The sequence below is a fragment of the Nicotiana tomentosiformis genome, chromosome 5, assembly GCF_000390325.3.
Source record: "Nicotiana tomentosiformis chromosome 5, ASM39032v3, whole genome shotgun sequence".
Lineage (NCBI taxonomy): Eukaryota > Viridiplantae > Streptophyta > Magnoliopsida > Solanales > Solanaceae > Nicotiana > Nicotiana tomentosiformis.
This window is the reverse complement of record NC_090816.1, coordinates 52,533,770-52,605,858: the sequence shown is the minus strand read 5'-3', so window position 1 is coordinate 52,605,858 and position 72,089 is coordinate 52,533,770. Positions and strand designations below refer to the sequence as shown.

At 40.5% G+C, this 72,089-nt stretch overlaps 2 protein-coding genes and 2 non-coding genes across 4 annotated transcripts; 2 read left to right on the top strand and 2 right to left on the bottom strand.

Moving 5' to 3' along the window:
* Positions 1-36,849: 36,849 nt before the first annotated feature.
* On the bottom strand, positions 36,850-36,956 carry LOC117276807 (small nucleolar RNA R71). Its single transcript, XR_004507075.1, has one exon. It is a non-coding gene; the product is annotated as a small nucleolar RNA R71 (small nucleolar RNA).
* Positions 36,957-38,423: 1,467 nt separating this feature from the next.
* LOC117276809 (small nucleolar RNA R71) lies at positions 38,424-38,530 on the bottom strand. Its single transcript, XR_004507077.1, has one exon. It is a non-coding gene; the product is annotated as a small nucleolar RNA R71 (small nucleolar RNA).
* Positions 38,531-46,837: 8,307 nt separating this feature from the next.
* LOC104096229 (uncharacterized) lies at positions 46,838-47,365 on the top strand. Its single transcript, XM_009602572.1, has one exon. The coding sequence runs from the start codon at positions 46,838-46,840 to the stop codon at positions 47,363-47,365; it is 528 nt and encodes a 175-aa protein (XP_009600867.1).
* A 3-nt stretch (positions 47,366-47,368) lies between these two features.
* Positions 47,369-48,131, top strand: LOC138892356 (uncharacterized). Its single transcript, XM_070176064.1, has 2 exons — positions 47,369-47,557; positions 47,616-48,131. The coding sequence occupies exons 1-2, from the start codon at positions 47,369-47,371 to the stop codon at positions 48,129-48,131; spliced, it is 705 nt and encodes a 234-aa protein (XP_070032165.1).
* Positions 48,132-72,089: the final 23,958 nt, after the last annotated feature.

The following is a 72,089-nucleotide window of genomic DNA, read 5'->3' as shown; positions in this document are numbered from 1 at the left end:
TCGGAATTTGTGAGTTTTACCAGGTTTCGCGGTGCGGGCCCGGGGTTAACTTTTTCATTTTGATAAAGATCGAAACTTGATTGTTTGAAGTTGTTTCTTACGGCATTATTTGATGATATTAAGTTGTTTATGACTAGATTTGAGTTGTTCGGATGTCGATTCGTGTGGGAATGGCTTGTTGGAGTATTGATTTGCGCGTTTAGAGGTAAGTAACATTTATAAACTTTGATTTGAGGGTAATTATCCTTGGAAAATATGTTATTTGGGTTTTGTTGGGGTGATGCACATGCTAGGTAATAGGCGTGTGGGCGTGCACCGTGGTAATCATAATCCGATTTGACTTTTGTGCTGTGCTACTATCAAGTCTTGTTTTATCGGTGTAATTCCTACTTATTAGATTGATTGAGCCATGATTCATGATAGAAATCATATTTAGGCTATGTGGTAATTTAATTGGGACATGAAAAGGTTATTTCTATTTTTGGGTTATTCGATTTAACTGTATTTTTACACTCATTCATGATTCTTCATTGGTATGTCATATCGCATTCTTTATTTATCATTCATTGTTACATCGCATGTTATCATTGTTGTTCCATATGTATAGTTGTTGGGCTGAGTGATACGAGATTGTGAGCCCTTGAGACTTGAAAGATTGATGACTGAAGTGGGCCTTAGAGACGCATTGAGACTGTTATTGTGGATCGGGTTGCACGCCACAACAGGCCATATTATTATTATTATTTATCAGTATTATCATTATCATCATCATTATTATTATTATTATTATTATTATTATATTATTATTATTATTATTATTCTTTTGTAGGTAGTGTAATAATTTTCCCTTGGTTTTTCTTTGTGCCACGGTTCTTTTCCAAGGGTTTTGTTTGAACCGGGTGTAGTTAGTTTTTTATTTTTTTTAGGAGTAGGAAACCATGTGTTATGATTTGAATTGTAGGCAATATCTCATGACTTTATTATACCTTGAGAAAAGTGAGCGCTTTAGTGTGACGCTTAGGCTTAGTTATTGACTCTTGTATAAGTACATTAAAGTGTATGATTTTAACTTTGCGTAACTGCTTTGACTAGAGTGTCTTGATAGTCCAATCCTAAGTGACTTATGTGCCACGTGTGTGTGAGGTTTTGTGTATTCTATGCATTGTATTTGATGTCTAGAACTTGCCCCATGTGTTTGTAAAGCGAAATAGTAGTTTTATTTAGTATTGGAAGTCATATATGAATTTGTTTGTTGAGCCAGATATATGCTATTACCCACCTAATTGTTATGTATCTTAGTTAACCCCTTTGAGCCTGTAATCATGTTTCTTTGGCAACCATATTACAAGCCTTACACATTTGTTTGGATTGACCATCTATTTGAACCTTTTACCTCTCGTGAGCACTTGAATTTGTTAAGAACTTTGTAAAAAGTAAAGTGTGGAGTGTTGGGTTGGCTTTTGAGTGGAACTATTGAAATAGGAGAAAGGTGCATGTTTTGAAAAAGTAAGAGCTACTTGAATTGAATAAGAAAAGAAAAAGAAAAATAGTTGTATTATTGTGAAAAATATTCCTTGATAGTGGTAACTCTTGATGTATGTGTACTTAAAGAAGTAGGAGTTGATGTATATTGATGTGAAGGTGGAGTTATGGTTTGACATATGTGTGGGGTTTTGAACGAGTAATTATGTATTAAAGGGTTTATGGAGGTGTAGTCATTCTTATATCTAAATGTATCCTACCTGTCCCATAACCTAAAGTAGAACCAAATAAAGTCCTACTTGATCATTGACTGAATGAGTTCAATTAGTAGAGTAGTACACTACGGGCAAGCTTATGGTACGTCTTTTGTGTCACATGAATGTTGTTTCTGAGAGTGAGCGAATTCTTTCTATCTTGAGTTTTTTTTTTCTTAAGCAATCCACTAGGCAGTGCATAGGGCTAGTTTTATATATATAATGAAATTAAAAACAAAGTGTCATGAAATCCTAAGAAACGAAAGAGGTAAATTTTGTAAACTACATGTAGCCTAGTATCAAATTTGAGTGAAATACTCAACAATGATAGCACATAAGAACTAATGTAGATTTTATATTTATGAACTAGCCCTTGAACCCCGCTGCACTTGATGTCCATGTTAAGAATCCGCTCTTTGCAGAAATAGTCCCATTCATTAAATATCACTGCCCAGGTTTGCTTGTTGCAAGAATAGCCATATCGCCTTATCCAAAGTATAGCCACTGTCCAAAATATGGTGTTATGATACACCCTTCATTGTGCTTGTGGCAATAAACTCCACCAAATGCCCTCCCAGTAGTTCACATATATGTTGAAATATGTGTAACGCAAAATCTGGACAAAGTACATTATCCAAACAAGTACGAGTGTACTATTTTTGTTTTCACTTTGACGTGCATTCCTTTGCTTATCTCTTGAAGCCTCTGCATGAAGTTGTTCTTGAACTATCCCACTAGCTTGCCTTCTGAATATTTTAACCCAATTTGTATCCCAATTTCCCGACATGAGCTGCATTAATAGCCAAAATATCCAACTATGTTGAGTTCCTAATTGTTCTTAAATTTTATTTTGTGTGGAACTTTTCTCTGTTGTTGTGCGGGTGCACTTGATTTACGAAGGAATGGTAATGTTGTTGACCTCTATGTTAGAGTAAGTGAGCGGGTTCTGAAACATGTGTGGTGCTATTCAGTAAAATCTTGAAGTGAGGATGTTACGGTATTGTGCTTAATATGTTTTAATTATTCTTGGTGTGATGAGTTAGGAGAGTGGTTTAAAAAGGTCATGTCTATATGAAATGTAGTTTGATTGCTTGAGGACGAGCAATGATTTAGGTGTCAAGTAATGATGGTAGGCTATAATCTTGTGTTTTAGTCGCTTATTGCACTCTACTTCACTGCACTTTACTTGCATTAAGCTTTAATTGGTAGTGTTTTGCACTTATTGCGTATTTTATGCCTTGTAGGAATGATTCCGACTTATGTAGATGTTCTGGAGCTAAATCAAAGAATTTGGATATTTGAAGTGTGAGTAAAATCCTAAGGGATTAAGCCGGGATCGTGGGGGTCAAGGAAGAAGCAACAGTCTGAGAAAATGCACTAATGCGACGCACTATGCGTAGCACTGTGCGACGCATTAGTGCAATTTTGCGTCAGAAATTTGACAAAGTTCAGAGACTGGGTTTCTGTGGTCCGACAAGAAAAAGCACTGTTGCGACGCAGCCGGCGATGCATGAAAAAGAATAAGTTTGCAGGTTTCCCACTTCGGCTAGGAAAGGGTGATTTCATTTGGCCCCGACCCTACTTGGTATAAATACATGGAAAACGTTATTTTCTGGACTTTTGACATACTTTTGAACTAAGGAAGCTAAGGAGGAGTTGTAAGAGCAAAGGCACAAGGATTCATCATTCCTTCCTCACTCAAGACACGAGTTTGGATTGAATTTATGTTCTCCTATACTTTAATTTTATCTGTGATGAATTTTTCCATATCTATGGAGTAGTTCTCTTTAGGGTTTGATGGATTTGGTGTATTGATGATTGTTTGTGGATCATAACTCTACTTTTATGTATAAAATCGTTTTGGATGATTTAATTGTTGCATCTATATTCACTAGTTCATGTAATCGAGGGAGGCAAAACTTGTGATATCTATGCATTATACTATTGGTTGAGTTCATTAATTCTTCTTAGTAATCAAAAGAGGCTAGTTGAATCATTGATTAAACCTAGTTAGGAGAAGAATCAAATTCCTAAAGACAAATCCACTACGCATTCTTGCATATCTTCATGTGCTTAAATTCGTTTATCCTGTGAGGTTAAGACTTAATCGAGAAAGGAGTTTTTGCTAAATGTTTGAACTAATAATTGAGTGAATTCGAGAGACTCACCTGAACATTAGAAGTGAATTATCTAAAGTTAGATCCTAAATAATTATCTTGCACATATCCTATCAAAACCCTATCTTCTCCCATTGATAACCTTCTTTGCTTATTCCTTGTTTCAATTGTCATTAGTCAATAGATTTAGATTCTTAGTTAGTTTTAGTTAGACATCTTAAAACTCTCGACTGTTGATCCTCTTGGATAGCAACCAAGCTAGAAACTACGAGAATACTGTTTAAATCCAATTCCTGTGAATACGATATTATACTATACTATATTTGATTAGGGAGCATAATTGAAGTGTGTGTTTTGCGCTCGTCAAAAGTGCAAAGCGACAGAGATATAACATGCGGATATAATTATCATGGCTAAACATTATAACTAAGGTTATGTGAAATAGCTCAACATGGTTAAAATAGCTCATTCATGTCTCAAACAATTAAACAAGTGGCCTAGACATGATTTATAGCATGAATAATATCTCACATAGTCATATAAATGGAGAAAACATGATATCAAAGAAGCATGATAGCAAAATAAAGCATATAATTGTTTAACCGTAAAATGGTACAGTTAAATTTATACGTGGTTTATAGACAAGCGAATCAATTTGAACCCAAAATGATTAATAGATTAAAAAGAAATGCAAGACTTAACGTTGAAATCAAGATAAGACAGCATATGGCTTGGTTCTGGGAGCAAAGCTTCCGAAGGCAGTAACAGCAATATTAATAACCAAGAAATAAAATGTTATCGAGCTTTTGAATAGTATATAGCATAAGTTTGTCAGAAAATTCATCCCTCTAATAGTTGTTGAACTCGCTATTTATAGTTGTACCTAGAGAACAAGGTCCTAGGATCAAGCCCCTATTAAATAACAATTGTGGGGGCCATTAAAGAATGTGTAAAAGTAGGCTATGAATGCTATGCTCTCTATAACGTACTATGTATTTAATATTGCAGAATATTCTCCATTGAATGCCACCGGGTGGCAGTCATTTATTTGTCTTTATGAGTAACATTCCTTTCGGGAAAACAGGGATTGCTGCCCCCAGGCTTGATCTCCACCAATCTCGCTTTCCATCTATTTTCAGCTGCGCGTGTCGCTCTATTATGCGAGCATTCAATATGAATATATTTTATCCTATACAGATAGTGCCCCTGCTTTTCGGTGGCACATCCTTGTGTCACCAGGAAGTTGGCAAAGATACCAATACCTTTCTTGGCGGGAAATTCTCTGGCCCCCTCTGAAAAAATTCTGATGCTTGATTAGACGCATGTCTCTCTGCATTTAATGCCATGAACACGCGTCATCCTACGATTCAACAATACTTTAATCTCTTCTCGAATTAATTATGGCAACGATTTTAGCTGCCTATTCCTTTACTTATACGCTTAAATCTTCTTCTTTTACACTTCACAATTTTTCGAACTCTCTCAAACTTCATTTACTCAACTCACTCTTGCTTTCAACTTCCTTTAACCGTCTTCTTCAGAGAAACCCTTACTTCCTCTTGCTAATTATGCCCTCCTCTTCCAAAAACTCTAGTTCTTCAAAGAACAAGGAAATCACTGATGATGCTGCTCCTCTTATGGTGAGCACCATTATCCCAAGAAAGCTTACCACAGCTAAGGACTTCGAAGAGAAGTTCCCTTATGTTAACTCCCGCACATGGGTTGTTGGTGTATATCCTTCTTCCATACGTCTTTCTAGCATCCCTATTGTGAAGCAAGAGTGTGGTTGCCATGATTTTAACATCATTTCTCCCGATCTAGCGGAGTCGGAAACCTTCCCCAAGAAGGGTGTTACGTACTTTTACACATACACCTTTACTCTGGGCCCATTCTTATTGAGCGGGGGACTTGACTCTGTAATCTTGGAGTTTTTATTCCCTTACAAGGTCTTCTTGGCACAGGTGAGCCCATCTGTGTGGAGGACGGTAGCTTGTCTTTGGCTTCTATGACAAGAGACGAGGGAAGAGCTCTCCTTAGCTAGACAGATGAATCTTTATTCCCTCTAGATTTTCTGTGCGGGAATGACAAACTTCAGCAAATGTGGTCACCATGCGTTTCTCACCAGCATGGACGATGACAATGTTGTGGATGGATGGAGCGGTTCATTGTAGATGCCAACTCTCGCTTACGGGCCCCCGTCGCTGCTCCTAGTACCGTGAGGCTATGTACTGGGCTATTCCGTATTCAGTTGACGAGCAACCAATAACTAGAACTGCTTTTGCCGTAGCTGCTTCTTTACCAACAACTCTATCAGCTTCACCAGTAACTGCTACATCATCTCCACCAGCTGCAAACACCAAGGAATAGGATTTTCCTACTCCCCAGTCCCCAGTCCATGGGAATTTGGGTCATAACTACGCTCCCCCTTTCGAAGATCCTCATATGAGGAGGAGCATTTCCCTCCCGGTATGTACCGGTGCCATCTGCTATCCTGGCCTGTAGCTTCAGAGAAAGATAGGAATGAAATACAGGCTCCCTTGGGAGAGTGTATGGTAAACAATGACATGCACAACGCAACATCGGTACGATCTTTGTTCCCTTTGTTGTTCCTTATATCTTTGCTATGACATGATTTTTAATTTGAACTTTTTCTTTGCGCGTTAACTTCCTTGCTTTCGAGGGCCTTCTGAGGATGATCCTTCATAAATAAAAAGTCACATCCGAGCGGGATGAATTGTTGGCCAAGTGGGATCAAATTGATGCCCTCTCCCTGCACTGGAAGCACAAGCTGCTGAGGCCGTTGAGTTGGAGGCTCGGTTGCAGCAAAGCGAGAGGTGGTGACCTTCAGCCAAGAGGCCACCCTATTAAGTGTACAATTTGAAGAGGCCAAGGCATAGTGGGTCGAGGACCAAAATATTGTTATTGCTGCTGCCGATCACGAGGCTACCTCTACTGAAAGAATAAATAATTTGGACACAACCTTGAACTCCCAAGCTGAAGAAGTTGTTGCCACAGAGGAGAAGCATGCCCCAATAGAAGTGAGGTATAAGACAGTCATGAAGCATAATAAAGTTTATTACTTCACTATCTGTGACCTTGATGTTAGCCTTCAAGCTGCTAGATCCAAGTGGAATAAACTTTCGACTGAGGTTGACCAGCTTGAGGAAGAGCTTCAGCGTCAAGCGGCTTCCCTCATTATTCAAACAATATATTCTATGTACAACATGAGGACAACAACCTTGGAAGAGGCCAAAGTGGGTGTCATCAACTTTGATGCTGAGATCGCCAAGGCCCATGAGCTGGAGTCAACTGCCCGAAGGGGTCTCCAGATCCAACCTGATGCGACTGACTCTTCTGGTTCTGGTTCTGAGTTCTCGTTAACCGAAGAAAGAGCTTAAGTGGATGATGATGAAGGTCAAGACCTCGATCTGGCTACAGATCCACCTACTTCTCTTAGGGACGCAAATGTTTCTCTTCCCCAGGGTTCTAGGGATGCAGTAGTATAGTTTTTTCTTTCCTTTTTGTTTTTTACTTCATACTTTTGTACTTGTGCTACTTGGCACGTTGTTGAGTAGAAGTACTTTTTTATTTAAGTATTGCGTAAATGTTTCTCTTTGCGTCGAGTGATGCAAGGCTTCGGGTGCATTTTCCCCCGATAGCATTTCTATTCCGGGCATAAGATATTCCGGAATCAACCCTTTACTGTGAGGGTTTCGTAAGAGAGGGCCCTTTTATGTTTTTGGTGCTCTTGAAAAGGAAGTCTCCTGTACATTCCAACACTAGCATTTGAAGTACTTGTTTAAAATTAAAATTATAAAATTAATTCATCGTTCGGACAAGAAACAAGATATAAATAAAAGGACTTTAATTTATTGCTTCCATTTTAAAAAGTACATAAGCATTTGTTATGCTAAAAAGAAATTACCATTACTTGTGGCTAATTTGTATATCTTTTTCCTATGGGCTGGCTGCACAGTCCCCGGTCCCGATGACACAACTTTATTCCTGGATTTTGTAGTCCCCGTTTATGTGGAAGTCATGTTGCCGTATTCTCATATCATTCCCCCCCCCCCCAGTGCTCGAATGCGAAGAATGTGAATTTGAACACTAGAAGTCATGCTGCTTTGAAGATTCCACTAGTGAATGGTTGGATAATCTTTGGTTCGATAGACAACTTCACTTCCCATTAGGAACTTTGCTATAAAGAAAAAGACTATCTAACCACCCCCAGTAGCTTGCACTCGTGAATGGTCGGCTAACCTTTGGCCCGATAACAAACTTTATTTCCCAGTAGGAACTTTTCTACCAAGCAAAAGATTATCTAACTGTCACGTAGTGGTTCTCTGCTTCCATGACTTTTTTTTAAAGATCTTATTTATACTGACAATGCTTCCTTCATAGTATGCTTTTCGTTGTTGCCTCGTTAAAAAACTTGCCATAAAAACCCAATTGGGACAAAAACTAGACAATGGGAAAAAAAGTCCAGCACATACTTTCAGTATAGGCGGTGCTCATTATCAAATGTTTCTTTTAAGGTGTGACACATTCCAGCTGCTCAGCAATTTTACTCCGTCTTCATTTTCGAATCTGTATGATCCTTTCCCAGTGACAACTGAAACCCAGTAGCGGCCTTCCCACGTTGGACCCAGCTTTCCTGCGTTGATCTCTCTGCTATTTTGGGTCACAATCCTTAAAACTAAGACTCCCACTTTGAAAAAATGGAGATTGGCTCTTCGATTATAATATCTTTCCATTCTTTATTTTTTGGCCGTCATCCTTATATGTGCCATGTCCCTGCATTCGTCGAGCAGCTCCAATCTAACCATTAATGCTTCGTTGTTTGCTTCTTCATCCGTCCAAAAGTATCTCATGGTAGGTTCCCCTACTTCCACCAGGATCAAAGCTTCTACTCTGTATACGATATTGAAAGGTGTCTCCCCCGTGCTTGATTTAGCCGTTGTTCGGTATGCCCATAACACTCACGGTAGCTCTTCGGACCATTTGCCTTTAACTGCTTACAATCTCTTTTTGACAGTTTGAATAATTACTATTCGTTGATTCCACCTATCCATTTGTGCTCGGGTGGTACGGCAATGATGTGATTCTTTTGATTTACGAGTCTTCGAGGAATTTTGTGACCTTTGCGCCTATAAATTATGGCTCGTTGTCTGGATATCTCTTTGGGTATCCCGAACCTACAAATTGTTTTCTCCCACAGGAAATCGACTACTTCGCGCTCATCAATTATCTAGTATGGACCTACTTCAACCCACTTAGAAAAGTAATCAGGTATAATCAAAAGAAATCTTACCTTACCGGGAGCTGGAGGTAGTGGACCAACTATGTCCATCCCCCATTTCATGAATGGCCATGGCGACATAATCGAGTGTAATATCTCTCCCAGTTGACGCACCAACGGTGCGTGGCATTGATATTTATCGCATTTCTGAACATAAGCTTTAGCGTCTTGTTCCATCCGAGGCCCATAGTATCCTATCCTAATTAGCTTTAATACCAAGGAATCTGCGCCCAAGGGATTTCGACAGATTGCTCAAGGAACTTCTCTCATGACGTAGTTAGCTTCGGAGACTCCCAAACATTCGGCCAATGGGCCTTGTAAAGATTTTATATACAACCGACCTCTCTTGAAGCAGTATTGAGCTGCTTTAGTGCGCAACGCCTAAGATGCTTTGGGATATTCGGGTATTTTTTCATGCTTGAGATAGTCAATGATCTCATTCATCTAGTCCCAAACCAAATTGGTCGCGTTTAATTCATAATAGCCGCCCATATCCAATACTGAATGCATAAGCTACACGACCGTACCGAAGTTTGACCCCTTCATGCAAGTAGAGCCTGGACTTTGACTATATATTGTCGCATGAATTCTGCTTTTGGAATCACATTTGATTTCTATTACTCCGGTGTCCATTCCCCGGGCCAACTCGAGTCCTGCAATCAAGGCATCATACTCCGCTTCATTGTTAGTCAAAAGAATAGTTCTTATGACTTGCCTCAGAGTTTCTCCCAAAGGCGTGATTAGTACTACACCGAGCCCAAACCCTTTCACATTTGAAGCTCCGTCCGTGAACAAGGTCCAGACTCCCGATGTTGATTCTGAAACCAACACCTCTTCTTTGGTGGCCAAAGGCAGTAGTCCAGGACTGAAATCGGCCACAAAGTCAGCCAAAACTTGTGACTTGATCGTGGTCCTAGGTTTATACTCTATATCAAATTCACTCATTTTGACAGCCCACTTGGCCAGTTGACCTGAAAGTTCATGTTTGTGAAGGATATTTTGCAGGGGGAAGCTACTCACCATGACTATCGGGTGACATTGGAAATAAGGCCTATACTTTAAAGCGGCTACTACGAGAGCTAGGGCCAGCTTTTCAACGTGTGGGTAGTGAGTTTCCGCTCCCATTAAAAAATTACTAACATAATAAATAGGAGATTGCGTACATTCGTCTTTACAGACTAAAATGGCACTTACCGCTACCTCCGAGACCGCTAAGTAAATAAGCAGTTGTTCGCCTTCTTCATGTTTCGATAGTAAATAAGGGCTTGATAAATACCTTTTCAAATCATTTAGATCCTGTTGGCACTTTTTCTTCTTCAAAAGTGAGAAGAAGAGATGGCACTTGTCTGAAGACCGGGAAATGAACCTGCTTAAGCAGCCAGCATTCATGTTAACCTCTAAACCTCTTTCACATTTGACAGCTGGTCGGGAATGTCTTTGATGGATTTAATTTTATCAGGATTGACTTTGATCCCCCTTTGTGATGCCAGGAACCCTAAGAATTTACCAGAGCTGACTTCGAATGAACATTTCTCAGGGTTAAGCTTCATGTTGTGCTTCCTTAGGATGTCAAAAGTTTCTTGCAGGTGTTTTAGATCATCACCTGCGTTGAAAGATATAACCAGCATATCATCTATGTAAACCTCCATGGTTCACCTTATTTATTTCTCAAACATTTTATCTATAGACCTCTCATAAGTGGCTCCGGCGTTCTTAAGCCCAAAAGGCATCACATTATAGCAATATGTGCTGAAGTTCATTATGAATGAAGTTTTTACCAGATCTTCCAGGTTCATTTTGATTTGGTTTACTCGGTATAGGCATCGAGGAAACTCATCAACTCCTGCCCGGCTGCCGCATCAATCATTTGATCAATTTTGGCAGTGGGAACAAGTTTTTTGGGCATGCCTTATTCAGATCCTTATAATCTATGCATATGCAAAATTTATTATTCTTTTTTGGTACAACTACTACGTTAGGTAGCCAGTTAGGATACTTTACCTCCCAGATTGAATCGATATCAAGCAATTGAGTTGCCTATTCTTTGACAAATTTGTTTGTAACCTCGGTAATAGGGCATTTCTTCTGCCTTACCGGAGGGATGTTGTTACACCCCATGTTTCTGTGTATGAGAGTACGTCGTAACTCAGTTGCTGTAAGCTCAGAAATGAGATTATATTTGGAAGTATAAAAAGTAAATTAATCGTGTTACCTTGGAAGTTACAAATATTTAATATCATGAATAACAAGTACCAAGAGAGTTGGAAGGCTTAGAAGCTAAACCAATTGAAGAAAATAAGTTTCGCCGAAAGTCGACATATTGGGAATGCTATAACATGTACTTTTAGAGTGAGACTAGGGTGCTTAAATGATAAGAAGGTTATTTTATGAGTTATTTTTGTTGTATGATAGCGGTGTGTTATATTTGAAGTCAAGCGAGTTGTGGAACAAAAATTGGCAAAGGTCATCACAAGTTATATTCATAAATGTGCTGGAAATTAAGTCAAATGTAGTTGAGCTTTTCTCCAACTATACTCGGAATTATGGGGTGATAAACAAACCTAATTGAATATATATGAGTGTATTTTGCAAAACATTTAACCGTTTGTCGATACGACATCATAGTAGAGAGATATTTGCGTTTTCGCGAGACTGCGCAAGCAGCTCCTATGGGACCCACAAAGTCGGTGTAAAACTCCAGCTTGTATTTAAGTCAATTCTAAGTCATTTTAACTCATTTTTCTCGTCCAACACAGTTCCTAAACCCTCCTAAATGCTCTCCACGGTTTCCTCCATGATTCTAGGGTGAAAACCAAAGATAAAAACATGAATTCAACGCTAGAAATCTCGTGGTGCCTGCTAGATCGTAGTTCTTCATCTTGTGGTGGTTTTGGAGGGTTCTTCAAAGGTAAGTAACCTCAGATATCATGTTGTTCTTGTTTATTAAGCTAAAAATCATTCCCTCCTTCATATATATTAGAGTTTCAAGACTAAATACAAGTGTTTACACACCAACTTGAACACAAAAGTTGATTCGAGAAGAGAATACAACTCCTATAGTATTGTGGTATGATTGAGGGTTGTTGTGAGCTAAACCATCTGGGGATTTCAAGTTGTATCCACTGAATAAGGTAAGTAAATCATGTTCTTTGTTGTGCTTAAGGTTAATCATGTGTTGGTTTAGTTGTTGAGTGAAACTCTACAAAATAGTAATTAACATGGCATAAGGAATCGTTATCTTTTTTGTGGGTTGTGTTGAGGATATATATAGTTTGTTGTGGCTGAAAATTGTTACAAATAGCTTTATTGTGTTATGTCTGCTTTTGTTAAGCTTATATTTGTGCTAATTAAGTTTTTTGAAGAAGATAACATGGCAAATAAGAGGTTGACGATAAAGGTTAAGGTGCTAGGCGTGTGGACTATATTTGAAGATTATTCTTATGATTTTTTGGGCTGAAATGATATGGTAAGCATAAGTATGATGCTATAGATTTTGTAGGCAGATTCATGGAAAAGGAATTGGATTCAAACCATATTTTGTTGATCATAAATCGAGCTTGTCGCTCAAAATGGTTGTTGAAGTAATAAGAGACCTTATTGTGAATTATTTTATTGTTGTTTGGACTGTTTGGTGACTTTTGGTAACATATGGCATATAGTAAAAACATGGGAGGTGCTCTCCATTTTCTTGTAGAATATTGGTTTCAAAATATGAGAGTTACAACGCATATATGATGGCAACGAAATCGGTTTACCCAGTGTAGACATAAGAAGATCATATAGAGCTTGCTTGACGATTGGATAGAAGATTTCAAAGGTATGTTAAGGCTATACCTTCTTTACTTTTGGCATGATCCATATGATACAACGAAACGAGAAAACACAAAACTTTCACAAATGACTCTATTCTTAGAAGTACTAGGGTTACCTTTGTTCTTGATTCCCCATATGTCCTATTATTATATCGTCTCTTCATGGGTCTCAGAAAATACGTAAGTTGATAAACTTTATTTCATGATATTAACCGAAGGCATGTTGATCTTATGACATCCCGAGAGATCTTATTGACTTACTTCTTATACATTGCATTCATTTACACACGTATATTGACCCATGACCAGATGGCATTATATACACATATATTATATGTATATGGGGTATGGGGAAAGGTTATGGCATTATATACGCACCACTACTTGATCAGTTGATATGCGTTGATGATTTTGCCCACAGAGGCCGAGATGATACGATGGGATGCACTCAGAGGCTTGATGATGCTATGTATGCATACACCTTTGCATGATATGACATTTATACACATATGCATGACATTATAAATGTTTCATGATTTACAGAGCTATTCAAACTTACAAGTTGAGTTCTTTACTCCATGTTTCTTTCATGTCTTTTATATACTACTTTTCATGCCTTACATACTCGGTACTTTATTTGTACTGACGTCCCTTTTTCCTGGGGACACTGCATTGCATGCCTGCAGTTCCCGATAGACAGGTTGATTGTCCTCCTAGTAGGCTATCAGCTCAGCAGAAGGTGTTGGTACACTCCACTTGCTTCGGAGTTGCTTATTTGGTTAGTATACTTTGGACATGTATTGATCGGTATGGCGGGACCCTGTCCCAACCTTTATGATGTTTATGTACTCTTAGAGGTATGAAGACAGATGCCATATATATGGATGATTGTATGGCCTTGTTGGTCTATGTTTTGAGTGTACAGATGATCATTTCAGTCTTATAGGACCTTATGTCACATGTATAAGTTTGTATACCATGTTGGGTCATCCTATGTCGAGTATTCTCCTATGTTTAATTTTGGTTATCTCATGACGGCCTATCTGGCTAATTTACCCATGATAGTATGATAAGAAGGGTATTTTTCGTTGGTACTCTGTTGAGTTAGGCACCAGGTGCCCATCGTGGCCCTTCGATTTGGGTCGTGACAGATGTTAGGATCTAGACTTAACTTATGCATGGCCACTTCTGGTGGGATACCTATCATATCCGCATGCGACCATGCAAAACCGTCAACGTTAAATTTAAGAAATTCAATAAATCCTTACCTGAGCTTGGGGTTTAGTCCTGTCCCCGAGTGGAATTTCGTCTCCAAGAATTTCTCAAACAATGCGACTTGCTCGAGTTCTTCTGCTATGGATTTGGTTATGTCAGTCTCTTCTAATACCTAGAAATATCTTGGTACCTAGTAGGCTTCCGACGACTCATCCCCCTTGCTGACTTCGTTTGGCTCGAGAGCAGGTGACGGTTCCTGTAATTGCTATGTCGCATGCTGCTTCCCTTTGCTACTAGAAACTGAGATCGTGTTCATCTCCCTTGCTGCCGGTTGATCTCCTCTTATCTTTTTAATTCCCTCCGGATTTGGGAATTTTAGTGTAAGGCCCCGTAAAATTTCACCTAAAACCCTGGTTTTCGTGGCATCGAGGTAGAGTAATGTGATCGTGGGTTGTAAGGCCCCGTAAAATATAACCTAAAACACATAATTTTTGGGTTGAACAGTACGTTGGGGAGTTGAAGGAATCATTTTGCAGACCATGGCATTTCTGTGGTCCACTATGCGATCATAGAACCACTTTGTGGGCCGCAGATCGGTCCACTTTATGGGCAGCAAATTTTGAGAACCATTATGCGGCCCATTATGCGACCGCATTACCGTTTTGGAGGCTGCACATCCGTCACAGAAGCAAGCATTAGAAATTTAGAATGGAGGTTCTGCGGTCCATTATGCTACCGCATAATTGCCCAGTTCTAGAGGGCATATCTGTATTAGATCTTCATTTTTTCTAATTTCATAACCCGGCCCTATTTCAATATATAGTCATTAGGGACCATTTGTAAAGAGAAAGTCTGATATTTCTAGAGAGAGGAAGTGCCATATAGTGAGAGGGGAAGTTCCTAAGCTTATTGTTCATCAATTCTTGCTCAAAACTTGGAGAATTCACAAGGAAAACTCACTAGGTCTTCATCCTAGAGGTAAGATTCTACTCCCTAGCATTCCATTTCAGGATTTAACTGGAAATAGGTAATGAGAAAAGTAATTCTTGGGTGTGGGAGTTGTTCATTATGTATGCATGTACTATCAAGGTTTGTGGGAAGATTGTTAAGCTCAATTGGTTAGACTTTGGATAGTGGGATAAAGGAATCCACCATAGGAGGACATTAAAATCATAATGTCCACCTAGTGTTTAATAAAATGCTCAAATGAGCTGGAACAATGAACTCCTTCCTAAGCTGTGTTCAATTTTGTTATGTTTCTAAATAGATCGAAGTTGCTAAGATTTATGAAACATTGTAGTAATTTAAGCAAGCTCAAAGGGAGGTATGTTGTCTAAACTTCTCCCTTAGAATTGAATCCCACGATGTCCTTGTATGTCCTGAGTTGTTCATTATAACTTGACTCTTCCGAGAATGCTTTGTATCAAAAGATATATATTCAATATGTATTCCAAAGGCTCTTGTCCTATTATGTTACTATTTGAGAATGTGTTCAAAGTAAGGGTTGCGTATCTAAATGTTATGACTTCAATTTGTGTTTCAAATGAAAGATATTTTGCCAAATTGTGTAGAAATCTCTATGTGCTTAAGACTCTTATTTGCATACATGTGTACTGAAATTCTTGAATGAAATGCTTTGTTATTGATGATCCATAATGATATTTGAAAGTGAAAGAGGTGAGCATGAAATATGAACTACGGCCAACGTGCCAATAACTATATTACATTTGGGCCACTAGTGCCAATGAAATTGAGAAATGTGTAAAAGATAATAAACACTTTGGGAGTATCGTTACTCACTGAGGAAGGGTAGGTTGAAATAGCCTAACCTCGAAACTACACGTGCCGGTGTAGGAGTCAATTGTGATAGTTCCCCTTATTTGGGATGAGATTGATATGATAAGAATATTCCCCTTTATTGGGTCGAGATGATTGCTAGAAAAGGGTGATGTCAATCCACACAACAGTGTGGTGAGACGGCCTAGCCGGTCTGGTCGTGATCTGACGCCATGTCGCACACATGGTGGTAATTGTGCTCGAAATTGTGATTGTGATACTGATTGAAATCGTGATAGTGATTGTGATTGTGATAGTGATTGTGATTGTGATTGATACCTTTGCAGGCACTATCATAGTACACTTTTGTATCCATTAAAGGCTCTGTAGACATAGTGTGGGTTGTATGTTGGTGATGGGAAGATCAAACTAGTAATGTTGTATTTGTACCACTTGTTCCACTTCAAACTATGAAAGTGTATGTATTTTGAAACTTATAAATGATGTAACTGATGATAATGAATTGGTGTTGTTCACATGATCCTCCTCTTTGTCTAATTAATGAAATAGATCTCCTCTTTATTCATGAGTGAGTTCAAGGAAAAGGTATTGTACATGCTTGCTCGACCGTGTTATCTCGGTTGAGTGCCGGTCGCGCTCCCCGAGGTCGGGGCATGACAAACTTGGTTTCAGAGCCTAATGTATTAAAGTGTCATAGGATATCTCGGAGCCGTGTCTAGTAGAGTCCTTCTTATAGGTATGTTGTCGACCACATCTAAAATTAGGAGGCTACTTAGGCATTTAGGAATAATACCTTTCTTTGATGTTCTAGATCGTGCGATAGAGCTGATTGTAAGACTGTTCCTCCTCTAACTCGTGCCTTGCTCTAATATTTACTATATGGAACCTAGGAAGAGAGCAAGAACTGGACAAGGAGCCAATGCCACCCCAGGAGTAGCAGATGATTCTTTACTTGATGATGCGGGTGAGAACCCGAGGGGTGAGAATATTCCCCCGGCTACTACACTACCTAACTCTACTACTCCTGATCAGACTGCACCAGTTCCTGCTCCTACTTAGGGTGCAACGATCCCTCCAACTAATATTCCAGTTCCACCTCCAGCCCCAGCTTCCGATACCGGTGTTTCTGAGGGGGATCTTAGGAGGGCCATACAGATGTTGGCTCAAATAGTGGCTTCTTAGTCCCAGATATCGAATGTTGCGCCTACTTCTTCCAGTTAGCCGGGGGATTCTGCTAGTTCCAGGGTGAACAAGTTCCTTCAGTTAGATCCTCCAGTGTTCACGGGTACTAATTCCAAGGAGGAACCCCAGGACTTTATTGGTGAGATGCACAAGACTCTTCGAGTTATGCGTGCTACCAAGACGGAAGTAGTGGAGTTGGCTTCCTACCGCCCGAAAGAGGTGGCATATTCTTGGTTTGAACTATGAGAGGAGTCACATGAGGAGGGGAGCCCTCTGGCGAAGGGGAATGAGTTTGTCAATGCTTTCATTGATCATTTCTTGCTTGTCGAGACTAAGGTAGCTCATGCCACTGAGTTTGAGAGCAAAAGGCAAGGTATCTTCAGTGTGGGGGAGTACCATATGAGATTCACGTGCCTGTCCAAGTATGTTGTATATATGTTGCCCACTATGGAGGCCAGAGTGCACCAATTTGTGCAGGGCTTTCGCCCCTTGGTTATTAATAAGGCTGATAGAGGTGCCTTGAATTCTGATATGAACTATGGGAAGATTGTGGCATTTGCTCGAGCTACAGAGAACCGTAAATTGAATAATAGAATGGAGCAAGAGTGTAGCAGCAAGGCCCGGTCCGCGGATAACTTTGGTGGTTCTTTTGGTAGTGGTGGTGGTAGGTCAGCATTCAGGGAAGGGTCATCAGGGCCATCCTAGTCATTTGCTCAGTCTTCAGTCAGTGCACTGCCACCAGGGCCCAGTCCATACTGTTGGAGTCATTTTATGCCCGGTCAGGGCAATAAGGGATCTTACCAGCATGGTCGGCTTGGTGGGAGATTCCAGTAGCAGAGGAGGACCTCATGCCCTAGGTGCGGGTAGATGCACTTATGAGTCTGCTACATGGACTTATCCATATGCTACGGGTGCTGATTGAGGGGTCATATCCAGAGATATTGTTGTTCGTCCTGCTAGAGTGTGGGCAGGGGTACGGCACAACTAGCCAGTTCTACAGCTACTACATCCACAACACCTCTTCCAGCTCGAGGCACTCCAGCACCCGCAAGGCGTGGTGCAGCTAGGGGTGGTGCACAGAGTTCGGGAGGACCCAACTGTTTCTATGCTATGAGTGGTCGCCAAAGTGCAGAGGCTTCTCCAGATGTTGTCACAGGTATACTGACTGTCCAATCTCATGATGTATATGCTCTTATTGATCCGGGTTCCACTTTGTCCTATGTCACTCCTTATGTTGCTATTGAATTTGGGATAGAACCGGAACAACTTCATGAGTCATCCTCTGTATCTACTCTGGCTGGTGAGTTTATTGTGGTCGCGCGGGTTTATAGGGATTGTGTTGTTACGGTGCATGGTCGGGACACCATGGCCGATCTCATTGAATTGGGGATGTTTGATTTTGATGTAATCATGGGGATCGTCTGTCTTTATTCATATTTTGCTAAGCTTTATTGTCGAACCAGAACCGTTAGGTTTGAATTTCCAAATGAGCCAGTTATTGAATGGAAGAGGGATGATATGGTGCCGAAGGGTATGATTATTTCTTACCTTAAGGCCTTGAAGATGATTAACAAGGGGTGTATTTACCATTTGGTCCGTGTTACATACATCGACGCTGAGGCACCTACACTTGAGTCTTCACTAGTTATGAATGAATTTCCGGAGGTCTTTCCGGATGAGCTCCCTGGGATCCCACCAGAGAGGGAGATTGATTTTGGTATTGATGTGATGCGAGGCACGCAGCCAATATCCATTCCACCCTTCAGAATGGAACCAGCAAAATTAAAGGATCTAAAGGAACAATTGAAGGATTTGTTAGAGAAGGGTTTCATCCGGCCAAGTGTGTCACCTTGGGGCGCACCGATCCTCTTTGTACGGAAGAAGGATGGGTCACTGAGAATGTGTATCCACTATCGGTAGCTCAACAAGTTCACGATCAAGAATAAGTACCCACTGCCAAGGATAGATGACATGTTTGACCAAATACATGGTGCTAAGTACTTCTACAAAATTGATTTAAGATCTGGGTATCACCAATTGAATATCAGGAGCAAGATATTCCGAAAATAGCTTTCAGGACCCGGTAAGGGCATTTTGAATTCCTGGTAATGTCTTTTGGGCTAACAAATGCCCCAGCAGCTTTCATGTATCTTATGAATCGAGTATTCAAGCCTTTTCACAACTCCTTTGTGATAGTATATATTCTGGTACATTCACAAAGATGAGATAACCATGCCGATCATCTCAGGGTGGTTCTACAGACTTTATATCAACACCAGTTGTATGCGAAGTTTTTGAAATGTAAATTTTGGCATGAATCTATCACATTCTTGGGTTATGTTGTCTCTAGAGAAGGAATTAAGGTTGACACTCAGAATATTGCAGCGGTGAAGAATTTGCCTAGACCTATAACCCCAATAGAGATTCACAGTTTCTTGGGGTTAGCTGGATATTACACAAAGTTTGTGGAGGGGTTCTCCACTCTTGCTATTATTTGGAAGAAATTTAGCAAGGTTTGGGTACTCAGGTAAATCTTAGTACAACCTTCCATCCACAAACCGACGAGCAGGCAGAGCGGACTATTCAGACGCTTGAGGATATGTTGCGAGCTCATGTTCTTGACTTAAAGGGTAGCTGGGATGATCATTTGCCACTCATAGAATTTGCCTACAACAATAGTTATCATGCTAGCATTCAGATGGCACCGTTAGAGGCTTTATATTGTAGGAGATGTAGATCTCCCATTGGATGGTTTGATATTGGGGAAGCAGAGTTGCTAGGGCCAGACCTTGTGCATTAGGATATGGAGAAGGTTAAGATCATTATGAAATGGTTAAAAACCACTCAGTGTCATCATAAGTCCTATTCGGATATGCGTCGCGGGGATTTAGAGTTTAAAGAGGATGATTGGGTATTCTTGAGGGTTTCCCCCATGAAGGGTTTAATGCGATTTGATAAGAAAGGGAAATTGAGTCCGAGGTATGTTGGACCGTACAGAATCATTTAGAGGATTGGTCGGGTGGATTAAAAACATGAACTACCTCCAGAGATGTCTTTAGTGCACGCGGTGTTTCACGTATCCATGTTGAAGAAGGTGGTTGGAGATCCGTTGCTTATTGTTCTGGTTGAGACTTTATAGGTTAATCAAGAACTGACTTATATAGAGATTCTAGTTGCCATTCTTGATAGGCAAGTCCGAAAGCTAAGAAATAAATAAATTACCCCCGTGAAAGTACTATGGAGAAACCAACAGGTCGAAGAGGCCACCTGGGGGGCCGAGGAAGAAATGAAGAAGAAATACCCTCATTTGTTTGAATAACTATATATTTATGAAGTTGTGTTCTATGAAAATGCTAAGAGTTTACCTTCTATAAATTATGTTCACTTGTATAATTAATGTTAAGGGTGTTCCTTTTTGGTAATATAGTATTCATGAGGCCACGGTTGGTGTTGTTTTCGTGTTATATTGCGTCGTTGGATTATATATATGTTGATAGGATTGGTTTTTGGGATTCTCTGATAGGTGAATAGGCCCAGTTATAGGGGAAACTCTGGCAAAATTTTTGGGAATTTAGGGAGTTCGTCAAAAATTTAGAATTGTTGGTGTGTGAAGTAATAACTGAATCACATTGGATGCTAATGGCAGATTTTGACCCTCATTCGAGGACGAATGATCTTAAGCAGGGGAGGATGTAAGGCCCCATATAATTTCACCTAAAACCCGAGGTTTCATGGCGCCGAGGTAGAGTAATGTGATCGAGGGTTGTAAGGCCCCGTAAAATTTCACCTAAAACACAGACTTTTTGGGTTGAACAGTACGTTGGGGAGTTGAAGAAATAATTTTGCAGAACATGGCATTTCTACAGTCCACTATGCGACCACAAAACCACTTTGTGGGCCATAGATCGGCCGCAGAGTGAAGCAGAACTTGAGCAAATTTTGAGAACCATTATGCGGCACACTATGCGACCGCATAACCATTTTGCGATCCGCACATCCGTCATAGAAGCCAGCTTGAGAAATTTTAGAAGGAGGTTCTGTGGTCCTTTATGCGACCGCAGACCTATCGCATACCGCCTCAGAAATGCCCAGTTTCAGAAGGCCATTATGCGGTCCATTTTATGGACTGCAAAAGTCTTATGCGGTCCTTTATGTGACCGCAGATCTGTATCGGGGCTTCATTTTTTCTAATTTCACAACCAGACTATATTTTGATATATAGTCGTTAGGGGCCAGTTCTAAAGAGAAAGCCTGATATTTCTAGAGAGAGGAAATGCCATAGAGTGTGAGTGGAAGTTCCTAAGCTTATTGTTCATCAATTCTTGCTCAAAACTTGGATAATTCACAAGTAAAACTCACTAGGTCTTCATCCTAGAGGTAAGATTCTACTCCCTAGCCTTCAATTTCGGGATTTAACAGAAAATAGTTAATGAGAAAAGCAATTATTGGGTGTGGGAGTTGTTCATTATGCATGCATGTACTATCGAGGTTGGAAATATTGTTGAGCTCAATTGGGTAGACTTTGGGTAGTGGGATGAAAGAATCCACCATAGGAGGACCTTGAAATCATAATGTCCACATAGTTTTAGATAAAATGCTCAAATGAGCTGGAACCATGAACTCCTTCCTAATTTATGTTCAATTTTTTTATGTTTCTAAATAGATCGAAGTTGCTTTGTTTTCCGAAATACTATAGTAATTTAAGGAAGCGCAAAGCGAGGTATGTTGGCTAAACTTCTCTCTTAGAATTGAATCCCACGATGTTCCTGTATGTCCCGAGTTGTTCATTACAACTTGACAATTCCGAGAAAGCTTTGTGTCAAAAGATATATGTTCAATATGTATTACAAATGCTCTTGACATGTTATGTTACTATTTGAGAATGTGTTGAAAGTATGGGTTACGTATCTATTGCTCACATGTGTACTCAAAGTCTTGGATAGAAATGCATTGTTGTTGATGATCCGTGATGATGTTTGAAAGTGAAAGAGCTGAGCATGAAATATGAAAATACGGCCAACGTGCCAAGAATGATATTACATTTGGGCCACTAGTGCCAATGAAACTGAGAAACGTGCAAAAGATATTGAAATGAGTTGTAAATCCTTTAATTAATAAACACTTTGGGAGTATCGTTAGTCAGCGAAGAAGGGTATGTTGAAATAGCCTAACCTCGAAACTATATGTGCCGCTGTAGGAGTGAATTGTGATTATTCCCCTCATTTTGGATGAGATTGATGTGATGAGAATACTCCCCTTTATTGGGATGAGATGATTTCTAGAAAATGGTGATATCGATCCACACGATATTGTAGTTAGACGGCCTAGCCAGTCGGGTCGTGATCGGACGCCATGCCGCACACATGGTGGTGATTGAGCTCGAAATTGTGATTTAGATAAAGATTGAAATCTTGATACTGATTGTGATTATGGTTGATGTTTTTGGGTGAGACGATCGGGCCGTGATTGGACTTCGTGCTAATATCACAGTGGTATATCGGTTCTAAGATCTCCCAACCTAAAATAATGGAAATTGACTTGAAAACTACTCTTGCTCCTAACATTATGTTTTAGTATTGTTTGAGGTTTCCATAATTTTATGACTATTCTTCCTTGTATTGCTACGTGTTTTAATGAGAGGGTGTTTAATCATACATACTAGTACCATTTCATTTCGGCGTCGTGTATCTTTTGTTCCATGTGTATTATGTTTTGAGGTATAGCCAGGGCCTCATTGCCGGCACTATCATAGTACTATTTTGTATCCATTAGAGGCTCCGTAGACATAGTGTGGGTTGTATGTTGGTGCGTGGAAGGTCAAACTAGTAATGTTGTATTTCTACCACTTGTTCCACTTCAAACTATGAAAGTGTATGTATTTTGAAACTTATAAAAGATCTAACTAATGATAATGAATTGGTGTTGTTCCCATGATCCTCCTTGTTTACTAATTAATGAAATAGATCTCCTATTTATTCATGAGTGAGTTCGGGTATAAGGTATTGCACATGCTTGCTCGGCCGGGTTAACTCGGTTGAGCGTTGGTCGCGCGAGGTCGAGGGATGACATTCAGAAGTTGATGGTATGTTGATGGTACAGCCTTCATATCCTGCATCCGTGGTCTTCCAAGAATGATATTGTAACCCATATCGCCATCTACAACTTTGAAAAGGGTCGTCTTCATTACCCTTCGTCATTCATATGCAGCAGGATTTCTCCTCGGGTTGTTACAATTGCTAAATTGAACCTAGGGAGGAACTTCGTGGCCAGAATTATGCTTCCAATTAGTTTGTCTTGTTCCAGTAGTCTCCATTGCATAATATTGGCTGAAATCCCTGGGTCCACCAAAACACGTTTAATTATAAAATCCAAAACATTAAGGAAAACTACCAGGCATCGTTGTGCGGTTGTAGGTGTCCATCTATGTCTTCCTCCGTGAAGGTAATTGATGGTAGGTTATAATCTCGTATTTTAGTCACTTATTGCACTTTATTTTTGTTTGATCTTTAATTTGTAGTGTTTTGCATGTTTTTGAGTTTTATGCCTTGTAGAAGTGATTCCGAGTTATGTAGATGTTGTGGAGCTAATTCGGACTATTTGGAGCTTTGAAGTCTGAGTAAAAGCCCAAGGGATTAAGCTGGGATCATGTTCTGGGGTCGAGGACCAAGTCTGGACATCATAAATCAAGCAAAAAAGCAACACACTGAGAAATTTACACTGTTGCGGCGCGTGGGGGGGGGGGGTGCGCCGCAGTAGTTTATTTTCTCTTCCTGACGAATTATTGAGCTCTCTGGGATTCCCCACTAATGCTCTGCATGGAGCGTCGCCTCATGCGCCGCGCCTGTGCAATATTTACAGAGTGAAATCCTATTTCAGCTAGAAAAAAGTTATTTTGTCTAGGCCCAACCATACTTGGTATAAATACATGAAAAAATGTTATTTTCTAGACTTTTAACATACTTTGGACCTAAGGAGGCTAAGGAGGAGTTGGAAGAATACAAGCACACGGATATCATCATTCCTTCATCACTCAAGACCCGAGTTTGGATTGAATTTATGTTTTTTATACTTTAATTTTATTTGTGATGGATTACTCCATATCTATGGAGTAGTTCCCTTTAGGGTTTGATGGATTCAGTGTATTGATGATTGTTTGTGGATTATAACTCTAGTTTTGTGTATTGAATCGTTTTGGATGATTTAATTGTTGCATCTACATTCACTAGTTCATGTAATCGAGAGAGGCATAACTTGTGATATATTTGCATTATATTGTTGGTCGAGCTCATTAATTCTTCTTAGTAATTGAAAGAGGCTAGTTGAATCATTGATTAAACCTAGTTAGGAGAATAATCGAAAGAGGTTTTCCTAAAGACCAATTCACTACACATTCTTGCATATCTTTACGTGCTTAAATTGGTTCATCTTGTGAGGTTAAGACTTAATTGAGAGAGGCATTTCTGCTGAACGTTTGAACTAATAATTGAGTGAATTCGAGAGACTCACTTGAACATTAGAAGTGAATTAGCTAGAGTTAGGTCCTAAATAATTATCTTGTACCTATCCAATCAAAACCCTAACTTCTCCCATTGATGTCCTTCTTTGATTATTCCTTGTTTCGATTGTCATTAGTCAATAGCTTTAGATTCTTAATCAATTTTAGTTAAACATCTTCTAAATCTCAACTGTTCATCATCTTGGATAGCAATCAAGCTAGAAACTACGAGAATATTGTTTAAATTCAATCCATGTGGATACGATATTATACTATACTATATTTGATTAGCGAGCAGAATTTAAGTGTGTGTTTTGCGCTCATCAGTAATGTCATCCTCAGCGACTTCCCGAAGTATCTTGCTATGGGTCATCGATACCTTTGCTTTTTCGCTACCGAAAAAGTTACACCATTTATTTCGTTACCCCAGAAAATCATGTTGATCGTCAGACAAGGAGGGTCTTCTCCTACTTTCTAGGGTTCCGCATTATCCAGGTTGCGACCGTAGTTGTTCTTAGCCCGGCCACCTAAAAATTTTCTGAGATGACCATTATGGTCGGATCTCATCGGCCTCAAGAATCGTTCTTCCTTATTGTTTCTCATTTCTGATACCAGTTCCACTATGCTGACATTGAAGTTGTACTCAGATAGCCTGGGGTAGGTGGAGTCTCGGGAGCCCGATACCACTTTATCCTGCAATGATCTATTATTCTATCCGCGATCAGCTCTCCTATCGATAGTGACTCTGACCGCCAACCAAAAACCTCTACCGTGTCCTTCGGCCCTTTCATAGGGCAAACCCCGACCTTTAGAAGACCACCGGTCTGCGTCTAAGTCATCCTTAAAAGTTTCCTTATTCTTCTCCTGATCCCGACCCTTGGTTAATGACAGGAAACCAAGCTGATCATCATCAATTCTTATCTTCGACACATACCGGGTGTGAACATCTTCCCATGTTGTTGCTTGGAACTCGAAAAGACTTTCTTTCAATTTTTAGGAAGCATCAGAACTCCTCGGATTCATCCCTTTACTAAATGCCTCAGCTGCCCATTCATCTGGCACATCTGGTAGCAGCATCATTTCTTTCTGGAATCTGGTCACGAACTCCTGTAGCAATTCGAACTCTCCTTGGGCAATTCTGAATATGTCGGCCTTTCGAGCCTGTACCTTCCTAGCCCCAAAAGAGGCTTTGATAAAAGAATCTATTAGCATATCGAAGGAATCTATTAAGTGTTTGGGCAAGAGTGAATACCATGTCAGGGCCTCTTTCATGAGGGTGTCCCTCAACTTCTTCAACAAAACTGATTCAATCTCGTGCGGTGCTAAGTCGTTTCCTTTCACTGTTATTGTATAGGTGGTGATGTGCTCCTGAGGATCCGAAGTCCCATCATATTTTGGCACGTCTAGCATTTTGAACCACTTTGATATCAACTCGGGTATCGCTCTTGGTTTGAACGGCAACAGGGTGTATTTCTTTGAGTCCGGTCCTTTCAGCACCTGCGGTACGCCTGGGATTTGATCCATTCAGGCTTTTATTTTCCTCCTAAATCGCATGAGTTCGGTTTTAAAGGGATCATTCTCATTGTTGTTAGCGAGTCTGATATCGTTCCCCCTGGTCCTGTTGAAGCCAGCCTCACCCCTTGGGGTGTTGTTATCAACCCTTTGTTTTGTTTGGCTTGCGGGAGAACCGGGAGGAACTGGACATCTTCCATTCGCGTTGTTGGAAGCGCCCGACAATGCTTGCTTCCACTCTGTCATGACATGATCTTGTCATGATAGATGGCCTATAATAGTCCCTTAAGATTTAAATTGTGTCCACAATGTGCTCATCCTCGTCATCATCAGGAGTCGCCTCTCGAACGTACTGTGGATACACTCCACCATGGATAATCGTGGCTATACCCTCCTTATTGCAGGTATCACTAATTGAATCTTCATGTTGAGGCTGATTTCCTTGGGCCTCAATGTTGTGGATGTTGTTGACACTGCTATCTACCATTTTATATGATTTTTCGCTAAGAGACAAAGAATTTAAACATGTTAGTAATAGATGCAAGAATCAACCCAATTACGCAACTGTCCATGTCCCACAGTAGGCTCCAAACTGTTTACTCGTAAAATGGTACAATTGAATTTATACGTGGTTTGTAGACAAGCTAGTCTATTTGATCCCAAAATGTGGAATAAATTAAATAAGAATGCAAGACTTATCATCGAAATCAAAATAAGACAGTAGATGGCTTGGTTCTGGGAGCAGAGCTCTCAAAGGCAGTAATAGCAATATTAATAAGTAAGAAATAAAATGTTATTGAGCTTTTGAATAGTATATAGCATAATTTTGTCAAAAAATTCGTCCCACCAATGGATGTTGAACTCGATATTTATAGTGGCACCTAGAGAACAAGGCCCTATGATCAAGCCCCTCTTGAATGATAATTATGGGGGCTATTGAAGAATATGTAAACATGCTATTAATTATATAACGGACTATGTATTTAATACTGCAGAATATTCTCCATTGAATGCTACCGGGTGGCAGGCATTTGTTTGTCTTTATGAGCAATATTCCCTTCGGGGACAACCCAGTTTGCTGCCCCTGGACATGATTTCCCCCTGCCTCGCATTACATCTGTATTCAACTCCATGTGTCACTCGATTATGCGAGCATTCAGTATGAACATATTTTACCCTATACAATAATAGCCTAAGAAGTACCCGGATCATGAATGCATCGGTGCATGCACACACGCGCGTCACCTAGCACATGTGTCACCCTCAACGCTTCTCAAGATCATAGTTCTCAGGGATAATTACCTCAAATCCAAGTTTAGATATGTTACTTACCTCGAACAAGCCAACTCAAATATCGTGCAAGCCAAACAATACTCTAGAAATGCCATCTCGTATGAATCAACCTCCGAACGGATCGAAACTAACAAAAAGCAACTCAAAACATCATATAATGCTATAGGAGACAAACCAGGGCGATAAAGGTCGAATATTTAATCAAATACTCAAAGTCAACCAAATGGTCAACCAGGGCTTGCACAACGGAACAAAAAAAACTTACAAATTCCGCTAACCCATTCGAATACTAGTCCAACCATACTATTTTTACTCAAATCTGATTCTGTTTTCAAAACTCAATAGTTCACTTTAAGAAAGTTTAGATAAAACCCCCAATATCTCTTTTAGAATCATTAATCAAATGCAGTAAAAAATACTTCCCCCAATTCATGTGGGGAAAATCCTCTCCAAAATCGCTCAAATCTGAGCACCCCAACTCAAAATGTGATAAAATGAGCTCAAGGTTCAAAATAGAGTACTCTATGAAGTGCCAAGTTGTACCCTACGCGATCCCGGTTGTAACCTCGCGACCGCGATGTACAAAAATCAAACTGCCACAATTTATACTACGTGTTCATGGAACATCCCTCGAGAACGCGATGTAAACACAGGTAGACCTCCACGAATGCGGAAGAAACAACGTAAACGCGAAGAATAACCCATTGTGACTGCCCAGCCTAGCTCAACACTACTCGAACTAATAAACCATGACGCGAACGTGAAGGTTAAAAGCCTCATCCATCACGAACACTAAGAAGATCATCTCCTAACTCTACACTATTGTGGCTCCATCCTCGCGATCACGAAGAACAAATGAAGCACCCAAAATTAGTAGAAACTAGCAATGCCAAAATGGTCTGAAACCCGTCTGAAACTCACACGAGCCCTTCGAGACTTCGTCAAAACATGACAAAAGTCCCAAAACATAACATGTACCTACTTGAGGCCTCAAATTAAACATAAAAACATTGAAACCACAAATCGCACCTTAAATAAAACTTAATGAACTTTTGAACTTTTAACTTCCATAACTCATGTCGAACCATATCAAATCAACTCAGAATGACCTCAAATTTTTCACACAAGTTCCAAATAACATAAAAATCCTATTCCAGCTATCGGAACAACAATCTGAACTAGATATAATCAAAGTCAACTCCCAGTCTAACTTATGAACCTTCCAAACCTTCAAATTGCCATGTTTTGCCGATTAGCGCCAAAACCTTCTAGAAACATCCAAATGCAATTATAGGCATTTGCCAAAGTCCAAAATCACTATTCGGTCCTAACGGAACCATCAAAACTCCGATCCAATATCAAATAGACAAAATTCAAACTTGGACAACTCTTCTAACTTAAAGCTTCCTAATTGAGAATCATTTTTCCAAATCAGTCATGAATCACCCAAACACCAAAATTGATGATACATAGAAGTCATAATACATCATACGAAGCTACTCATACCCTTGAACCATCGAATGGAATGCAAATTCTCAAAATTACCTGTTGGGTGGTTACATAGTATAACCCCATGAGTGTTGCAATTTCATTGTTAGAAATCATAAATAGGTTGAAGATCAGTTGTTTTATATTGGATTTGATTTTTTTAAGATAAAATGTATTGTGACGTAGGGTGGTTGTTCATGTAATTTGACACGACCCCAATTTCCCGCCTTAGAATGTCGTGATGGCACCTAGTCTCTAAGACTAGGTAAGCCTAACAAACAAGAGATTATGACAGAAATAAAGACTGAAAATATGATATAAACTAATAAGCCTCAGAATGATCTTTATACTGGACCATAATGCAACATTTTCCAAAACACGCTGAGACTAAGTCATAAGCATTACAAAAAATACTAAAATCTCAACATAAATCACTGTCTGAATAAAGGATAAACAGTAATAAGAGATAGCAGAAGGCGACTCCGAGGCCTGCGAATATTGAGCAGGTATACCTTGATGTCTTCAAAGGTAGCAATCACAAGAGATCCTAGCATGAAACTAACGTTGTCTTAAGGCCCATAAGCCACTGTATTCCCTCTTAAGTACCCAATAATGCCGCAATCGAGATACCGACTCTAAAGAGACCTTCTGGGAATCTAAAGTTGTTCCTTAACCTCTCTGATACTAAAAAGTAGAATCACTAAAGTTATAGAAATACAGCAAGTCTCGACACCACCCATTGCAAATCTCATATCTTAGACGTATACTAAAATCAGGGGAAACCCTCAAATACCACAGATGAATCATAAACTCATTAGAATCTTCCCGAGAGTCATCCACTCTGCTCCAATCTCCAATGCACAGCCAAAACGAGCCGAATGACTTGTGCTGCATTAGCACATAAACACCTAAGAAGTAACCCTCGTCTCTAAAGCAACCAAGGGAATCCTTACTCTATGCACTACATCCACCACAATAGCAAATACGAATCACTCCAAGATTTCTAAATATCCATAAAGTGTAGTACATCACGCATCTAGAAATTCCCTTACTTGATTCATCCTCGAAACCAACCACTCCAAGTCATAACTGATCCACAAGTATGCTTCAGACCAAAACTAATATAACACATGATCATGCAATGTGAATGTCGGTAGCCGACCCCCTCCCCCTACTTGGCTCGAAACCATAGAACATAACATTCGATAACCCACAATACCCTTACTCTATAACCGCCATAATCTTGCATTGTAATTCAACTACATCCCTCGTTTGCTCATGTATATCTGATCAAAATATACCTCAAATCATCTGCTAAGCGCATATCCATCCTCCTGATAGTCGTGCGAACTTCCTTAAGCGTTATGAACTCAAATTACAACATATAGGGATCGCACAACCTCATAACATCCCGCAAGAGATGACCCACTTGCTTAGCCTCAAACTGGCATCTCTATACGCCCTATCATGGTCACAACCACAATGCAATCACTAAATCCTCCTAAGTCTGAACTTGTCAACAAGACATATGAATCAACTTTATTCCACAAATAAGCAACTGAAAGATCCCTCAACACACTTATAACTCGAGACTTCACAACATATCAAGATAGAAATCAAGCACCTATAGTCCTTCCACATCCAAAGAAAAATCCTTCGTGCCACATGCAATCATGTAAGCATATTTTGTAGTCACATAATACCCATCATATAGCTATCCAACCACTCACTGAGTTGTCAATCCCACTCTTAGGGTACTACCGAAGACATAATTCCAAAAGCACATACGCACACAACTGAAACCATCAAGCACAAGTTGCAGTCTGCACCGTGCCTCAATTCCTCCAGACTGGCCTATAACCACAACACTAGGAACACATCTCGCACCTCATCTATGATATCACAAGTCGTCGATAGACAGCTGATATAGAGTGCTCACATAACATATGGGTGGATTGAAGGAATCCAGAGAGGTACGTTTCAAGATGAATCAATGAAACACAATAAGGTAAGAATGATGGGAAGTTTCCTACGTGCCATGTAGCCTTTCGAAGATAGTGGACGTCATCATATCGATCTGCAAGACTCTACTAGTAACTTGCTTATGAGTCATAGAACATATGAACCTAGAGCTCTACTACCAACTTTTCACAACCCAAAATCCACCTAGTCATGATGGCACTTAACCCAACACACTAGGTAAGCAAAATAATAATCAACATAATTCTAAGGAAAATAATAAGAAATGAATAAGTGATATATATCTAAATTTCCATTCAATAACCCAAGGATTTGGTAGTACAAGTCATGAGCCACTAAGACATAGATTTCCAAAGATGGAAAGAAAATAAATACAACATCTGTTTTGAATGTACTTCAACAAAATTCGAATCTAAAACTACCAAGGATAAGTGGTAGTTGTATCTGGAAGGCAAGTACATCTTCAGTGCCAGCTCCCATCATCCACAACATCTCAGTTCCAAGATCTGCATGCAAAGTGCAGAAGTGTAGTATCAGAGCAACCAACCACATGTACTCAACAAGTATCATAACTAACCTCGGCTAGGTAATAGAAGCAAGAATTATAAATGATACCTGCCTATCACAGGTATAGAACAAAAATATGATCAAATCATGAAATCACAAATAAAAACCACCTTGGTGCTCACAAACTTTCTTAACGCATTCTGCTTAGTCAACAATCTAGTATATAAGGAAGATATGCAATTAAATCAGGTAATAGTCAAGGAAATTGCAAGTAAAGATGAACTGTAATAACCAAATATCAATATGTAGTGGTGTGCAACCCGATCCCAAATAGATATCACATCACGGCTCTAAGTCCCACATAAGAACATCAATAACCGAACCCAACCAACGATCAACTCTCCCAGATCCCACATCAACTAAAGAACCATTGGTTTCTCACAATCTGTGTGTACACCATCAAGAAGACACGTGACAAGGTGACCCTAAGGGGATGGATCCATGTCCAACGTAGCATGGACAACTCACATGATATCATAATCCGCACGGCATGGTCAGTGACTCGATATCATAATTCGCCTGGCATGGTCACACGCCCAATATCATAGATCCGTCTGTGTGGTCACATGCTCAATATCATAATCTGCCTGTGTGGTCACATGTTGTATCATAATTTTCCTGGCATGGTCACAAGCTATATCAAAGTCAGCCCACGTGGTTACATGCTATATTACAATCTGCCTAGCGTGGTCATATGTGTAAAGCCCAGTAAACTTTTACCTATAAGCCAGGGTTTCATGGTGTCGATGTAGGCTAATGTGGTTGAGGATTGTAAAAATTCCTCTCGATGAGCAAGCTCGCCGCGGTACGGACATTTTGGGTTGCACAGTGCGACAAGGAGTTGGAAGCATAATTTTGCAAAACATGTCATTTTTGCAGTCCACTATGCAACAGCAGAGTCACTTCGCGAACCGCAGATCGGCCATATAATGCAACAGAGCCAGAGCCAAATTTGAAGGACATTTTGCGGTCAGCTATGCGATTGCATAATCATTTCACGGGTCGCACAATTCCTCGCAGATTCAGCATCAAGAATTCTGAAGGGGACTTTTGCGGTGCGTTATGCGACCGCATAACTGGTCTGTGGACCGCAAACCTATCTCAGACTGAACCGAGCAGCCCAGTTTTGGAGGGTTATTTCGCGATCTCTTATGCGGACTGCATACATATTCTGCGGTCCACTCTGCGACCGCAGAGTAGACCTCAAATGGTATATTTTCTATTTTTATAACCCGACCCTATTTTAATAAAAGACTTAAGGGACACTTTTTTTAGGCAAAATCTAGTGTTTAGAGAGAAGGGAAGGGAGGTAGAAAGAGGAGGAAGGGCACACAACATCTCCATACATCAAATCCTTGCCCAAGCCTTGAAATTCAACAAGGAAAACTTGCTAGTTTTCTTCTAAAGGGGTAAGGTTCCATGCCCTAGTCTTCAATTTTGAGTTTGGCATAGAAGATGGGTAATGGGGAGTGTGATTCTTTGGTATGAGAGTGTTATTTATGCATGCATGTACCAACAAGGGTTGTGGGAAGGTTGTTGAGCTCAAATGGGTAAACATTGGGTTATTCCTAATAAATTGGATTATTCCAAATGAGCATTGCTCCTATCACATTATGCTCTCCTTTGGGGATGTGTTCTAGAATGGTTTGTGTATTAAAATGTTATGACTTTAATACTTGTTTCAAATAAAAGTTGTTATGCCAAATTGTGAAAAACAACTCAATGTGCTTAAGACTCTTACTGCTCATATGTGTAGTTAAAGTCTTGATTAGAAATGCATTGTTGTTGATAATCCATGATGATGTCTGAAAGTGAAAGGAGTGTATATGAAATATGAAATACGGTCGACGTGCCAAGAACGAAATTACACTTGTGGCCACTAGTGCCAATGAAATGAAAAGATGTGTGAAAGGTTATGAAATGAACCGTAACTCCTTTTTATAATAAATGTTTTGGGAGTATAATTTAGTTACCGAGGGAGGGTAGGTTGAAATAACCTACCCCCCGAAAATACACATGCCGGTGTAGGAGTGATTGAGGGGTAAATCCCCGTATTGATGTGTTGCTATTATTCCCCTTAAATGGGATGAGATTGACGTGGTTAGATTGTTCCCCTTAATTGTGATGAGATGATTGCAAGCGGAAAGTGATGTCGATACACATGGCATTTTGGTGAGACGGCTTAGTCAATCAAGCTGAGATCCGACGCCATGCTGCGCACATGATGGTGTTGTGATTCTGTATCTCCGGGTGAGATGGCTTAGCCGATCGTACCGAGATCGGACTCCATGCTAATAACATGGTGGTATATCAGTACTAAAGATCTCTCAACTTGAAATATTAGAACTTACTTTAAATCTAACTTTCTTTTAACTTGACACTTTAATGTTGTTTGAGGCTCCCATTGATTCGATGTTTCTTTCTCATTTTACTGTTACGCATTCTATTGAGAGGGTGTTTAGTCTAACATACTAGTACTATTATGTATGTACTAATGTCCCTTTTGTTGGGGGTGCTACATCTTTAATGGATGCATGAGGTTCCACAACAGGCGGCATTGATCAGTGATAGCAGTACACCCTCTCCTCAGCTGACTTGGTGAGCCTCACTTCTAATCGTGGTCTTGTATCTTTTGTTCTTTATGTATGATATTTTGAGGTATATCCGGGGCCTTGTTGCCGGTACTATGATAGTACTCTTTTGTATCCGTTAGAGGCTCCGTAGACATAGTGTGGGTTGTATATTGTTGTTGGGAAAGTCAAACTAGAAACGTTGTATTTGTATCACATGTTCCACTTCAAACTATGAATGTGTAATGTATTTTGGGAATTATAAATGAAGTAACTAATGGTAATGGAATTGTGTTGTACACGTGATATTTTTATTGTCTAATTAATGAGAATGCACCATCACTTTATTCATGGGTAAGTTCAGGTAGAAGGCATTGAATATGCTTGCTTGACTGGGGTATCTCAGTTGAGCACCGGTCGCGTTCCTCGAGGTTGGGGCATGACAACAGGCTATATATAAATCCACCCAGCGTGGTCACATGCTATATCACAATCCACCCGACATGGTCACAGGCTACATCACAATCTGCCTGGCGTGGTCACATGCTACCAGTCCAATCCACGTCACACAGAAAGCAGATATACAAGAATACATGATCAAAGAACATTAAATTCCATGCTCCTGGACTGGTATAAGTGACATGCTAAAGTGTATGCATGTGCAAAGTGAGTTATCATAGCTCAAATCAGGTAAATACATCATGAATGTAGAAATTATTAGGTTATATCAAGAGATTAACCTCTATGTAACATCAAACATGGCTCAAATAGCTCACAACAGGGGTACATATATAAGAACCATCACAACATGAAGCTTGGCAATTAATCCAAGGCATATCATAGCCTAAATACTACCCCGGGCATGGACAATACCGTCGTGCACGCACATGGGCTCGACCCCGCACATATACTCCACCAATAGCACGTTGTTATAACAAATAACTCGAGAAACTAGTACCTCAACAAAGTATAGGTAAGATACTTACCTCAAACAAGCCAAATCAATACTCTAAAAATGCCAACCCACGAGAATCGACATCCGAACGGCTCGAAAATAGCCAAAAGCAACTGAAAAATATCAAATAATGCCAAAGAAATCATACCCAAATGATAAAGGTCGAATCTTTAATGAAATACTCAAAGCCAACCTAATAGTCAACCACAGCCCGCACCCCAGAGCCTGGCAAAACTCACAAATTCCGATAACCCATTTGAATATTAGTCCAACCATACTAATTTCACTCAAATCCGACTCTGAATCGACGTTCAAAACTTAATTATTAACTTTAGAAAAGTTTTGACAACAACCCCCAATTTCTCATTTTGTTTCATCAATAAAATTCCAAAATCAAAGGTAGAATCATGTAAAATAATCAAATCCGAGTCAAAAATACTTAGCCCAATCAATGTTGTGAAGATCCCTTCCAAAATACCTCATTTCCGAGCTCCAAATCTCAATTTGTATTAAAATGAACCAAAACCTTGATATATCAAGTCTGCCCGGGCACTTCCGCATATGCGGACCCTACAGTCATATCTGGGGCATCGCATGTGCGACAAATAGCTCGTATCTGCGAGTTCCATTGAAGCCCCAACCTTTCACATATGCAGATCATTTTTCTCTTCTGTGACGTCGCAGGAGCAAAGAATGTTCCACATCTGCACACACCCTTCCAGCCTCCCCGCTCACGTCTGCGCTAGAGTGATCGCTTCTGCGATCCTGCAGATGTGCTAAAATCTCTGCACCAATGAACTCCTGCCCAGATCAAGATTGTGCTTATGCACCCCAATGACTACATCTGTGGCTATGCACCTACGCCCAAGGTTCCTCAAGTGCGACCACACCAGATCCCTGCCAAAACCAGCAATATCAAACATGATCTAAAATGGTCTAAAACCCATCCGAAACTCACTCGAGCCCCGTGGGACCCTGTCTGAATATACCAATAACTATCAAATCATAACACATACCTTCTCGAGGCCTTAAATAACACATCACAACATCAAAATCACAAATCGTAAATCAAATCGAGCTTAATGAACTACTTCAAATTTCCAAATTCCAAACTTACGCCGAACATATCTAAACAACTCAGAATAACCTCAATTTGCACACAAGTTCCAAATGACATAACGAAAATATTCCAACTCTCGGAACTATCATATGAACCTGATAACATCGAAGTAAACTCTCGGTCAATCCTATGAACTTTGTAAACCTTCAAATTTCCAACTTTCACCAAAGAGAGCCGAAACCTTATAGAAATATCCAAATACAAATACGGGCATAAGCTCAAGTCCTAAATAATCATTCGGACCTAATGGAACCATAAAAACTCTGATCCGAGGTCAATACACAAAAGTCAAACTTGGTCAACTCTTCCAACTTAAATCTTCCTAGTTGAGAATTATTCTTCCAAACCAATCTAGAACAACTCAAAAACTAAAACAAGAAATACACGCAAATCATAATACACCATATGAAGCTATTCAAGACCTCAAACTACAAAAATTGAATGCAAATGCTCAAAATGACCGGTCTGGTCGATACAATGAGTCTACCACATGAGGATCCACAACAACATATTTTGAATTACTTGTAGATCAAAGATATTAATATCAACAAATGGAGTCACACTGCTTATTTCAGACTCACACTATTTCCTTTCTCTCTGTTGGGCGAAGTAAAAATATGGTTGAAGCTAAAACCAGCTAAGTCCATCACATCATGGAACGATCTAGCTCGGAAATTCTTAACACATTTCTTCCTTTCAGGCAAGACAGGAAAAATCAAAAGTGAAATAGTTGCTTTTCAACAGAGGGAAGGCGAGTCCTTATATTCTACATGGAAAAGGTTCAAGGGATTGCTTCGAAATTGTCCTCATCATAATAAGACTAATGAGGTGTTGGCTCATACTTTCATAGATGGGTTACACCCTGAGACCAAGATTATGGTGGATGTTACAGCTAGTGGCCTATCGTTGGAGAAAAACTTTGATGAGATCTATGCACTTTTGAACAAATTCCCTAAGAGTAATCCAGGTCGGCAAGGAGAAACAAGAAGACATATAGTCGACCAAACCGTTGGGTCCTTAAGTTACATATTGTGTGTGTATTGTCGGCACAAGTGGCTACTTTGGAAAATTAGTTCAATAAAATAGCTATGGCTCTAAATAAATAACAAGCCCAACCAGCGCAGCAAGTGTAGGAATTTTGTGAAATTTGTGGGGAAGGCCACATGAGTGATTTATGCCCAACAAATCCAGAGTCAATATGCTTTGTGGGTAATGCAAATCGAGGCCAAGATAACAAGTGTGGGAACACCTATAATTCGAACTGGAGGAACTATCCAAAATTTTCATAGGGTGGAAATCAAGGTGCTCAAAATCAATACATGCCGCAAGCTCCTCAACAAATATTTCGACCACCACAAGTTCAACAGCCCATGAACCCAATGAATAATACTGAAGAGATGCTCAAGAAGATAATGGTTGAGAATCAAAATCAAACAACAGCTATCCGGAATATAGAACGACAAATGGGAAAACTTGCTATTACCTAAAATACTCGGCGAGTTAGGGCCCTTCCAAATAAAACCAAAGCAAGTTCCAAGGCCCATGTTATTTATGTTACACTGCAGAATGGAAGAGAGTTGGTGGAAGTTCCCACCAAAAAGAAGACGCAAGTCACTTTTGTTGAAAAATAGGTTAATGTGGAAGATGAAGCACCATAAGACATTATTGAAGAAAGGCTGATTAAAGTGTCGGTGACAAATCCACCATCACCTATAGTAGCTAAGCCACCGCCCCTTGCCCCCAAAGATTGCAGAAAGTGAAGTACAATGTTGCACATAAGAAATTCCTCGATATTCATATCTCGATTAGTAAACATACAGTTGGCCGAGCTCTATATGATCTTAGAGAGAGCATAAGTCTTATACTGCTATCTGCATTTAGACAATTGAGATTGGCAGATCCTCGACCCACCATATAGATATTGCAATTAGAATATGGATCTTTAGCTAGCCTAGAAGGAGTGATTGAAGATGTGTTAATTCAACTGGGGTCTTTTATATCTCCTTCTGATTTCATTATCCAGAACTATGATCTTGATAAAGAACTCCCATTTATTTTCGGGCGGCCAATTCTAGCCACGAGCTGACCTATCGGCAGATGATAATGAGCGTGGATTATCACCAAATGGAGTCACACTAGCCTATGTAACACTCACACTATTTCTTTTCTCTTTCTTGGGCGAAGCAAAAATATGGTTGAAGGTAAAACCAGCTAAGTCCATCACATCTTGGAACGATCTAGCTCGGAAGTTCTTAACACATTTCTTCCCTTCAAGCAAGACAGTAAAAATCAAAAGTGAGAAAGTCACTTTTCAACAGAGGGAAGGCGAGTCCTTGTATTCTGCTTGGGAAAGGTTCAAGGGGTTGCTTCAATATTGTCCTCATCATAATCAGACTAATGAGGTGTTGGATCATACTTTCATAGATGGGTTACACCCTCAGACCAAGATCATGGTAGTTATTACAGGTAGTGGCCAATTCATGGATAAAAACTTTGGTGAGATCTATGCACTTTTGAACAAATTCCCCAGGAGTAATCCATATCGGCAAGGAGAAACAGGAAGACATAGTCGACAAAACCGTTGGGTCCTTAAGTTACATGTTGTGTCTGTATTGTCGGCACAAGCGGGTACTTTTGAAAATCAGTTCAATAAAATGTCTATGGTTCTAAATAAAAAACAAGCCCAACCAGTGCAGCGAGTGCAGGAATTTTGTGAAATTTGTGGGGAAGGCCACATGAGTAATCTATGCCAAACAAATCCAGAGTCAATATGCTTTGTGGGTAATGCAAATCGAGGCCAAGAAAACCAGTGTGGGAACACCTATAATTCGAACTGGAGGAACCATCCAAAGTTTTCATGAGGTGAAAATCAAGGTACTCACAATCTATACATGCCGGAAGCTCCTCGACAAAAAATTCAACAACCATGAGTTGAACAGCTCATGAAACCAATGAGTAATATAGAAGAGATGCTTAAAAATATAATGGTTGACAATCAAAATCAAACAACAGCTATCCGGAATATAGAACGACAAATGGGGAAACATGCTAGTACCTAAACACTCGGCCAGCTGGGACCCTTCCAAATGAAAACAAAGCAAGTTCCAAGGCCCATGATATTTCTATGACACTGCAGAATGGAAGGGAGTTGGTGGAAGTGCCCACCAAAAATAGGAAACAAGTCACTTTTGTTGAAAAATAGGTTAATGTGGAAGATGAAGCACCAGAAGACATTATTGAAGAAAGGCCGATTAAAGAGTGAGTGAAAAAGACACCATCACCTATAGTAGCTAAGCCACCACCCCCTTTCCCCCGAAGATTGCAAAAAGTGAAGTACAATAATGTATACAAGAAATTTCTCGATATTTATATCTCGATTGGTAAACATACAGTTGGACGAGCTCTATGTGATCTTGGACCAAGATAGATCTGATACTGCTATCTGCATTTAGACAATTGGTATTGGGAGATCCTCGACCGACCATAGAGATATTTCAATTGGAAGATGGATCTTTATCTAGCCTAGAAGGGGTGATTGAAGATGTGTTAGTTCAACTGGGGTCTTTCATATTTCCTTTTTATTTTATTATCTTGAACTATGATCTTGATCAAGAAGTCCCATTTATTTTGGGGCGGCCATTTCTTGCCACGAACTAAGCTATCATTGATGTTTGTGAAGGGCAGATGACAATGAGTGCGGGTTATCTAATAGAGGTTTTTAATGTTTACAAGGCGCTCAAGTTGCAATTATACTATGAAAATTTGGCCATGATTTCTGTTGTGGACAATAATGTGACCATGGTGATGTCTTATATGAGTCCCATGGACCCCCTTGAACGAGCTTTATGGGTGATGAGGAAGAAAGTGAAGATGAGGTGGTTGAGGAAATTGAGAAAGTTCTTAACATGGCAAGCAAGTATGTTCATGGGCTTGGAATATTTGAGGAGTTAGATCGACCGTTGACATTGGCTCCTCCTAAACCACCTATTGAAGGAGCCCCAAAATTGGAGCTTAAGCCCCACCAACGCACTTACGCTATGCTCACTTGGAAAGCGCTGAAACACTATTAGTGATCATTTCATCTAGACTGACTACTTTGTAAGAAAAAAATCAATAAAGAATATTTCGTGAGCATAAGAGAGCAATTGGGTGGACCATTGCTGATATCAAAGGATCGGTCCAGCATTTTACATGCAAAAACATTTTCTGGAAGATGGACATCGTCCAGGTGTCAAACAACAAAGGAGGCTAAATGCCATTATGAAAGAGGTAGCGAAGAAAGAAATAATCAAGTGGCTCGATATTGGTATCATCTTTCCTATTTCAGATAATAATTGGGTGAGTCCAGTGCAATATATGCCTAAAAAGGCTGGATGACTATTGTGGAAAATGAGAAAAATAAGCTAATTCCTACTCGCACTGTGACAGGGTGTAGAGTCTATATTCACTATAGTAAGCTCAACAAGGCTACTCGCAAGGATCACTCCCCCCCCCCATTTTATTGATTAGATATTTGACAGGCTTGCTTGACATGAGTACTACTTCTAAAAGGTGCATGATAGCCATTTTCACCGATGATGTGAAAAGTGTTGTCGAATTCTTCATTGATGACCTTTTAGTCTTTGGGTCTTCTGATGATGATTTCTTGAAAAAATTGGCTAATGTGCCGGCATGATGTGAAGAAACGATTTAGTGCTAAATTGAAAAAGCTACATTAATGGTACAAGAGGGTATTGTATGGGGAATAGATTTTCAAGGAGTGGAATTGAAGTTGACAAGGCTAAATTGGAGGCAGTTGCAAAATTTTCTCCACCCAACTTTGTGAAGGGTGTCCGAAGTTTCTTGGGACACGCAGGTTTTTGTAGATGCTTTATTAACGATTTCTCTAAAATTTATACTCCCTTGTGAATGTTGCTAGAAAAAGATGTGGTATTAAATTTTGATAGGGACTATATGAAGGCATTTTATGAACTCAAGAAGAGGTTGGTGGTTGCATCAATCATTGTGGCACCAGATTGGTCCTTACCATTTGAGCTCGTGTGTGCTGCAAGTGACCATACCATTGGAGCGGTGATGGGCCAAATAAAGGACAAGATATTTCAATCCATATACCATACGAGTAAAACTCTTGATGATGCACAATTAAATTACACCACCACTAAGAAGGAGTTGTTAGCTGCTCTATGGGCATTCGGGAAATATTGAGCATACTTTGTAGGAGCCAAAGTCATAGTCTACACCAATCATGTACCAATCAAGTATTTGTTTTCAAAAAAGGAATCTAAATCTAGATTGATACGCTGGGTTTTACTGTTGCAAGAATTTGACATAGAAATACGAGATTGGAAAGGAACAAAAAAACCATGCGGTAAATCACCTGTCTCGATTGGAGAACCATGAGCATGTAGAAGAGGAGGAAAAAATTAAGGAGACATTCCCCGTTGAACAACTTGTTTCCATCATGCATTATCCTACCCCATGGTAGGCGGATTATGTGAACTATAGAGTAAGTGAAATTTTTCCTCCAGATATCCAATCAGAGGCCAAGAAGAGGTTCCTTCATAATGTGAACTTTTTCTATTGGGATGAGCCACTCTTGTATAGATAGTGAGTTGATCACTTGATGAGAAGATCCTTTCCTGAAAAAAGAAGTGGAACAGAGGTTATATGATTGTCACGCTTCACCTTATGGGGGTCATCACGGAGGCGATTGGAGGCTACAAAGGTGCTGTAGTCATGGTTTTATTAGCCAACTCTATTCAAAGATGCCCATGCGTTTGTGAAGAAGTATGACTAATGATAGAGAGCAGGAACAATCACAAGACGACATGACATTCCATTGACTAATATCATGAAGGTGGAGATTTTTTATGTATAGGTCATAGATTTCATGGGACCCTTCCCATTGTCAATAGAAAAAAAGTACATCTTGCTCGCGGTGGATTACGTGTCAAAAAGGGTGGAGGCTTTGCCGACCAATGATGCCGAGGTTTGGGGCTCCATATACTTTAATTAGTGATGAAGGAACACACTTTTGCAATCGGTTGCTAAATAACCTTCTATCTATATATGGGGTCCTCCATAGAGTCTTCACTCCCTACTACCCGCAAACAAGTGGACAAGATGAAGTATCAAATAGAGAAATAAAGCAAATATTAGAGAAAATAGTGAGTGTGAATAGGAAGGGTTGAGTGGCAAAGTTGGATGATGTTTTTTTGGCATATAGAAATGAATATAAAATGCCAACTGGAACATATCTGTACAAGCTTGTGTATGGGAAAATGTGTCACTTGCCTGTTGAACTTAAGCATAAGGCTTATTAGAAAGTTAATGAGTTTAACATGGACGTAGAATCCACGTGCGAGAGAAGGCTCTTGTAATTGAATGAGTTGGATGAGTTCAGACTACATTCATATGATAATGCGAAGCTTTACAAGGAGAAAACCAAAAGATGGCACGACAGGCATATCATGTCCCGTCAATTCGAATCAGGCCAATGGGTACTGTTGTTCAATTACATGCTCAAATTATTCCCTGGGAAGTTAAAATGAAGGTGTCTAGGTCCGTTTGAGATGGTGAAGGTCACCCCATATGGTGCAATTGTGTTGCACGTATGAAATGGGGAAAGAACTGTTTTGGTGAATGGGCAAAGAGTCAAGCATTATTCGGGAGATGTGGTTGATGACAAAGGATTAAAGTGATGCTCATTGATGAGTAGGCAAGGCTTTGCATTATTCCGCGATGTTCAATTAGGTATTTTTTGGAGGAAACCTAATGTTTATTGCTTTATCTCTCCTCACTCTCTCTCTATATCATCTCTCTGCTCCCACCCACCCTCCCCATGCCGGCGACCCACACCGGTAATAGTCGTCGGAAAATCATTGCTATGTAAGTAGTCTTTTCTCTCTCCTCTCTCCTCTCTCCTCTCTCCTCTCCCCCAGTCTCTCATATCTCTCCCTCCCCCCCCCCTCCCCTCTCCTATCTTTCCCCCATGTCGGAAACCCTCTTCTCTATCAATCCACGCCTCTCCGTTTGCTGTTCTTCATTACTTCCCCACTCTAGATCCTTCTCCCCTATTTTTTTCTTTCCCCATTTTTTCTTTCTCCTCCCTTTCCCCTACTCTTTACTCCCCCCTCTCTTGCCTTCTCGTTCACCTTTGCTACCAACTGTACAGTGGCAGTAGTGGCGGCGAGACCACCGATTCTTCTTCTCCTTCCATTATCCAGGTTAATCGGAGTAGTTCGTAGGGTTTGCGGTGGAATTTCAGAAGTTTTAGCTAGCGGTATGGCGGCGCATCGTGGCACATTACGGTAACCGATGTCGTCTAATTCTTCAGCAATGCCTCGACTCCCCGACTATATACAGGTTCTTCCGCTCTAGAGTTGGGACCTCCGGGCATCCAGTTACATTTTCTTATCTCCCTTCCTTGGTAGTAATTTATTTGTCTACTTCGGATTGATTACCTTTACTTGTTAATTAGTTGAGTTACTTCCATTTTATGGGTATTCAATTGTACTTGTACGTGATTTTCTTATCTGTACTTGTAATTATTTCTCTAAGATAAAATAAATTTAGTTTACTTATTTAGGCTGACTATTACCTTGTATTAGTGATAATTTTGGATTTGAGCCCTTAGAATTTGGTGGTTGGAGTAGTTGATGGAGTAAGGTCTTGTCCTCAGGTGAGGCGGGGGGGGGGGGGGAGGGGGCATGGGGCGAGGGTGGCAAGAGTGTTTTGAGGATGAGCATTAGGTGTAAGTCCCCATAAATATTCGGCAAGTAATTTAAGGTTTTGTGGAGCCGAGATAGGCTAAAGTGTTCGGAGGTAGCCGAGGTACGGACTTTTTGGGTTGAAGAATGCACTATGAGTTGATGGAAATATTTGGCAGAAAAAGGCAGTTCTGCGATCAATTTTGCGAACGCAGAACCATTCTGCGGTCCGCATAATTATCACGGAGTTGAGCAAAAAAAATTTTGAATTTTAAAGGTTGTTTTGCGGTCCATTATGCGATAGCATATCCATTTCGCAGTCCGCACTTCCATCGTAGAATTGGCATGAAGAATTTTGTTTGGTGATTCTGCAGTACATTCTGCGTCCGCAAAACTGGTCTGCGGACTGCAAACCTGAATGCATACTGGTCAAGATAAACCTAGTTTTTGGCATCAATTTCGAGGTCCCTTATGCAGACCGCGTACTTGTTCTGCGGTCCACTCTGCGACCGCGGAGTTGAGTTCGGAGGGCCCATTTTCTATTCTTATAACCTGATATTTCTTATAAAACAATTTTGGGGTTATTTTGGCCGGGTTAAACACATATTTTAGAGAGAAGGGAGTGCTTTACAGAGGGAGAAATAGATTACCATTGTAGAGCTTTGTAGTCGATTTTGCATAATAGGTGTTTGACAAAATTCCCAAGAGAGTTATATCATGAGAATCCTTGTAATTGTTATCGGATTTTTACTATCTTCCTATAGATTGATATTGCTTGAGGTGTTGGGATATTGTAGTAACTTAAGGAAAGCTCAAGCAATGTATGTTGGCTAAACTTCTCTCTTAGAATTGAATTACATGATGTTCGCTTAAGTTTCAAGTATGGTTGGCCCCGGTTCCTAATTCCCATGTTCCGAGTTGTTCCTAATAAATTCAATTATCCCTAGTAAGTGTTGTGTTGAAAGGTGCATATACTCAAAACTGGTTCTAATTATTCCTATCATATTATGACATACGAGAATGTTTTTAATTATGGTTTAGGTATTAAAGTGTTATAACTTCAATTCATGTTCAAATGAAAGTGCATTATGCTTAACTTGGAAAGAAAACTCAATGTGCTTAAGACTCACATTGCTCATATACATATTTGAGGTCTTGATTCCAAATGCCTTAATTGTTGGTAACCTATGATGATGTTTGGAAGTGGAAGAAGTGAGAGTAAGATGTAAAACTTGGCCATGATTGTTGTAACTAGTGCATTTGATTTGTATTCGTGTTTCAATCGTAAATCACCATTCTCTCCTTATATACTCATGAGTTAAAATTGTGTATTGCCCTTTTGGGAAAAAATATTTTTAGAATAAGTGGTGTATCACCCATTTATGCTTTTAACTCGTACTTCAATTGCTAGTTATATTTCTCCACTCTTTGGAAAGGAATCTATTGTGTTTAAAGCCTTGATTACTAATGAACTTAAAGTTGTGATTTTCGTAATATTCTATATGTCGATGTTTCTGATGATGATCCTTGAAAGTAAAGAAATGAAAGTGTGGAATATAAAATATGGCCAACGTGCCATGAATGAAGAATCATACGTATGGCCAAGAGAGCCAAGGAAATTATGATGTTGTGAATGCCTGAAAGTACTAATGAGGCTATATATCATGTGAAAGGTTATGAGGTGAATCTCTGTGTACTTATGTTTCCCTTGTCTACAAAACAAAAATGATTTTTGGAGCATCATTAGTGAACTGAGGAAAGGTGGGTCGAAACGGCCCACACCCGAAACTACACGTGACGGTGTAGGAGTGGATTGTGATTATTTCCCATATTTGGGATGAGATTTAAATATTGATGTTATGAGATTATTTCCCTTAATTAGGATGATATTGATGATAGCTATGAATTGGAAGTGATGAAGTCGACCCACATAGCATATATGGGAAGGCGGCCTAGCCGATCGAGTGGAGATCAGATACCATGCCGCGCGCATGGTGGTTCCTATTCTTTGTAACACCTTTCATTCACATCACATGCCTATCCACATTGTTAGTGGAGAGATGACCTAGACGATCGGGTGTGATCGCACTCCGTGCTAAAAACACGGTAGTATATCGGTGCTAATGATCTCCCAACCAAAAATAATATTATTTTTGTATTTTGAAAATTGTTATGTTTTAACTTGGCATTTGGATATTATTGATTGTTACTTGTTGCTTCCATGGGTTTCCCCCTCTTATATTGGCATTCTATTTCGAAAGAGTACATATAGCTTTACATAATAGTATTATTCCACATGTACTAACGTCCCTTTTGTCGAGGTGCTGCATCTTCAATGGATGCAGGTGGTTTGACAGTGGGCAGCTTTGGTCTTCATTAGCAGTTACTCTCTATTCAGCCGGTTTTAGTGAGCCCTACTCTATTCCGGGCCTGATTTCACTTGATGTTGTACTTTTTATTTCGAGGTATAGCCGAGGTCTTGTCGCCGACACATCTATATTACTCTTCTATTGTACTTAGAGGCTCCGTAGACATGTTGTCGGTGACGTTCAATGTTGTGTAATGAATTAGAAGTGTTGGTATTGGTCAAACATATTTTTCCCCCATAAATATGGATTTGTGATCTTATGAAAATTGTAAATGAATATCTTTTGAGTAATGGAAAAGAATGTGGAGCACTTGACTCCTCTCATGTCTATCTCTTGTTATTGGTTCTTAAATTGTTCTTGGGTAAGGTTGGGTAGAAGGCATCAAGTAGGCTTGTTCTTGGGTAAGGTTGGTATTGGTCAGTTGAGCGCCAGTCGTGCTCCCCGAGATCGGGGCATGACAATGGGTCATGGAACATAGGTACTTTGACGGGTAAATCTATAGAGTTAGCAAAGATCCCCCAGAAGAGTAAGATTAGTATTTCATGCATCCAGGAGACTAGGTGGGTGGGTTTTAGGGCATGGGATGTTGACGGGTATAAACTATGTTATTCTGGTTGCGTAATGGGTAAGAACGGAGTAGGTATTTTGGTGGATGGAGAACTCCGAGATCTAGTGGTTGAGGTTAGGAGGGTGAATGATAGACTGATGGCTATTAAGCTAGTTGTTGGAGGGTTTATGTTGAACGTTATTAGTGCCTACACTCCTCAAGTAAGATTGGGCGAGGAGGTCAAAAGGCATGAGCTGGATAAGGTTGTTCATGGTATCCTCTTTAACGAGAAGCTATTTATAGGAGGGGACTTCAATGGCCACATCCAGTTGTCTTTAGAGGGTTATGATGATGTGCATGGCGCCTTCAGTTTTGGGGTTAGAAATGGAGATGGTTCTTCGCTATTGGATTTTGCAAAGGCTTTTGATTTGGTGATAGCTAACTCAGGTTTTCAGAAGAAGGAGGAACATTTGGTAACATTTCAGAGTATGGTTTCCAGGACTCGGATTGACTACCTACTCCATAGGAGGTGTGATAGAGGTCTTTGCACGGATTTCAAGGTTATTCCAAGTGAGAATATCTCAACACAACATAGGCTCTAAGTGATGGATTTGGAGACCAGGAGGAAGAGGAAAAAGACGGATGTGTGTGGTCTACCCAAGATCAAGTGGGGAGCCTTGACTGAAGACACATCTCGGGTGCTAGGGAAGAAGTTTGAGGTTATGGGGGCATGGACGAGTAGTGGGAATGCGAGTGGTATGTGGACTTTGATAGCGAACTGCATTAGGGAAGCTGTTAGATGGGTGTTAGGGGTCTCGAATGGTTACTCTGGAGGTCAAAGGGGGTTGGTAGTGGAATGGCGAGGTCCAAGTAAAGGTAGAAGCCAAGAAAGTAGCGTACTTGAAACTTGTGGAGAGCAAGGACGAAGATGAGAAGAGGACGAACAAGGAGTGGTATAAGAGGGCCAAGAAAGAGGCGAAGTTAGCGGTTACAGCGGCTAAAACAGCAGCATTTGGATGTTTGTATGAGGAACTTAGTGACAAGGGTGGAGATAAGAAGTTGTACATGCTAGCTAAGGTGAGAGAAAGGAAGGCCCGTGACTTAGATCAGGTGAAGTGCAACAATGATGAGGATGGTAGAGTATTGATGGATGATGCGCATATTAGACGTAGATGGCAGTCATACTTCCATAAACTCTTAAATGAAGAGGGGGATAGGGGTATTGTGTTGGATTATTTGGAGCACTCCGAGAGTCGTCGTGACTTTAGTTTTTGTAGGCGTATCAAAATGGGGGAGGTCGAGAGGGATATGTGGAAGATGTACAGGGGAAGAGCAATCGGGCCAGATGAAATTCTTGTAGAATTTTAGAAGAGTGTGGGTAGAGCTGGCTTGGAATGGCTCACGGGGTTGTTTAACACCATCTCTAGGACGAAGAAAATGCCTGAGGAATGGAAGTGGAGTACGATGATTCCGGTGTATAGGAACTAGAGAGATATCCAAAATTATAACAACTATAGGGGTATCAAGCTGCTGAGCCATACTATGAATGCCCGGGAGAGAGTAGTGGAAGTGAGGGTGAGGAAACATGTGTCTATTTCCAAAAACTAGTTCAATTCATGTCGGAACATTCAACTATGGAAGCCATTCACCTTGTAAGGAGATTATTGGATTAGTATAGGGAGAGGAAGAGAGACTTACATATGGTGTTCATTGATCTAGAGAAAGCATATGACATCATAAAATGCTTAAATGAATTATGATGACCAAGCCTGACTCAGGCAGCCTACATATCCAAATGGAATCGGGTCAAGATGTAGTTCATATTATAATAGATTCGAAGTGGTAAGAAATTTGAAATGATATGTTGAGTCTGACTCAGAGTGCCTTTGTATTCAAATAGAATCAGGCCAAAACTTAGTTTGATTACAATAGATGACTGAATCCGATGTGGATTGCCTACGTATTCCTGCCAAAAGGAAATCAAGTCGTAGCATAGTTCCGAATACATACAAATTACATTTGGATTTTCTATTACAAGAGGTGGAGGAAGACCAGACCCTACGTGGGTTGCCTACGTATCCCACCGTGGGAAGTCAGGTCAAGTGTAGTTCTGTTACAACAAAACCCTAATTCTATTGTCTTCAAATGTAGTATCTCATGACTACGTCCGAGTTGATAGGATTCGTGATGACTCTACCGTTGATACTTATGTAATTGAAAAGGTCCTTTTTAAATTTCCTGGTAGTTGTTGGAAATTGAAAAAGAAAGTACTATCACCACTAGTAGCAGTATTTTTGGCGAGCATGTCGGCTACTTGATTAGATTCCCTATAGCAGTGATTAATATCCACATCTTCTTGAGTTAGGGTCTATCTAACATCTTTAGTGAGACTCTTGAGTTTGAGGTTATTGGTGTTTCCTTGTATTATCATGTTGGCAATTATTTATGACTCCATCTCTAAGTCGATGTTGTTGTACCCTTGATGGACAAACCACTAGATTCCCATTTTAGTAGACATGGCCTCAGCGATATTGTTGGTCTTACCCTTGACAAATAACGAGAATGCCATAATTAGTTCACCTTGTTGATCCCTCACTATTCCCCCTATTCCAGCTCGTCTTGTCTCCTTGAAATAGCTTCCATCAGTATTCACTTTGATCCTTCCAATAAGGGGTTTCTTCCAAGTAATGAGTATTCAATTTTATGTTGAATGCGTTGGCCATCTTATTTTGATACAGCTAACCATGGCACACTAGTTCATACTCTTTTCATCAATGAGCATGAGTTCTTTTTTCCTAACACGTATCCATTCTGCGTCATATAGCTTGGCTTCCTGGATGATTCTCAAAGATGGTATCTCGACCTCTGCGGCTATCACAGCTTCTATGCCATATACCAACATGTCTGGCATTTCCCCAATAGATGTTCTCATAGTGGTACAGTAACCCAGTAAGGAAAAGGATAGCTTTTCGTGCCACTGCCTGTGATTGTCCATTATCTTCTGTAAGATCCTCTTGATGTTTTTTTGGATGCTTCAACAGTTTAACTACTCCATTCATTTATGGCTTGTAGGCTGTGGAATTGCAGTGGACGATTCTGATCTTCTCACAAATCTCCCTCATAAGATCACTGTTAAGATTGGCTGTGTTATCAGTTATGATTGACTCTGGAATTCTGAATCTACAGACTATGTTGTTACGGATGAAATCTGCAACTACGTTCTTCGTGACAGCCTTATATGTAGAGGCTTCGACCCATTTGGTGAAGTAGTCGATGGCTACCAAGATGAAACGATGCTCGTTTAATATGGCGGGTTCTATAGGTCCAATCACATCTATGTCCCAAGCAGCAAACGGCCAAGGAGAACCCATTACGTTTAACTCATTCGGTGGAACCCAGATGAAATCCCCATGAATCTGAAACTAGTGACACTTTTGCACGTAGCGGATGCTATCATTTTTCATGGTCATCCAAAAGTATCCGTCTATCAAAATCTTCTTGGCTAAGGTAAAATTATTCATATGAGGTCCGCACGTTCCTATGCGTATCTCTTCTAATAACCTTGTTTCTTCAGTAGCATCTACACACCTTAACATGCAAGACTTCCCCATTAAGGAAAAAGTGATTTGCTAGTCTTCTCAATTCTCGCTTATAACCATTAGTGGCACTCTTTGGGTATTCTCTTACTTTAAGGAACCTTTTGATGTCGTGGTACCAAGTCTTACCATCTGGCTCTTCATCTACATGGAAACAGTATACGTGTCGATCTCGAACCTCTATCTCAATGGGGTCGATGTAATTCTTGTCTGGATGCTGGATCATGGATGATAAGGTTGCTAGAGTGTTGGCAAACTCCTTCTTGATTCTGGGAACATGCTTGAACTCGATCTTGGTGAACTTCTTACATACTCCTTTACGCAGTGCAAGTATGGAAGAATCTTGACATTCTTGGTGGTCCATTCTCCCTGAACTTGGTGTATAAACAAATTAGGATCTCCTATGACCAAAAGATCCTTCATGTTCATGTCGGCTATCATCCTCATCCCGAGGATGCTTGCCTCATATTCTGCCATATTATTTGAGTAGGGGGACCTTATCTTAGCTGAAGATGGAAAATGCTATCCCGACTTAGAAATTAGGACTGCCCCAATTCCTACTCCTTTGAAACTTGTTGCTCCATCAGAAAAACATTCTCCATCCTAGATATGACTCTGAAATGTCCTCCCTTCGAACAACACTTCTTCATTTGGGAAATATGTTATAAGTGGATTGTAATCTTTGCCCACTGAGTTTTCTGTGAGATGATCAGTCAATGCTTGTCTGTTGATAGCTTTCTGCATCACGTACACTATGTCGAACTCACTGAGAAGAATTTGTCATTTGACCAACTTTCCTGTAGGCATCGCCTTCTTAAAGATGTACTTGAGCGGGTCGAGTCGTGATATCAGATATGTGGTATATGACAATAGGTAGTGCCTTAAATTCTTAGCGATCCATGTCAAAGCGCAGTAGGTCCGCTCTAAGAAGAAGTATCTAGCTTTGTATGGTGTGAAGTTCATTCTCAAGTAATAGATAGCTTGCTTTTTCTTTCCAGTATCATCGTGTTGTCCCAAGACACATTCGAATGCATTATCCAAAACATACAAGTATAGTAGTAATGACTTTCCAGGTCAGGAGGGATTAATACTGGTGGACTCAACAAATATTCCTGGATTCTGTTGAAAGCTTTCAGACATTCCTCTGTCCACTTTGTAGCGGTATCTTTCTTCAACAGCTTGAAAATTGGCTCACAGATTACTGTTGACTGGGCTATGAACCCGCTGATGTAATTTAATCTTCTAAGGAAACTCATCACGTCCTTTTTGCTTTTGGGTGGAGGCAAGTCTTGAATGGCCTTGATATTTGAGGGATCCAACTCTATCCCCTTTTTACTAATGATGAAACCTAAGAGTTTTCCTGTGGGAACTCCAAGCATACACTTCGCATGATTTAGCTTCAAACTGTACCTTCGCAACCTTTCAAAATGATCTGCACTCTTTCGAGACTTGATGATGATGTCATCCACATATACTTCAATCTCCTTGTGGATCATGTCGTGAAAGAGGGTTGTCATGGCCTCATATAGGTAGCACCGATGTTCTTGAGATCGAATGGTATGACTCGCTAGCAGTAAACTCCATATGGCATGGTTAATGTTGTCTTCTCCATGTCTTCTTCGCGAATTAGCATCTTGTGGTATCCAGCGAAACAATCCATGAATGATTTCAACTCATGTTTCGTGCAGTTATTGATAAAGATATGGATATTTGGTAGAGAGAAGTCATCCTTAGGACTAGGTTTGATGAGATCTCGGTAGTCCACACATATCCTGATCTTCCCATCCTTCTTTGGTACCTGTACGATGTTTGCCAACCATGTACGATAATTGGTGACCCTCACCAAATTTGGTTCTATCGATTTAGTGACTTCTTCTTTGATCCTTAAACTCAAATACGGCTTGAAGATTTTGGGTTTCTGTTTGACTGGTGGCCTGGTAGGGTCGGTGGGCAATCGGTGCGAGACGATGTCGGTATTCAATTCGAGCATGTCATCATATGACCAAGAGAATACATCAATGTATTGTCGTAGGAGCTCTACCAATTCTTCCTTCTGTTCTGGCTTTAGATGGATGCTAATTCGAGTCTCTTTCACATCTTCTTCATTTCCTAGGTTAATAACTTATGTTTCTTTGAGGTTGGGCTTCTTCTAGCTTTCTAGCTATTAGCTCTCTTGCGGGAGGTTCTCAGGAATCATACTCCCGTCGTATTCTTCATTGTCTGGATCATTTTGCTCAAGTTTGTTACATGTCATAATCGCGGAACGCAAGTTCTTATTGATTTGATTACTAAAAAGAAAAATTGAGTATAAATAAAGGAAAAGATAAATTCGCGATGATTTCAAAAAAATATTTCTTTTTACTTAATCAAAAGGAACATCTCAGTGTTCAAAGAGGTATTTTAACAAAAACGTACAGTCATGGTTCAGGCCTCAATTGATCATGCATTTTTTCCAAAATTACTACAATTCCACACTACCAAGACTCCCGGCGAACTAGAGATGGATTGTCAGTCCAGTTATGCAAGGTCTCTCCTGGTTCATTATCCTGAATGATGGGTGTCTTGAAATCAACTTCGCCACAATATTCCTCGATCATGGCCACAAACAATCTTCCCATCCCGTCAATGATATCATCTTCTGGTGGTGAGCTTTGAGACGGGCCCAAAATACGCTCTGGTATCAAAACCTTCTTCCCAGTGTTACCATTATAGGTTCTTTCAGTTGTAGGTTGATACCCCAAGCCGGCGGTACCTTTTGACCCTTTCGATTCAATTGGCTCTACTATCCCATATAATCGGGCTCCCAGCCTAGTCTCTGATCGATATCCATACTTCATCATCTCTCGTATCGCCTTCTTTGACCTATATGGTGACTGTGTGTTGTGATTCTCCTCATTTTTCTCTATTTCTATTACTTGCATAATCTCGACTGCATGGAAGGTGACCCCATCTAATCTTTCTATGAAAGGAAATGCATGCTCCATGTAAGCTTACCGGCTCCACTCCCCATGTATCACAATCCCCTGGCTATCCCACTCGAATTTTATACATTGATGGAGAGTGGAAGGAATTGCTCCTGCCATGTGTATCCAGAGCCTTCCAAATAGTAGACGCTATGAAGACAAAATGTCCATCACCTGAAATAATATCAGGAACTCAATTGGTCCAATCTACAAGGCTATGTAGATCTTTATGATGACATCCTTCTGTGACCCATTGAAAGCCCTTACTCTTACATGGCTCTCTTTCACTTCCCTAAGATGTATGCCAAATTCTCGCAGAGTAGAGAACAGGCACATATTTACTCCGGATCCTCCATCGACAAGTATCTGAGATACGACTTTGTCTCCACACTTGGATGTGATATGTAGAGCCTTGTTGTGATCCATACCCCCACAAGAGATTCATCCCTCTGAAAGGAAATCTTGTTTTCTTCGACCATCTTCCCAATGGTTATTGCTAGAGCCTCGCTGGTAGTATTGCTAGGCACACTTACCCCACTTAGTACTTTTACTTGATCATCCCTGTGACTGTCAGAGCTCATCAACAAATCCCTAATTTATATGGGGGCAGGGGTCTTAGTCAATTTTTCTTCAACGGATTATTCTTTAATCGGCATCTTCCTCCAAAACTTTGTTGCATCTGTGTCTATAATGTTTCTCCTTTGATTTTTCTCTTTACCCAGGTTCCCTCAATTCACCTCTTCTAGAGCATAACACCTTCCTGACCTCGTCATCCTGCGAGCACCTGCGGTGTCAGTCATTTTACCCTTACCCTTTGACTGATAAGTCCATGGAACTATTTTGTATTCTCAACTCCCATCATCGCTAATGGTGGTGGTGGACCGTTGCTGGTATGTCTAGACCATCACAAGAGCGTTCAATTGCACAGTGATCAATGGAGTTACTTGAGGGGTGTTCTTCAAGCTTCGACATTCCCAATAGTGACGATGGTACCTTTCAAGTCATAGTCCTTGTCTAATGTGACCATAATGGTTACTTGGTTTCTATTGTTTGGTAGTGGGCTGCAATTTACACTTGGTGGAGCTGGGGTGCACTGGTTAGCTCCACTCTTGATCAATAGTTCGATCTCATTTTTTAATCTATAACAATCCTCGGTGTTATGCCCAGGAACACCTGAATGATAGGCACAACGCTTGCTGGCATCGAAATATTTGGAGGGTTGGTCGGGGATCCTTCCTTCCACCGGGTATATTAGTTCGGCTCTTCTCAATCTCTCGAACAGTTGGGCTAAAGGCTAGGCAATTGGAGTGAAGTTTCTGGGATTTCTTCCTTCAAAGTTTGGGCGTGGCCTTGATGCATAAGTCGGTCTGTTTTGGTGGGTGGTGGTTTCAACTGGAGCATATGGTTATGGTGGGTTTGGATGTATATTGGCTGGGGGGGCGTCGTAGTGAGGTTGAGCATTGTAGTATGGTTGGGCATTATATACTAGGGTATAAGCGGGTTGATGCGGAGGATAAATGTTTGTGGGGTAGGGGTCGGTTCGACGAGGAGGACTTGACTGATAGTATGGGATGATCATCGTTACTTCCTATTTCTTCTTCTCACTGCCATTGGAACCGAATTGTATAGCCTTTCTAGCAGCTTGTAGCACGTCCATTGACTGTATCTTTCCTGACTTGATGCCTTCCTCTAAGAAGTCTCCCATTTTGACCAGCTCAGGAAATTTCTGACTAATCATACCCATCATCGTTTTTGAAATAAATACCCTCTTGAGCACGGATAAAGTAGTTTGTTAGCTCATTATCATCCAATGGAGGTTGAGTCCTAGCAATTTCTGATCTCCAGCGTCAAGCATATTCTTGAAATGATTCATAGGGCTTCTTCTGTAGATTCACCAAAGCGAATCTCTCTATAGTGATTTTAGTGTTAAATCTGAAGCGATTCATAAAATCTTCCGCCATGTCCTGCCACTTCCTCCAATTCTTGGGTTTTTGTCTGGTATACCAAGTAAGCGCTTCTCCAATCAGACTCCTTATGAATAGTTTCATTCTTAGCTTTTTGTTGCTCCCCAATCCAACCAACTAGTCATAGTATGCCCTCAAATGAGTGTGGGGGTCGCATGTTTCATCAAAAATGTCAAAATTTGGAGGCTTGTACCCCGCAGGCATATCAACATCAGGATGTATGCACAGGTCCTCATAATCAAGTCTCTCGCTCTCTCGAGCAACCTGGAGATTCTTCATTTGTTTCCTCAATACTCGCAATTATTCCGATACTGACTCCTCTTCCTTGTATTTTTCTACTTTCTCGATCTCGGTATATTGATCTATCTCATTGGGCACTCTGACCATGATGGGTGCGGTAAATGTAGGCTCAGAAGTGGCATATACAGGTGGAACATACCGCTCATATGTGGCAGTATGTGCCGCATGTATATACTGTGTGTGGTTGTTGGTAAAAGTGGCATTGTCACAGGGAGGGTGTGAATAAAATTGGTGGTGTATGGTGGATTTTGTGGTGCTTGGATATAGTTTGGAACATATGGTGTGTGTACAAGAGTGTTTGGTGGATTTGCGGGGGTTACTAGCAGTATAACTTGAGTTGTGGGATTTGTGGTGATAGCAGTTGGGTATTGGTTATTTGTAAGGTTGATGAAGGGAAATGGTAAGGGATTGAATTTAAAGAAGGGAAGTGGGGTGGTTGCGGAGCATCGTCACGACCAAGTATGCCAGCTCCCGGATCTATTTTACTTCTTCTCTCAGTGACTCCATTTCATGTTCCATTCTGGCAACGTGTTCATCATTTCGGGTATCGTCCTCCCCCTCCCCCCCCCCCCGCATCCCCCTAGGTTGTCGTCTACTACTAGAGCATTTCCAGCTGGGTCATATGTTGTTGTCATCTTCCCCTTGGATCTTAGATTGTATGATGGCTCAGCCAGTTTTAGGTATCAACACAAATCAACCTTTGTTTCGAGGATAAAATAAAGCGATAAAGTGAAAAATAAGGAAAAGTAGAAGTCAGTTTCAGGGATTGTACAAATATAAGCACATAGAGTAGTTAGTTCGCGTATTCATACAAGTGCATTTTCTAAGATATATAAGGACCTCTCTTTGTCATAGGTAGGCCTATATCGTGAGTATTTTGACAAACAATCAGATTTTGACACATTCGGATCCGGAACAAACTTTAATTTTCATTGATAGGCTTTATGGTATACAATAAGGCTTCATCACTGATACAAGATGGGGACAATTATTACAACATGGTTCAAAGGTTCACAAAAGATTGCGTGGGCTTATAGATCCGCCCTTAGGGAATGAAAAGGTATATGAAAAGGAAATCAACCAACAACTCAATAATCGTCCCCGGAGTCACCTCCCAAGCTTTCTTCTTCCGGCTCCTCCTCATGGTCCTCTTCAACCTCCTCCTCATCCTCTCCACCACTGCTTCAGCTTGTGCGGCCCACCCATGACCATGTTAATATCGGGGACGTTGTGGTTAATTTCCATCTAAAGAGGTGAAAGGTTCGGTAAGTTTTTGCTCTGGATCTTTAGTGTCCTATCTAGATTGGTTTGTCGTTCCACAAAAGGCATGTTGTTCGGTACATGACCCGTTGACATTAAGGTAGATTTCCTAATTTTGAGTCAATATCAAGGGCTGACTCACCTAAGGTTTACGCAGCATGACCTATGTTTTCTATGAGTAGAGTGTTTCCTAATTTTTGAGTTGGAATTAATAACTGTGAGACGTTATGTTAGTTGACCTGACAAAGTCATTCCTTGAAACTAGAGAGTTTTTGTATGTGATTGTGTACGACCATGACTTGATAGGAAAGATATGATGACAGTATATGAAGCAGTAACAGGTAAGTGTGGTAAAGCAGTAACATAAACAGGTAAGCATGTTCAGCATGTTGAAAAGCATAAGCAAGTAGAATAAAGAGGGTAGACATGTATTTGCAGGTTGAGCATAATTAACGTAGAATATAACAAGCATCCCCAAAGTTCAAGTCTAGCCTAAATCTGCTAATGTCAGAACCTAAGTGTAATAATTCCCAGTAGAGTTGCCATGTTGTTGCACCCTATTTTGCATTAGTCAAAATAAAATAAAACTAATGGTTTATCTGAAGCTGATAAAAAGAGTCGCCACCTAATATTTTAAGATATATTAGGATACCTATGAGTTGGTAAGATTATTATCTTAATGGGCTATAAATCGGTGAGATTTGGGTAAGGGTTCTAGTTATTCTAAGGAAAAGGTGTTAGGCACCCCTCAAAATCTACCTGAGGTAGCTCCTTAGGTTTAGGCTAGGTTTTAAGGAAAGAAGGGTCTGTATTCTGCTTAGTCAAGTTTTCTAAGGTCAGTGAAAATATCCTAAAGTTCACTATTTAAGAAAAAGGGTCATGTATGTACTTTGAAAAGAAATCATAAGTTTTTGGTTTTATAATAAATCGCCCTTTAATATATGCATGTGTATTTGTTATGTTGAAAACTATATACACTTTATTTTCGAGAAAAATCTTATAAGAAATCTTTTATTTAAAAAATGTGGTTATTCATATGTCACTTAGTAGAATAAGTGAGCCATTTTAAAATATGCCTCAAGTTTGAATGAGTATACCTTATCAATCTCAATCGAAACCTTGATTTTGAAACACGTTGAGGCCCGTTGGTTTATAAATATTGGTTGTGTTTGATTTTCTTTCTTGAAAATACCTTCGCAATTATTTTTGCAGTTATGATTTTGTATATCAAATGTAAAAAATAAAATAATATACCAAAGAAGGAGAGGAGGACGAATCGAGAGTATTATATGAAGCCAGAGAAGGAGGCGAAGTTAGCAATTACGACGGCTAAAACTACTGCATATGGGAAAATGTACGAGGAACTTGGAGGTAAAGGATAAGAAGTTGTACCAGTTGGCCAAGGTGAGGGAGAGGAAGACCCGTGAATTAGACCAAGTGAAGTGCATCAGTGACAAGGATGGCAAAGTATTGATGGAAGAGGCACTTATTGGATGGAGATGGCAGACTTACTTCCATAAACCGTTGAATGAGGAGGGGGACAGAAGCATTGTGCTGGGTAACTTAGAGCACTCTGAGAGTCGGTGTGATTTTAGGTATTGTAAGAGCATTAAGGTTCAAGAGGTTGAGGGGGGGAATTTCATAACATAAGCAAGGGTAGAGCGTATGGGCTAGATGAAATCCCGATAAAATATTTGAAGAACACTGGCCGAGCAGGCTTAGAGTGGCTTACTAGTTGTTCAACATTATTTTTAGGACTAAGATTATGCCAGAAGAATGGATATGGTGTACGATTATTCCTTTGTACAAGAACAAGCATGATATTCAAAATTGCAACAATCATATGGGTATCAAGCTGCTAAGTCACACTACGAAAAGTTGGGAGACAGTAGTAGAAGCCAGGGTGAGGAGGAGTGTGTCTATTTTCGAGAACCAATTCGGATTTATGTCAGGACGATCGACTAAAGAAGCTATTCATTTGGTGAGGAGATTGGTGGAGCAGTATTGGGGGAGTAAGAAATACTTTCATATGGTGTTCATTGACCCAAAAAAAGCATAAGATAAAGTCCTGAGGGAGGTTCTGTGGAGATGCTTGGAGGTTAGCAGTGTTCCGCTAGTGTATATTACGGTGATTAAGGATATCTAGAATGGTTCTATGACTCGGGTGAGGATCACGAGAGGTGACTTAGAACACTTTCCAGTTGTGATGTGGTTGCACCAAGGATTGGTCATTAGACCATTTTTATTTTCCTTGGCAATGCATGTGGTAACGCGACAAATCCAATAGGAGATTATATGGTGCATATTATTTGCCGATGACATAGTATTGATTGACAAGATGTGAGGTGGGGTTAATGCAAGGCTAGAGGTTTTGAGACGCACCTTAGAGTCTAAACATTTTAAGTTGAGCAGGACCAAAACAGAATACTTGTAGTGCAAATTCAGTGTTGGGACCCATGTAGTGGACGTGGATGTGAAACTTGATACTCAATTCATCCCCAATAGAAGTTGTTTCAAGTATCTTGGGTCCATAATCCAAAGTAATGGAGTGATTGATGAGGATGCCGTGCAATGTATTGGAGATAAAATAGAGGCTCGTATCTGATATTTTATGTGATAAGAATGTGCCCCAAGGTTTGAGGGTAAGTTCTACAAAGTGGTAGTGAGATCGACTATGCTATATGGGGCTAAGTGTTGACTAGTCAAGAACTCTCATGGTTAGAAGATGAGAGTAGCAGAAATGAGGATTCTGAGATGGATGTGTGGGCATACCAGGAGAGATAAGATTAGAGATGAAGTTATTCGGGACAAAGTGGGAGCGGCCCCCATGGAGGAAAAGATGCGGGAGTCGAGGCTGAGGTGATTCGCGCAAGTGAAGAAGAAAAGTATTGATGTTCCTATTAGGAGGTGTGAGCGGTTAGTCATGGCGAGTCTGAGAATAGGTAGGGGTAGGCCAAATAAGTAGTGGTGAGAGGTGATTAGATAGGACATGATGTTGTTTAAGCTTACCGAGGACATGACCCTTAATAGGAAAGTGTGGAGGTCGAGAATTAGGGTAGATGGTAGTAAGTAGTCGAGAGTTTCCCCGTCCATTACCAGTAGTATTAGTAGTACTCCTTCATACTCTTAAAGCATTATTTATGCCATATTTTTTCATTTGCTTCAGATATATTATTTTCTTGTTGTTAGTGTTTAGGCTAACTCGTATTTTTCTTCTTTTTCTTTCCTTCTTATTTTTCTTCTTATTCTTCTTCCCCTCTTTTCCTCCACTTCTTCTTCTTTTCTTTTTCTTCTTCTTCCTCTTCTTTCATCATCATCATCATCATCTTCTTCTTCTTCTTCTTCTTCTTCTTCTTCTTCTTATTATTATTATTATTATTATTATTATTATTATTATTATTATCTTGAGCCGAGGGTCTACTGGAAACAGTCTCTTTATCTTTACCAGGTAGGGGTAAGTTCTGCGTATACACTACCCTCCCTAGATCCCACTTTTTGTTATTGTTGTTCTTGGCTCATCAAGCCTCTATCTCCAGATAATTGTGTGGAATGTCCCCCAATGAGACTGGTCTTAGTTGAATGTTCTCGTAATTGGTGGTATTTAATAAATGGAATTTGCTTCTTTGTCCCTTCAGCTTCTTCTTCTCCATCTCTTCTTCTTCACCAACAACACCATAATTCTTCAACTTTGGAAGCTTAAAATTATTGTTTGGGGTTGAAAATTCAAATTTAATGGTTAATTAATGTTAAAATCGTTTGTACTTTGATTATTTATACTTAAACTTCTGTTTGAATACCAATTTAGTGATTTTCTTTAAAAATCTTAATACTCTATTGTTAGTCCTTAGAAAATATTGAAGAAGACAATGTGGGTCTTCTTTACTTTGTGTTATTTGACTAATTTGGTGATTGGGGATCGTTTGTACTCGTATTTGGAGGCTTTATTTTAAATTTGATATCATTTGGAGCAGATTTGGGACGAATTGATCGAAATTGAAATTGCAAATTTGAAGAATATTTAGTGGAACATAGAAAAATTATACCAATCGGTTAAATGTTGATAAAGAATTTAATGCATAGTTCGATTGCAGATAATACAAAATTATGTTAATCTGGTAGAGTTTGGTGAACAATTGAACAAGCAAAAATCATGCGAACCGGGTAGCCTTTTTTATGAACAATTATCAACATAGGTAGAGTAAATATAGTATAAAATTTATCGATCCAGTGAGAAGTCCTTGAAGAGCTACGTGGGTCTAGAGGTTATTTTTTAAATACATTCAAAAACGGAGAAAATATTTAAAGACCAGCCCTTTATAGGGTCATTCTTATCAATCACCCCATTATCTCATCATTTTTGCAATTCATGGCCGACAACCCACCAAATTTTCGCTTGCTCAACTCTTCTTTCTTTTATCGCTCGATTATAAAAATGATTAATTAACCGAAATAGCAGTTTATCCAATAATTTAAACTAAAAGACCTTGCAAATGTAAAATATTGTTTACCCGAAAAATAGATAGAGTTGAATTTATATGCAGTTCCGAGGATATGTGGCGTGACTTAACACAAAATGTAATGATAAATAGAAATGTAAATATAGATTATTGAGAATGCGAAATAGATAAGGTTGTCAGGAACAATGAACCTTAGGATTCAACAAATAGAATAAATCTAAGAAATCTAAAAGAACGATTCTTTACTGTAAAAGAATATAGTGCTTTTATTACAGTGTAAGCCTGAGAAAAACTTGTCTTACAGAAATGGTAACCAAGCCCTTTTATAGTGGAGGGATTTGGCTTTAAGCATAATAAAATAAACATTCAGTGGGAGACCCATGATAAGTCAGCTTTTCCATAATTTCTGCCAAGATTCTCTCTAGTGGGATTGCAACGGTTTTTGTCTACGAGATCGATCTTTCATAGAACCCTCGATTTTGGTTTGAGCTTGATTTTGACTCGAGCTCGTGATCTTGGTTCGAGCCCGATCCTGGCTCGAGCCCTCAAATTGATTCGAGGTCAATGTTGGCTGGTCTCTAGATTATCAGCACGATAGATCTACTCTGCATCATGGTCCAATTTCGGTTCGAGCTTGATAATGATATCGAACTCGACACAGATTGGCCTCCACAAGTTCGAGGTTAATTTGTTCCACCTTCGGGATCTTAATTCGATAAATCATCATTCTAACTCGATCGGATGTGCTAAGGCCAAAATCTATTTCGACCGTATACAGATAGTCCCCTCAATTCTCAGAAAGAATGTGGCGAGAAACGATATGATTTTTTAACGGCTCGATCGGATTATAACCTGATGTTTCCATCTGGTTCGACCACGACGCATCTAGTAGCTGTCGGTTTAGTCTTTCAAGGCATTTAATGCATGTCAGGCGGTGGTCGGCCACCGCTGATACTGAACCGCTATCGCTTGAACCTATAAATAACCCTTTCTTTTATCTTTTACCACTTTTACATCTTCTATCTTCCAAATTTCCCAAGTTCTTCTTCGTACTCTCCAACTTACCAGTAAATCTGTGATTTCTTTCTGCAAAAGACCCTCTTCAATTCTACCAAATCTTTGTCATTTTCTTGTATTCCTAACCTTTGAATTCGAAAATGGAGAAAACATCACAAACCATTCCTCAGAAAGAGAAGGCTTCATCTTCATAGTGTGCTACCGATAAGACACCGGTAGAACCACGGCCTGAGGAGTGTGTTCCCGGTGCGTGTGTTCTTACTTCATATTTTAAGGTCGATAAAGGTTCATCGGTCCCTAGCCAGTATGAGCCAGTATCGAGGTACATGTGTTCGATAACCGAGAAGCACCTCAAACAGCTAAAGAAGGATTGCAATTGGGGTGAAAAAGAAGTAATAATTCCCACCCCTGACGAAGATATCACTTCTTATGTGAAAGGATTTTTGAATGTGTATACTTACCCTTTCACTTTAGATCCCCTAGATTCCGTTATTATTGACTTCTGTCATCAATACCAGGTAACCTTAGGCCAGGTCCATCCTTCTTTGTGGCGGATCGTTATCCTGATCCGATATTTTGTGAACAAAATCGAGGGGATGCCGTTCACCCTCGACCATCTTATCCGATTATACCTCGACTTTTTTGAGGAGGGTTAATAAACTTCAGCGTCGGGCTACCAAGGCTCTGTTCTCGAGTATTGACGAGGACAAGGACCGGGGTTGGATGGGCAAGTTCATTCGAGTAAGGACTTCGGATCTGATTCCGACTGAAAAGATGCCCTTTCTCGAGGAGTGGAATATGAAACATAAGTGTGATCTTGCTGTTACTTCTACTTTGTTCTTTCATTTATTCTCTCATCGACACTCCTCTTTTCATGATGTAGCGGTTCCCTGGATGCCCGGAGCAGTTCTCGATCTCAAGAACTGGGTACGAGCCCTTGTTTCGACCTCCACATACGCCGAGCGCTCATGGCGTGATTTGTCAAAGGGTTAGTGGGAGGCCAAAAATCACGGTAAGCTCATTTCTCGTACTCTTTGATGATCTGAACGAGGTGGTTTTCAAAATATTTTATCAAGGTTTTCTATATGGAGGTTTGGGTAAAGACGTAGTTTTGAGGCCCTTGTCCAATGATGAGGAAATTTTGGCCTCTGTCCCAAAGCCGGTGAAGGAAAATAAAAGGAAAAGAGCCTTCGTTCCCGAAGATCCAAAACCGAAGAAGAGGATGGCTCGTAAGCCGAACAAAAATGTCATTCCTTTGACCGAGGAATCCGTTATGCGCCTAAGGGATGAAGAAGAAGAAGAAGAAAATGATGAGTCTGCGCTGGCGGTTCGAATGAAGAGAACCATCGATGCCTCATCGGCGGCTAGATCGATGATGCTTCATGAGGCTCCAACTCAAACTAAGGATATACCGAAGAAAGATTCGGGTAGAGTCCCCGAACTATCCGATATCGTAGACGCATATCATCGGAGTCAACGGGCAGGGGATATGACCGAGGAGGTCCTCAAACCCCTTTGAACCGAGGAGAATGCTCCAGGTGATTCATTTGGGGCAGCAGCAATCGAGGATTCACCTACCTTTCCTGCTTTTTCTGCAAGGGTGATTCGAGAAGCTCAAGCTCTGGGAGCCCTCGATCTAGACAAGCGTCATGATGAAGAAGATCCCTTTCGTGACCTGTTTACCGGTATTGAAGACGTTGCCGGTGCTGGCAATGAATCAGATCTTTTTCACGGATTGCGGCAGGCTTTGAATCAGGTGAGATTTTAAAATTACTTTGTCGGTACTATCTTTATGTTCATTTTTCGTTAACTTCGCTTCTTATTTCTTTGTAGGCAGTGGCAGTTCATCGAGAACAATGTTCTCGATCCCAAAATGAGCTGCATCGATACAAGGCCGACCTACAACGGGCTACTGACGAGAGGAACTCCCTTAGACTTTCTTTAGGGCAGAGAGAAGAGGAAATAAAAGACCTCCGAGCTGAGCTGGCCAAGGCTTATCGAGATCAGTCTGATTTCTCTGAGAAGGAAATGATGCTTTTGAAAGCCTATGGGCTTGATACTGGAATGATAGCTAACATTTCGGTCTCACAGCTGCAGCAAAAAATTGAGATGATCGGGAAGCTTTGTGAGGAGGTCGACGTGATAATAACGGAGTCTTTGCAGTGGAAAGAAGGTATGGACCGCTTTGCTGCAGAAAAAGAGACTGCTCGAGCTCAGTTATCATCGTCCGAAACCCAACTTCAGAAAATGAAGGAAAAAAGCCTGGTTCAAGTAAGAAGAATTGAGAAGCTTGAGGCTCGGTTGGCCTCTATACTTGCCAAGGCCGAATCTGATGCCGAAAAGGTAAAGGCCGATGCGGATGCACTCTTGGCCATCTATCAGGCCGATGCTTAAGCTGCCCAAGTCCAAGCAAGAGAGGTAGCCGAGTCTGCCGATACTCGAGCACATTGGGTCACCGAACTTACTATGTGCCGATCCCGAAGGGAAACTCTCGAGGAGATCCATGCTCGTGGTTTCGATTTCGCTGAAGAGATAAAAAGGGCCAAAGAACTCGAAGTCAATGCTGAAGCTCTGGTTTCTGATGGCGATGATGATGACGATGATGATGATGATGGGAGCAAGAGCAGATCTAAAAATGGGGGGGAGACTGTTAAAGAAGAGACCGCTCCTGACCAAGAAGTTTAGTTCTTAGTTTTTACGTTGTAATCACCCATACAGATAAATCTATATATAGATATATCTCCTTTTTTGCCGACTTGCTTCTGTTTTTGTTTCCTGTCTTGTGAGGATTTTATTCATGCCTTATGAATGTTTTCACAATGATTTAAATAACTTGATCAAATTTGGACTTTGTAGCGTCTGTAACAGAGCGAGCGCTCATTCAAACTCGGAGCGATGTAGCCCTTAGACTTATTAGTTGAGTCAATGATTCAATCTTGAAGAAATATATCCCATAGGCATAATGGTCGAGTGAGTGCTTGCTCGAACTAGAAATAAAAGTAGCCTGTAGGCTTAGTGGTCGAGTAAATGATTCGAACTCAAAGCAATATAGCCCGTATGATCGAGCGAGTGCTTGCTTGAACTCAAAATAAAAGTAGCCCGTAGGCTTAGTCGAGTGAATGATTCGAACTCGAAGCAATGTAGCCCGTAGGCATAATGGTCGAGTGAGTGTTTGCTCGAACTCGAAATAAAAGTAACCCGTAGGCTTAGTCGAGTGAATTATTCGAACTCGAAGCAATGTAGCCCGTAGGCGTAATGGTCGAGTGAGTGTTTGCTCGAACTCGAAATAAAAGTAGCCCGTAGGCTTAGTCGAGTGAATTATTCGAACTCGAAGCAATGTAGCCCGTAGGCGTAATGGTCGAGTGAGTGTTTGCTCGAACTCAAAATAAAAGTAGCCCGTAGGCTTATTCGAGCGAATGACTCGAACTCGAAGCAATGTAGCCCGTAGGCGTAATGGTCGAGTGAGTGTTTGCTCGAACTTGAAATAAAAGTAGCCCGTAGGCTTAGTCGAGCGAATGATTCAAACTCGAGGCAATGTAGCCCGTAGGCGTAATGGTCGAGTGAGTGTTTGCTCGAACTCGAAATAAAAGTAGCATGTAGGCTTAGTCGAGTGAATGATTCGAACTCGAAGCAATGTAGCCCGTAGGCGTAATGGTCGAGTGAGTGTTTGCTCGAACTCGAAATAAAAGTAGCCCGTAGGCCTAGTGGTCGAGTTTATCTTAATTCTGATTGCATAATAAATCTCCAAATAGAGGAATCTTTCTTGGATATAATATATCGGTAAAGAGGAGGACTTTCTTTGCATGTTATTACACGCCTGGGTCCAATCTATATGAGCATGGTTCGCTTCGACCATTTGGCTCTTACAAATTTTCCTATTGGAACCCTGTTGTTGTGAAATAACTCTCTTGCGAGGCCTCAGATATTGTTGTAAATGCTGCACGATCAATGGTTGCCTCATTAAAAACCTTGCTGAAAAACCCATTTGGGATAAAACCGGTCTAAGGGAAAAAGAGTGCAACGCGTGCTTTCAAGCGAGAGATCCATCTTAGCCCTTGTTCGGACTTCTGCAGGGGTCAGTTTTGAAGTATAAATGAATATGGTAAGGTCGTACCTTAGCAGTAGTACCATTTTAGATGTGATACATTCCAGCTGCTTGATAGCTATTTGTCGTTTATAATGTCGAGCCTGTACGATCTCTTTCCGATGTTCTCGAGCACCTGATATGGTCCTTACCAATTCGGTCTAGCTTTCCTTCGTTCGGATTTCGGGTATTGATGGTAATTTTTCTTAACACTAAGTCCCCAGACTTGAAATGGCGGAGCTTAGTTCTTCGATTATAATATCTTTCGATTCGCTGCTTTTGGGCGGCCAGTTGGACGAGAGCAGCTTCTCGTCTTTTGTCTTATAGTTCGAGGCTGGTATTCATAGCTTCGTTATTTGATTCTTCCATTGCGAATCGAAATCTGGCATTGGGTTCACCAACTTCGACTGGTATCAATGCTTCGGACCCATATACTAAAGAGAATGGGGTCGCCCCCGTACTGGATTTTGATGTCGTCCGATATGCCCAAAGAACTTCGGGCAGGATTTCTCTCTATTTCCCTTTAGCGTCGTTCAACCTCTTCTTTAAGTTTTGAACGACAATTTTGTTCGTTGATTCGACCGGTCCATTCCCACTTTGGTGGTATGGCGTTGATAGTATCCTTCTTATCTTGTGCTCTTCGAGGAATCTAGTTACTTTGCTGCCAATGAATTATTTTCCATTATCACACACTATTTCGGCGGGTATCCCGAATTGTCATATGATATGATCCCAAATAAAGTCTATAACTTATTTCTCTCTTATTTTCTCGAACGCCTGCGCTTCAACCCATTTAAAAAAATAGTCAGTCATAAATAAAATGAATTTGGCTTTACCTGGGGTCGATGGCAGAGGGCCGACGATATCCATTCCCCACTTCATGAACGGCCATGGGGATATGACTGAGTGCAGTTGCTCTCCGGGTTGGTGGATCATCGGTGCAAACCTTTGACATTTGTCACATTTACGAACAAATTCCTTCGCATCTTTGCCCATATCGATCCAATAATACCCTGCTCTGATTATTTTTCGAACTAATGTATCGGCTCCAGAGTGATTCCCGCAAGTACCCTTGTGCACTTCCCGTAGGATGTAATCCGTATCTCCCGGACCCAAGCATACTGCCAATGGTCTATCGAATGTTCTTTGGTACAGCGTTCCGTCCGAAGCCAACGTGAATCGAGTAGCTTTAGTCCGTAGGGTTCTGGAATCTTTGGGGTCCGATGGGAGTTTTCCGCTCTTCAAGTATTCAATATACTTGTTTCTCCAATCCCAGGTTAAGCTTGTAGAATTTATTTCGATGTGACCTTCTTCGATTACCGATCTCGAAAGTTGAACAACATTTCCCGAGTCTGAGTCATCCACCTCGACTGACGACCCCATATTCGCAAGTGCATCGGCCTCATTATTCTATTCCCGTGGTACATGCCGTAAAGTCCATTGTTTGAAATGGTGCAGAGTGACAAGCAGTTTATCTAAATACCTTTGCATTCTACCTTCTCGAACTTTGAAGGTTTTGTTTACTTGACTCACCACCAGCAAGGAGTCGTAATTGGCTTCAATGACTTCTGCTCCCAAGTTTCTAGCTAGCTCGAGACCTGCAATCATGGCTTCATACTCGGCCTCGTTGTTAGTCAACCTGATAGTTTTAATAGATTGCCTAATAGTGTTACCCGTGGGTGGTTTCAAAACTATACCCAGCCCGGACCCTTTCACGTTCGAAGCCCCGTCCGTAAAAAGGGTGCATACCCCCGATAATATACTTGATTTCAACAGGAGTTCTTTTTTGACTTCGGGTACGAGGGTTGGCGTGAAATCGGCCACAAAGTCTGCTAAAATTTGAGACTTGATGGCCGTATGGGGTTGATATTTGATATCGTACCCACTGAGTTTGACGGCCCATTTGGCCAGTGGGCCTGATAACTCGGGTTTGTGCAAAATATTACGAAGCGGGTAAGTGGTTAACACACATATGGGATGACATTGAAAGTACGGCCTTAACTTTCTTGAGGCGCTTATTAGTGCAAATGCCAATTTTTCTAGGAGCGGATATCTAGTTTTTGCTTCTCCTAAGGTTCTACTCGTATAATAAACGGGGAATTGCGTACCTTGCTCTTCTCGAACTAGGACACTGCTTACGGCGACTTCCGATACTGCCAAGTACAAACAAAGTTTTTCGTCTGTTTTTGGAGTGTGGAGTAGTGGTGGGCTTGATAGATATCGCTTTAGTTCCTCTAATGCTTGTTGGCACTCCGGGGTCCAAGCAAAATCATTCTTCTTTTTGAGTAGAGAGAAAAATTTGTGACTTCGGTCAGCTGATCTTGAAATGAACCGGCCTAAGGCTGCAATCCGACCTGTTAGCCTTTGTACGGCCTTCACGTTGTCCATGACGACGATGTCTTCGATAGCCTTGATTTTATCGGGGTTAATCTCTATTCCCCGATGTGACACCATGAAGTCGAGGAACTTGCCCGAACCGACCCCGAAAGCACTTTTTTCGGGATTGAACTTCATGTTGTATTTCCTCAAAATTTCGAACGTTTCCTGCAAATGGGTCAAATGGTCCTCTGCGCGCAGGGATTTAACTAGCATGTCATCAATATAAACTTCCATTGATTTTCCCATTTGTTCTTCGAACATTTTATATACTAGGCATTGGTAAGTAGCCCATGCATTTTTTAGCCCGAAGGGCATCACATTATAACAATACGTTCCATATTTGGTGACAAATGAAGTCTTTTCCTGGTCCTCCGGGTTCATCTGGATTTGATTATACCCGGAATAGGCATCAAGAAAAGTGAGGATCTCGTGTCCGGCCGTGGCATCGATCATGCGATCAATGTTGGGCAGCGGAAAGGAATCTTTGGGGCATGCTTTGTTCAAATCCTTATAGTCCATTCAGGATATTTCACCTCCCGAATGGACCCTACTTTAAGAAGCTTGGTTACCTCGTCCTTTATGAATGTGTGCTTTCTCTCGGACTGGGATCTTCTCTTTTGCTTCATCGGTCTGAACCTGGGGTCCAAACTTAGCCGATGCGTCGTTATGTCCGGCGGGATACCTGTTATATCTAAATGGGACCAGGCAAAACAGTAGATGTTATCGATAAGAAATTGAACGAGTTTCTTCCTGAGTTTGAGGCTCAACCCCATTCCCAAGTATACCTTTCGCTCGGGCCATTACTCGATTAATGTGACTTGCTCTAGCTTCTCGATTATTGATTTGGTAGCGTCGGAGTCATCGGGAATCATGAAAGATCGAGGGACCCTTTGATCATCATCCTCTTTGATTTTCTGGTTGTCTGGCTGCGTTGAAGTCGATGTCTGTGATTGCTATTTGGTGTCCCATTCTCCTTCCGGGCCCGATCCTCTTATCGGCTAAAGCGAGGATATTGGTTTAACATTTCCTTTGCGGCTGGTTGTTCTCCGTACATCGTTTTAACACCTTTCGATGTCGGGAATTTAAGGGCTTGGTGTAGGGTCGAAGGTACAGCTCTCATGTTATGGATCCATGGCCTTCCGAAAAGGGTGTTGTATCTCATATCACCTTCGATCACGTGAAACTTTGTTTCCTGGATGGTTCCGGCCATGTTTATTGGTAGGATTATCTCACCTTTGGTGGTTTCACATGCCATATTGAACCCGTTTAGAACCAGAGTTGCGGGTACAATCTAATCCTGTAGGCCGCGCTGCTCTACTACCTTCATGATATTGGTCGAGCTACCTGGATCGATTAACACACGCTTAATTTTAGTTTAATTCATGAGTACGGATATTACCAGTGCATCATTGTGAGGTTGGATGACCCCTTCTGCATCTTCATATTCATCATTAAAGGACAAAGTCCCCATGGGTGCGTAATCTTGAGTCCGAGATCGCTTTTCCCTCACCATCGATGTTTTAGTGCGTTTAAGCACTGGTCCCTGAGGGGTATCGATGTCACCGATGATCATGTGGATGACGTGCTGTGGTTCTTCTTGCTCGTTTTGCTTGCTGAAATCCCTTTTTTTAAAATAGTTCTTCGCCCTATCACTCAGAAATTCCCGAAGGTGCCCTTTCTTAAATAAGCGAGCTATTTCCTCTCTTAGTTGCTTGCAATCTTCCATTCTGTGGCCATGGGTACCATGATATTTTCACATTTGATTGGGATTTCGTCACGCAGGATCGGTCTGCATGGGTCGCGGCCATTTAGTGTCTTTGATGCATCCGATGGCTGACACGATAGCGGATGCACCAACGCTGAAGTTATATTCTGATAATCGAGGTGCTTCATAGGATCGGCATATTTATCGAAGTCGTTCTTACTCATAAGCCCCCGATAATTTTGTCCTCGATCAATCCTTCAATTGTTCTGAACTGCATTGCGTGCTGAACTGTTGTTCACCCAATCTGCAACATACGGTCGATATCGGTCTCTGTTCGTCCTTTGTTCTCTATCGATCTCCTTTTGGTTTTTAGTAAATGTCCTGTTCTGATGAACGGGTCCGTACGGAGCCCCCAACTGATCATCCTCGACCCTAATTTTCGATTGGTATCGGTTGTGTACATCTGCCCAAGTTATCTCTGGATACTCGATCAAATTATGTTTTAGCCGATATGATGCTGTCGAACTTAGCTCGTTCAACCCTTGGGTGAAAGCTTGTACGGCCCAATCGTCTGTGACCGGGGGTAATTCCATGTGTTCCATTTAAAATCGGGATACGAATTCCCTCAGCATTGTCACACCTCTTTTTTCCGGCAACCCTACTACGAGGTTGAGTTAGAAGAGTTTTTCCAATTAAAGTGACATTTTGAAAAGGGATTATTTATTATTTAGAGTCACCACTTGGAATTAAGTTTTGGTGTTCCAAGTCACCTTTCATTTGAATCCCTTATCAAAAGGAAGGTTTGACTCCTAATTTATGGTCTACGAAAACAGAAGACTGAATAAGGAATTCTGTTGACCGAGGAAAAGGTGTGAGGCACCCCTCGAGTCCCGTAGTTCTAGCACGGTCGCTTTTATTGACATATGTCCGGCTTAAATCAATTTTTGGCTATTTTTGTATTTTTATTGGTTATGGCGTGTCTATCTATTACCACTTCACTTAATAATTATATTTTATTAATTGTTTGGACCCAGATGTGATACGCACATAATGTATTTCTTTGAAGTTAGATGTTAAGCCAAGGTACGTAATGTACACATGGTTAAAACATAATTATTTTAAATTTAAAGGTATCAAGACGCGGGGAATGCGTACATGATCCTTTTATTATTTAAGCATATCAATCCAAGGTTCGGGTATGAACACATGGGCTAATATTGTATTTAGAATATTTAATATATTTTGTCTCTTTTAGATTCATGATATTTAATTGTACATTTTTATTATATATATTTTTTACTTATTGGAACGAGTCTTGAATTAGTTCTTGGATCATTTCGCTCCCTCACAATAATTTTGTTCTTACCACTCTAATTATTTTAGTTCTTGCAGCAGACTTACCAAACAAGCTATAATATTTGAACAATTAAATATCCTCAACCATTGATCTGTCATAAAGAAAAACATTGGATAACCAATATGAAGCAATTAAATATGATATGAAATCATTCTTTTACAAAGGCACACGTCAATATAAGCAACTACCAAATTTACATATCAATATTATGGAAAATATAGAACTTAAAACTTACATTCTTCTA

Coding starts and splice junctions, on each gene's coding strand:
- LOC104096229 (XM_009602572.1), top strand. CDS start 46,838: ATGGGTAAGAACGGAGTAGGTATTTTGGTGGATGGAGAACTCCGAGAT.
- LOC138892356 (XM_070176064.1), top strand. CDS start 47,369: ATGGATTTGGAGACCAGGAGGAAGAGGAAAAAGACGGATGTGTGTGGT. Junction 47,558..47,615: donor CGAACTGCATTAGGGAAGCT/GTTAGATGGGTG, acceptor GGGGGTTGGTAG/TGGAATGGCGAGGTCCAAGT.